This window comes from Carya illinoinensis, chromosome 3 (genome assembly GCF_018687715.1).
Source record: "Carya illinoinensis cultivar Pawnee chromosome 3, C.illinoinensisPawnee_v1, whole genome shotgun sequence".
Lineage (NCBI taxonomy): Eukaryota > Viridiplantae > Streptophyta > Magnoliopsida > Fagales > Juglandaceae > Carya > Carya illinoinensis.
This window is the reverse complement of record NC_056754.1, coordinates 37,591,313-37,663,401: the sequence shown is the minus strand read 5'-3', so window position 1 is coordinate 37,663,401 and position 72,089 is coordinate 37,591,313. Positions and strand designations below refer to the sequence as shown.

The following is a 72,089-nucleotide window of genomic DNA, read 5'->3' as shown; positions in this document are numbered from 1 at the left end:
TCAACATCATACAAGCAAACCACATCGCTAAGAATTCAAATCTACTACACTAAATGTTCATACCCAATAATAGTATCCTCGATTATACCGCCTTCTTGCCACAACACAACCCTTGACCCCCTCTAAGAAAAACGATTAAAACCAACAACATAAAATCAAAACCAAAACCGAAACCACATAACAAGAAAACAAAAAGAAACCAGCATGCAATAACATAACTAAATAAATAAACACAAGCAAACTAGCTCAAATAAATTCAAACATATAAAACATGTCAAAAAGCAACTTTACTTAAAATAAATTTTAAAACACAACCTTAAAAATATTCTGATACTACCTACGGGACATGTGGTTTTACCCAGAACCAGACCGCTCTGATACCACCTGTGACGCCCCAAATCCCCACGCACGGACACAGGGAAATTGAGATGTCCGGATGATGACATCACTCGTCACCACCTATCGATGAATGCCAAGTGTGTGTGTAAGCAACAAATGTGCACGAGAAACACGCAGCGGCTAGCAAAGTCATAAAGTAAGTACCATAATTTTTTTCTTGTTTAAATACAAAACTGTTCAAAACATACATAATAAAATATTACAAACTACAAATATTACTCAAAGCAACAACAAGACATTAACTTCAACCCAGAACTCCGGCGGAGCCGCATCCTCGGGCTCAGCCTCCTCCTCCTCTTCCTCGATCTTTGCACCAAAATCTACGGTACCAGAAATCGTGCCGCAGGTAAGTAAAATCCAAACACTACTAGATAAAAACATATTAAACTCAACAATATGCATGAAAGAATGCAATGCACATGTCCCATAAAATCATAATTTTTTCACGCACGCCAAAAACCCATTTGGCCCAAAAACATAACCATTAAAATCATTTCTCGCCATTATCCCAGATAATGGCCCAAAACCCCTACCACCATTTTCCCAAAAAATGGATCAAAAGCCTCAATACATCCTTGCCATTATCCCAGATAATGGCCCAAACCACCATTTTCTCAAAAAATGGATCAAAAGTCTCGAAACCAAACGTCGCCATTTTCCTAGAAAATGGCCCACATCCGAAAAACATACATAAATAAAATATTACATAACACCAATATAGTTTTAAAAACAGCTACAAAGCATAACTTCAACTTAAAACTCTGGCGGAGCCGCATCCTCGGGCTCAGCCTCCTCCTCCTCCTCGAACCCTGCACCAAAATCTACGGAACCAAAAATGGCGCCGCAGGTAAGTAAAATCCAAACACCACCAGATAAAAACATATAGAACTCAAACAATATGCATGAAGTGATGCCAATGCACAAAACCCATAAAATCATATTTTTCCACACACGCCAAAAATCACATTTGGCCCATATCCATCTCAAAGCATTATCCAATTAATCCGTATGCACCATGACCTCCCCTAGGGGTCATCCGCACACCCTGGCTCCAGTGCCACACCGCAGGTTACGACCACGCATGTGACACCTAACGAGCGATGCCCAGTTCCGCGCCCCGCGCGTTGTAACCAAGCATCCTCTAACCCTTGCCAGCGAAGGGCCACGGAGTCGGTGTGTAGAGCAATGCCCGGTTCCGCGCCCGGCGCGTTCGTAGCCAAGCATCCCCTAGCCCCCGCTCCAGTCGTTGCCCAGCGACAACTCAGGGGACGTCACTCAGTTTATTCCGCTCCTGAGTGACCAGAGGAGCTCCAACGAGATAATACCCCATCCCGGCTTGGGGTCATAATACACACGCACCCGAAAATCCACTTACGCCAATAAAATAGGCTTTTCTCAATTAAATAAAAATGCACGTGCATGCACTATGTAAATGCGATATCAATGCATAAAATAATCAACCATCCATAAATCAATAAAACAAACAACTCCGTCCTCCATCCATTCGACCCCCAAACTCCTCGGACTCAGTTTGGAATCAACCAACCAAAAAATAAATATTTATTGAATGAGCAAAATATATTTAAATCTAAAAGTAGAGTTTGGAAAATACTTACAGCACTATATGGTATTTTTAGAAAGCTCGCGGCGTTGCAAACGACGGAAGGAAAGCAACCTAACAGTGAAATTTCACTGTGGCCGTGGGTTGTAAAATACCCACTTTTGAACGGTGATAAACCAAGGCTCAGGATTGATAGGGAAGGGTCTAAGGATGTTTATGAAGCTAGTGGAAATGAGTTTTTGTCCGTGGGTGGTAGTGGAAATGGCGGTCGAAGGCCAAAAAGGGGATGAACGGAGTTAAACTCGTGGGAGCTGCTCCGACAACGGATCAAGGCCGGAAATGGGTGGTTTAGGTCAGCAAGAGGTAGGGGAAGAAGCTGTGAAGAGATGGTGGCCGGAGGTGGTGCGACGGTGCCGGAATCGGTGAAAAACCGTATGGCTTGGAGGAGCTCGTGGTGGCTAACGGTGGCTCGGATGGAGGTGAAACTTGGTGGGGATGTTCACCGGTGAGAGGGGAAAAAAACTGGGTGGGTGGTGTAGGCCACGCCGCCGGCAAGCGGCGGTTCTGGTTTGCGAAAGCAACCAGCGACAGGGGCAAAAACAGAGCAGGTGCAGTGACTTCCGGCGGCTCGCGGTGGCTAACGGCTGGTGCGATGGCTCTGAAAATTAGTGGGAATGATCTCTGGTGGAAGGGGAAGAGAATGGTGGTGGTGGTGCACTAAACGGTGGCCGGACGGCGGATAACTGGGCTGTCAAAGGGGTGGCGACGGGAAGGAGAAAAAGAAGCTGTTCGATGTATGCGGGAGAGAAAGGAGAAGAAAGAAGAAGAAAAGAAAGAAAAGGAAAGAAAAAGAAGGAAAAAGGAAAGAGAAAAAGGAAAAAGAGAAAAGAAAAAAAAAAGATGAGGTAAAAGAAATGAGGTCCAGTTCTCACTCCGGAAACCAAAACCGATCCGCCGAAAACGATTTTAAAAACCGTAAAACGACTAAATAAATTAAACACCGCATCAAATAAATAAAAATCAATTAAAATACATTAATTTAAATTAAATAAACCAATATATTAATTAAATTAAAAACAACACTTCAGTGAAAAAAACACGTAAAAGCGGGTCATCACAGTATCACCTTAAATTCATAATGCCCATATCTCTATCTGAAAGCAGTTTTGGGTATATCCTTATCCCTTATCCTCAACTGGTAGTATCCTGACCTCAAATCAATCTTCGAGAACACAGCTGCTCCTTGAAGCTGATCAAACAAATCGTCGATCTGTGGAAGAGGATACTTATTCTTGATGGTCACCTTATTTAGTTCCTGATAATCAATGCACATTCTGAGGGTACCATCTTTCTTTTTAACAAACAGCACTGACGCACCCCATGGTGAAGAACTTGGTTGAATAAACCCCTTATCCACCAACTCTTGCAACTGAACCTTCAACTCTTTTAATTCAGCTGGTGCCATACGGTAAGGAGCTTTGTGTACAGGGGCCGCTCCGGGTTCCAAGTCAATAACAAACTCCAATTCATGAACAGGGGGTAGCCCAGGTAAGTCATCCACAAACACGTCAAGAAATTCTTCCACAATGGGGATATCTACCAATGACTTCTTCTCAGACGGCGTAGACACCATTTGGACTAAGAAGGCATCCGCTCCACAAGCAATCTTTCTTCTCGCTTGAATTGCCGATATAACTACCGACTTTTCTTTTAGCTTACTTCCCGCAAATTCCAAATAATCACCATCTGGGAGCTGAAAGCTAATTACCCGACTTCTACAATTAATACTCACAGAATATCGATATAGCCAATCCATCCCAAGGATGATATCAAATCCTAGCAGCTTAAATACAACCAAATCTGCATCTAGAAACCTTCCACCAAAATTCAAAGGACAACCCAAAGTAACTTTGGAACACCACACCACTTCACCATTTGGTAGAGCCACTACCAATGACTTTGGCAAAGGTCCCATAACTAGATTACATATCCGAGCGAAAATGGAAGATACAAACAACTGAGATGCACCCGAATAAAATAAAGTGTAAGCATAAAATTCATATAAACGGACTCTCCCTGAACCAATCACATCAACCAATGAAATCCAAATACAAAGAAGAAACCAAAGCACACCAAAAATCAAATCCAAAAATTAAATTAAATCCATACTTGTAATCACTCTAGCATCATGGGTCGCTGGTGCCTCATCATCAACATCTTCGGGTGTAATAGCATAAACCCGAGCTTGCACTGTTTGCATCTAATTTGTTCTTCTACCTCGTCTACCTCCACGGCTTCCTTGAACTGGCCTAATACACTCACGAACAAAGTGCCCCTGCTGGCCACAATTATAGCATCGAGCCCCATCCGAAAGGCACTCATCCACATGGGCTCTATTACAACTTCCGCAAACTGGCACCCGTCCTCCCATACGTACACCCGAGGCCGCTTGTGGTCGAGTACCAGTCCGCTAAACAAATTTCTGAGGAGAACCAGAGCTACTTCCTTCACTTGTAAAACTCCACCTCTTTTGTCCTGGAGGGGGAGCCCATACTCAAATTAATCTCTCACTCTGTAAGAGTGGCTAAGTCAACCAATTCCTGAAAAGTGGCAATCCGTTGGCAGACTACCATTTTGTGTATATCAGGACACAGAACATCTTGGAAACGCTTGGCCTGCATCTCCTCTGTAGCGATGAGGTGGGGAGCAAATCGTCCAAACTCTATAAATCTTCGGGTGTACTGTTCCACGGTCATACTCCCTTGGACCAAGCTTGTGAACTCTCTTGCTTTTTGTCACCTCACAGAAGTGGGAAAGAATCAGTCATTAAATTCTTTCTTAAAGCGCTGCCAAGACACAGCGGCGAAAGACCCCAATTCTGACTCTAGCATTACTCTTTTTGTATCCCACCATTTAGAAGCAGTGCCTTGCAACAGATAGCTGGCATAAAGTACTTGTTGCGCCTCAGTGCAACCACATACTTTAAATGTTCTTTCTAAATCTCTGACCCACTTTCTAGCCCAAAGTGGATCATTTTCTCCCGTGAAGGGTGGAGTTCTATGCGCTAGAAAGCGCTCATAGGTGCATCTAGCTTGCACCACTCCACTAGGCCCTCCTTGTTGTAGCCAAGACCCTCCTTGCTGTGGCCTAAAATTTTGCTGCATGAACTCGGTCATTTGCCTTAGCGCTTGAGCTATGGCATCATCTCTCGGCGTATCGTCCCGAGGCTCTTGAGTAGACTTTCTTGGCCTCACTATTTTCCTGCCACAACACAACTTTTGACCCCTTTTTAGAAATGAATAAAACCAACAACATAAAACCAAAACCAAAACTGAAACCACATAACAAGAAAATAAAATATACCAGCATGCAATAACATAACTAAATAAATAAATACAAGCAAACAAGCTCAAATAAATTCAAATCAAATAAAACATATCAAATAGCAAACTTTAATTAAAATAAATTTCAAATCACAACTTTAAAAACTTTCTGGTACTACACCTACGGGATATGTGGTTTTACCCAGAGCCAAACTGCTCTGATACCACCTGTGACGCTCCCAAATCCCACGTACGGACATGTGAAAATCGAGACGTCGGGATGATGACAACATGGGTCACCACCCTATCGCCAAGTGCCAAGTGTGTGTACATGCAACAAGTGTGCAAATAAAAACATGCAACAGATAATAAAAGTCTCATAACTAAGTATCAGAATGTTTTCTATGTTTAATACAAACCCGTTCAAAACATACATAATAAAATATTACAAGTTACAAATATTATTTCAACACCAAACTACAAGGCATGACACTCCAAATCAATACTCCAGCGGAGTCGCCTCCTCTGGCTCAGCCTCCCCCTCCTCCTCAATCTCTGCATCAAACTCTACGGTACCAAAATGGTGCCGCATGTAAGTAAAGATCCAAACACCACAAAATAAAAATATATTAAACTCAACAATATGCATGAAAGAATACAAATGCACATAACCCATAAAACCACATTTTTCCACGCACGCCAAAATCTCATTTTGGCCTAAAATGTAACCTTTAAAATTAGTCCTTGCCATTATCCCAGATAATAGCCCAAAACAAGAAACCACCATTTTCCCATAAAATGGATCACAAAGTCTCAAATATAACCTCGCCATTTTTCCCAGAAAATGGCCCGTATCCAATAACCAAAACCCGTTCCAATTATTGCATGCACCATGATCTCCCCTAGGGATCATCCGCACACTTTGGCTCTTGTGTCACACCGCAGGTAACAACTACGTGTGTGACACCTAAACGAGCGATGCCCAGTACTCGTGCCTAGCTCGTACCTGGACCAGGCCATCCTCTAGTCCCCGCCAGCTTAGGAACCACAGAGTCGACACGACAGCATTACCGTATCGTGCGATCTGGTCGTCACCCAGCGACAACCCAGGGGATGTCACTCAATATTATCCACTCCTGAGTGACCTGAGGAGCTCCACCGAGATAATACCCCATCCCAAGTTGGGGTCGTGATACACACGCACTCGAAAATCCGTTTACACAAATAAAACCAGATTTTTTCAATTTAAAGCAATGCACATGCATGCATCATGCAATGCACACCTCAAGACACAGTTCGTCCAACAAGTAACAAAACAACAAAACCAAGCAACTCCGTCCTCAATCCATCTGACCCCCGATTCCTCGGACTCAGTCCGGCCAACCAGTCAAATAATTTATTGTAAGAGCAAAATATATTTAAATCTAAAATAGAGTTTGAAAAATAATTACAGCGCTATAAAGTATTTTTCGAAGGATCACGACGTTGCAAACGGCGGAGAAAAAGTAACGTAACAGTGTATTTTACACTGTAGCCGTAGGTTGTAAAATACCCACTTTTGAACGGGGACAAACTAAGACTTGGAATTGATAGGGAATGACCTAAAGATGTTTATGAAGCTAATGGAAGTGAGTTTTGGCTGTGGGCGACGGTGGAAATGGCGGTGGAAGCTAAAAAAGAGCAAATTAGAGTTGAGCTCGTGGGAGCTGCTCCGGCAACGGATCGGGGCCGGAAATAGGTGGGTTAGGACGGCAAGAGGTAGGGGATGAAGTGGTGAAAAGATGGTGGCCGGAGGTGGAGCGACGGTGCTGGAAATGGCCAAAAGCCGTGCGGCTTAAATGGGCTCTAGGCGGCAAACGGTGATACGGGAAGGGCTGATTTTTTGTGAGGAGGTGCGCCAGCTGGAGGGGAGTCGATCGATGGGGGCAGTGCAGGACACGGCGGCCGGACGACAGTGGTCTGGGTTGGGGAGCTGGACGGCGACGAGAGAGAGAGAGAGAGAGAGAGAGAGAGAGAGAGAGAGAGAGAGAGAGAGAGAGAGAGAGAGAGAGAGAGAAGAAGAAGAAGAAGAAGAAGAAGAAGAAGAAGAAGAAGAAGAAGAAAAGAAAGAAAGAAAAAAAGAAAGAAAAAAGGAAAAAGGGAAAAAAGAAAAAGAGAAAAGAGAAGATGGAGAAAGAAAATGAGGTCCAGTCCTCACCTCCGGAGTCCAAAAACTGATCCGATGAAAACAATTTTAAAAACCATAAAACGACTAAAATAAATTAAACGCTACATCAAACTAAAATAAAACTAATTAAAATACAATAATTTAAAATAAAAGAACTAATATATTAATTAAATTAAAATACTCTTTCAGTGAAAATACACGTAAAAATGGGATACCACATATTAAAAGTATAATAAGTTTCTATCTCTATCTAAATGAGTTTGAATGGTGAATTTGGAAGTCCTTAAGGGATAGCTTGAGGTGAGGAAGAATGTATTGATGTTGAAAGTCTTTAAAATACCAAGTTTGCATTCCTCATACTCTTACTATTTATATTTACTGCTATTAGTATTCTGTTCATATTTTATATTGTGTATCAAATATAATTATATAATTATTGGTTTTTTAAAACAAAGCTAATTCACCTCCTTTTGGGTTAGTTATTTGGGCAATAAGATTGAAGTTTATTGTGCCCAAGTAATTTCCAAATGCTAGAGTGCATGCATTATGAAAGGCAAATCACTGATAATGCTCTTATAGCTTTTGAAGTTGTTATTGCCAACAAAAGAAAAAGAAAAAGAGAGACAAGATGGGCTTTATTACTTAATATGAGTAAAGCATATGATAGGGTGGAATAGAGTTTAAAAGTGAAGATTATATTGAAATTGAGTTTTTGTCCCAAACGGGTCTCATTGATCATGGCTTGCACTAATCCTATGTTTTATTAAGTAATTATTAATGGGTTGCAAAAATGCTTTATCCAACCACCTCGAGGGTTAAGACAAGAGGATTCTCTCTTCACTTTCTTGTTTGTCTTATATGTAGAAGGTTTATCATCCTTAATAATAGAAGTTGACGGAAAATAATTATTGGGTGAGGGTTTACCAAAGAGCTCTAGCAATCAGTCACCTCTTCCTTATTGATGATAGCATCCTTTATTTTTCAATCAAAGAGGTTTAAAACTGAAGTCATTCAAAATTTATCAATAGCATATGACCATGCTTCATGCCAGAAGATTTCATGTGGATAATACAGAGCTTTTGTTTAGCAAAAATATTAGCCAAAAGGACCAAGATTGTATCATAATAATTTGGGGAGTGCAGCATATGAGGTATCATAATAAATATCTAGATATTCCTTCTAGAGAAGAAAGATCTAAACAACAAACATTCAGAGCATTTAATGAGAGGTATGGAGGAAGCTACAGAGTTGGAAGGAGAAGTTGCTTTTTTAGGCAAGTAGAGGAGGTACTTATTAAAGTTGTAGCTTAGGCGATTCCTACTTGCACTATCAATTGCTTCAAGCTATCTAAAACCTTCTGTAAGGATATTGAACACATATTTGCTAGACTCTAGTGGGGACAAAGAGGGAGGAGCACAAAACTCACTGGAAAAGTTAGAAGGATATGTAGTGCTCAAAACATGTTGTTGGTGCCCGGTTCAAGTATTTAGAAGCTTTCGATGTGGCACTTCTAGCTAATCAAAGTTGGAAACTCATTTAGAATGATTAGTGCCTATGAATAAGGTTTTTTTTTTTTTTTTTAAATGTTTTCCATTTGGAGATTTCCTCAACTCAAGGAAGGGTAGAAATTTTTCCTATATATGGATAACTATTGGTGAGGCGAAAGAAAGATTAGAGGAAGGGCGTATTTGAAGAGTGGGGAAGGATGATATGATCAGGCTATGTTCAGATAAATGGATTCCTACAAACATTTTTAAGAATGTGATATCCTCATTGATTAAGCTGCATTATTACATATTTTATTTATTTAAAAACCAATGTATTTTTAATTATTTTATTATTGATTTTAGATGAAAAAATAGTTAATTGGCATAAATCTAAATTGTAATTTAAATTAATTAATATCATGATTTATTCTTAATTTTATAACCTATGATTTAATTGAATAATAATTCTTTATATACCCAACATATTTTTAATATTTTAGTCTTATTTTTTATTTTTATTTTTGGCTCGATTATTTTTACCATTTCTATTTCTTTTTAGGATAATTGCATGCGAGTCCACTTCATAAGAGCTTTTAAAATTTGCAATTCGTGTGAAATAAAAAGCGGGAAAGTCCAAAAAGCAAGGCTAAGCATGGCTATTGTTTAAGCTATTTGGGAATGAAATGCTTTTTGACTTGTGGTTTTGGCTTCACACTCAAGCAAAAAGTTGGCGCCTTGTTGTAGAGCTGGGCAGCGTACGACATGCTACTAAGGATAGCAACTTGCTGCAGGGGGAGGCTACGGAATGAAATTAAATACTAGAGCCTGGTACACAGCATGCCTAAGTGAGATGGAATGAAGTGAAGCGCAGAGCATGCCTATTGGCTGGGGGACCGATACATGCATGAAATAGTTATAAAAAGGAGAGATTTCTTTTCTTTTCTTTTTTCTTTTACTTTGTTCTTAGTATTATTACTTTTAATTTAGAGAGAGCTCAGGCAAGGAGAGGGAGACAACACAATTAATGTCGCTGCCCATCCTTTTCTCCTCCGCCTGTAGCCTCCTCTCTAGTCATTTTAATTTCAATTTATTTAATTTGATATTATTTATTTTTCTGACATTGTATTAAGGTTAGAAGTGAAATTTAATGATTTAGATATTATTTCCAATCAATAATAGAGTTTATATTGTGAGTTTGATCAATTGAATAGTCTTATTATTAGAAACTTTGACTATCCATATATTTATCTTGATCCATTGTGATTTTTGAATACATTGGAGGCTGAAAAATTCCTGTGATATTCGAATGAATTTGTGAATGTTTTGATCATCAATTGTTCATACTTAATCTTTAGTGATTAATTTTCTTGGTCTTAACTTTTAAATCTTCCAGTTAGACAGAACAGACTTTCTAGTTTAATTGAAGCGGGGACAATACTCTAAATTATTAGATGGATCATTGAAATCTTACTCATTTTTCATATCTCTTTATTTTATCATTTTAGTTGCATTATGTTACTTTAAAAATTTCAATCTCCGTAATTTTATCTTCCATTCATTGTACATACCATCACCTTTTTTTTTCGATGGAATAGAACTTCTCATATAGTAGAAAATCAGCATTACAACTGTCTCTCCGTCCAAAGGACTGGAGCAATTACATCAGGGAAAGATCCCCACCACAAGCTGATGTTACTTACATGCCAAGCATGTCTTGCAAGCTTATGTGCTGCTGCATTACACGACCTCATAACATACCTAACTTCACACGTACTGAAGAGGCTCATAAGCTCTTTAGTGTCCCTGATCACGTTCCAAACCAATGCCATTGAGGGTTCTGGTTTCTGCAGCTCCTGAACTAAAGTCAGTGCATCACTCTCTATAATGAGATGTTGAATGCCCAGGTGAGCAGACAGCTGTAGTCCCCTGAAGATTGCAAGCATCTCAATACTTGTTGCATCCCTGACTTCATATTCCTTCTTACTTGCTGCCATTAGCACCTTCCCTTTACTGTCTCTCAATATGGCCCCAATGCCTGCACTATGTTGGCTCAAGAAAGTAGCCCCATCCACATTCAACTTAAAAAAACCTGGTGGGGGAAATTCCCAGCGGCAGTGGTGCCTCACAGCCTTCAAAGGTTGTCCACGGGTTGCCTTATAAGCATGCTGGACAGCCAGGGCATGGGCTATGGCCTGCTCAATCTGAATGACTTTGTCTTCAAAGGTTGAAGCATTTCGTCTATACCAGCAGCTCCACGAGACTAGGAAGAACAACTCTAGCTGCTCTTTCTGTTGTAGATCACTAACAAAGCCAGCAATATCCCCATACACCCTTGGTAGGTCAGATTTGAAGATAACAGGTAAATGGTTTTCCCAAGCTTCTCTTACTGAAGGGCAGAGGCACAAAGCATGAGCTACATCCTCAGTTTCTGTGTTGCACATCTTACATATGTCTTCACTCAGAACCTTTTTTAGCAGCAGGTTATGCTTTGTTGGCAGGCTTTCTTTACACGCCTTCCATGCAAAAATTTTGACTTTGGCTGGGATCTTCAGGCTCCATAGGTCCTTCCACAGCTTTTGCCTCCCCATTCTTCTTGAGCCCTCACAGTCTGTCCTGCTTCTTTTTGCCTCTTTGAAGACTCGGTATGCACTCTTGACAGTAAACCTACCATGAGACTCAGGATCCCAGATCATCTTATCTTCTGGCTTACTACTACTTAGCACTATTTTAAGAACTTCATCTGCTGCTCGTGCTGGTAGTAGGGTCCTTACCTTTTCTGCATCCCACCACCTAGTCTGAGAATTTATTAGGCTATCAACTGTTACATCCTGGTCACAGGTTGTTGCAGTTATTTCATTTCTGCCCAGAGGGGGGTGCCCAGGTATCCAGTTATCTTCCCATACTTTAATTATCTGTCCTGATCCCACTCTCCACTTGCATCCCAGAGTTAGCAATTTTTTTGCTTCCCAGATCCCCTTCCATGCAAAGCTCGGATTGAAGCCTAGTTTTGCCTTAAGAAAGTCCTCACTTGGGAAGTACCTTGCTTTGAACACTTTATGGATCAAGGTAGATGGTTCCTGCATGATTCTCCACCCCTGTTTGGCAAGAAGAGCATCATTAAATGTCCTCAGGTCTTTGAAACCCAGTCCTCCAGCCTGCTTATGATCACACATTCTGGTCCAGCTTACCCAATGGATTTTGTGTTCTTCTTCTTTCTGTCCCCACCAAAACCGTGCCATCATTTGTTCCAACTCATGACATAGGCTTCCTGGTAGTTTAAAGCAGCTCATAGTGTAGGTTGGGATAGAGAGTGCCACTGCCTTGATCAAAACTTCCTTCCCCCCCTGAGACAACAACTTCTCTTTCCAGTTTTGTAGCTTGGTCCACACCTTATGTTTAATATCTGAGAAAGCTCTTTTCTTTGATCTCCCTACCAGAGGAGGTAGGCCCAGGTATCTATCATATTGCTGAAAGTGTTGGATTCCCCATAAGCTCAGTAACTCCCTCTGTTGGTTAGAATCCACATTCCTGCTGAATATCATGGATGTTTTATCTTTGTTTACCTTTTGCCCTGAGGCCTCTTCATACTGCTCCAATAGCTGTTGTATGTGGTTGTTCTCTGTCCTATTGGCTTTGCAGAAGAGTACACTATCGTCTGCAAACAGCAAATGTGATATCCTTGGTGCCCCTCGACAAATTCTGACCCCCGCTATACTCCTGGACAACTCTGCCTGTTTCAAGAGGCTTACCAATCCTTCAGTTCCTATGAGAAAGAGGTAAGGAGACAGAGGGTCTCCTTGCCTTATGCCTCGAGTGGGATGGATAGGGCCCTTTGGTTCTCCATTTATTAAAATTGAAAAGGAAACTGTCTGAACACACATCATGACTAGTTGAATCCACCTCGGGTGAAACCCCATTCTACTCATCACTGCCTCCAGGTATCCCCATTCAAGTCTATCATAGGCCTTGCTAATATCTAATTTGATAGACATATAGCCTTCCTTTCCTTGTCTTCTGTTTCTCAAATAATGGATAACCTCATATGCCACCAACACATTATCACTGATTAGCCTTCCAGGGACAAAAGCACTTTGGGAGCTTGAAATAATCTGATTCAGGATTGGTTTGAGTCTGTTAGCCAGGACCTTCGAAATCAATTTGTATACCACATTACATAAGCTAATTGGCCTGAACTCAGTAATTTTTTCAGGCTTCTTCTTCTTTGGGATTAGAGTAATGAAGGTGTGGTTGATGGTAAGGGGGAGGGTACCACTTTGCAGGGCCTGCATCACAGCATCAGTCGTGGACTTCCCAACTAAGTGCCAATACTTCTGATAGAAAATAGGAGGGAGGCCATCAGGTCCAGGTGCCTTAGTAGGGTGCATTTGGTCCAGGGCATCCTTTACTTCTTCTCTTCTGAAATCTTTCAATAGGTCCTGGTTCATCTCCTCAGTCACTCTACCTTCCATGCCAGCTAAAAATTCTAAGCTATGATTCTGAGAACTTGCTGAAAAAAGGTTCTGGAAGTAGCTCACGATCACTGCATCCCTTTCTTGACCATCTTGCCAGTCACCTGATTCGTTCTTTAAGGCCTTTATCCACTTTTTAGATCTTCTCAACGAAGCCTTCTGGTGAAAATACTTAGTGTTCTGATCACCCCCTTGCAGCCACAGTGACTTAGCTCTCTGATGCCATAAAATCTCCTCCCTTTCCAGCCAAATTTGCAGATTGTTTCGAGCCTCCTGGTGCACCTTCACTTGGATATGGTATGGGTCTCTATCCTGCACCTGCTGTAGGTGGTCCCTGGCTTGTTGTATCTTCTTCTGCACCCTTCCAAACTTGATCTTGTTCCAGTGTGTTAAGTTTTGAGAGCAGGCCTCAACTTGTGTCTTGAATCTGTTCATAGGGTTATTATCTATGTCACATTTCCATGAGTCAGCTATAACTCTTTCACAATCCTCATCCTCAGCCCACATTGCCTCGAACCTAAACAGTTTGCCTCTAGTGCTTCTCTTTTCCCTGCTTGAATAACAGATAACTGGGAGGTGATCAGAGTAGGCTGCCCTCCCATGCACCACTGTATAATTTTGGAAACTGTCTAGCCACATTTGATTTGCTAAAAATCTATCAAGCCTTTCACTGACAGAATGTGGGGCTTCCCTCATATTACACCAAGTGAAAGGGTGGCCCTCATAACCCAAGTCAAATAAAAAACAGTCGTCTATAAGCTGTCTGAATGCTATCATTTGTCGTTCAGGTCTACCTTTGCCTCCCCTCTTTTCTTGCCAACATAACACCTCATTAAAATCCCCACAAACCAACCAAGGTTCAGTGTCTACTCCCTTCAGGGTTTTAATCATATTCCACGTTTCCTGCCTTAGTTCAGTCTCAGGATGTCCATACACACCTGTGAAGTGCCACTGTCTCTCAGCCACTTCATCATAAATCCTAGCATCTATATGGTTCTTGGAGAAGCTTTGTATACTAAGCTTAGTTTCCTTTTGCCACAATAGTGCCAACCCCCCACTCCTCCCTTCACAACTTACTGCAAAACAACACTCATATCCCACCCTTCTCCTTACAAACTCCATTTTCATAACATGTAGTTTTGTTTCCTGTAGGAACAAAACCATGGGAACTTCCTTCCTGACCAGGTCACGAAGTGCTCGAACTCCCCGTGGGTTCCCAAGCCCACGGCAGTTCCAACTGATGCACTTCATTTAATTAATACATACCATCACCTTTATTTTCTCTTTGTAAATATAATTCACCATTGTATGAGTTTGATTTTAAGCACACTTTCCTTGAGGAGACGATTTAGAAATTTTATTGCTAATTATTACGCGATATTCTTCTGCGCTTGAGACAGTCTTTGTACTGCTTGTTTTGGAGCGAGTCACTCATGCGCCTCTCTATAGTATGATGCTAAAGTCTCTAAATTAAAGGATTAGGTCTTGGCTGGATGGGATAGAGAGTTGGTGTGAGCAATTTCTTCCATTCGAAGATGGCCAAATAGTTTGGGGGCCAAACAAAAAGGGAGTTTTCTCGGTAAAGTTAGCTTATCAAAACTGAATTGAGAATTAGAAGAAATGAAAAGGTAGGAAAGAGTTCAAATGGCACAAAAATAGAGAAATTTTGGAAGAAGTTGTGAAGCTAGAAGTTTCCTAATAAAATAAAGAGTTTTGTATGTTTGTAGTGAGAATTTGGCCACAAAGCAAAACTTAAGTACACATATAGGGCTGTAAATGAACTAATCTGTTCAATAGCTCATTCAATACTTGCCTGATTAAACTCAAATTGAACTCAACTCATGAAAAAAAAGCTCGCTCGTGAAAATAGATACCCGTTCGATTAAAAAATGACATATACTTAGAAGGCCTCAAAACAAATTAGACTAAAAGAATTTCTTTAATTTGGAAAATTGGTTAGGATTTTGGTTTGTAAGCAAAGTCAAATTATGATCCATAAAGAGAACGTGCAGCTAGTTGGATTTTTTTAAAACATTTAGGATCATAATTAGACTAAGTTTTGGATGTCAAGTGTGCCAATCCGAGAGTGCCACATGGCATCTAGTATGCCACATCATTAACTAGCTATCACCATGGCTTGTAGGATGCCCAAGTCAGTAGGACTGTTCATCCTGGTTTCGGACCAGGTATCCCGCCTAGAACAGGGTTTCAAATCCGGGCCGAAACCCAGTCCGGATACACCCGGTTATGACCTAGGTTGAAACACGGGTGGATCTGGATTTTTTGAAACCCGGAAATCCAGGTTGGATTTTTTTTTCAACAAAAACCTATATTGTTAAATTTATTTTAAGAAGGATTTTGTTTTTTTATCTTAGAGCATATTCTTTTATATACAAAACTAATTATTATTTTTAACTAAATGCATCTAAAAAAAAAAACTACAATCACTACATATTTGATATTTATACATTACATTACAAAACAAAATTACAAAATATAAAATTACATATAAAAAATGGATTATATAGAGCCACCAATACATATTACATAATATGTCTGCTTCATGCAATCAATGCATTTCTCAACAACCATTGTTGGTTCAAGTTTATCTACAAGATGTATTCAATAATTTCTTGGGCTGCCGAATAATATCACAGTTTCCATAAAACATGCAATCATAAGAAACAGAAAAAAGATATGTATGCGATACAAACTAGTTATTTCTCATCATTTAGAAAACATTTTCCATTATAAACAAAAGATTGGGATCCATACATGATACATGAAACAACTCCTCATATACAGTTTGAGTTGAGTATTTCTCACCAATAGTCTCCAAGCACCCGTGTAATTAATAAGAAGTAGCATTAGTTTTAGTCAAGCTGAAGAACAATCAATTTATTTGAGTTGAATCAATAAACAATATTCCTATATAATCCCTTCAGAAGCTATTTCACTTCTCAATTCTGGAATTCCAAGTACTAAACAATAAGGTAGAGACAGAAGAGGTAAGAAAACATACAATAGCAGAATATCCTTCTGGCAACTACATTAATGTTGGAAGTTTGTAAAAAGATGCATGGCTTCTTTAAAAGCAGAGGCAGATAATAGCCACAAGATGGCTTCTTGTCAAGTCTTGTCCCATCACCAGTTTGATTCTTTCCAGTATTCTACACTCTCATTGGCTGATTGCATACATTTTCCACCCATGTTAGACCTTCCTAACTTTCAAAGTGAAAAAAGGCTTAGAAATTTCATTGTACTTTGGAAGTCTATGAAAATGAAATGGGGACTATCAACATTGAAGTAGGATGTAGTTTACTACATAATAACAATAAAAATAGAATAATAACGAAATAGAACATAATTTCTTAGTCTTCTCTGCTTTTCCATTCCCTTTTTCCAAATGGAACGAGATTTTTAGGGTGAAACTGATGCAATGAAAGGCCCAATAGACTCCAACCATAAAAACAAAAAATGTAAGAACCCTAGATCTGGGCATAAAACACAAAGAAATGAACACAAAACGGACCCAAATCAACAAATTAATAAAATGAAAAAAAACCCTAAAAAACTGTTGCAGATCTGAACTTGAACAGATGCTAGCATCGATCTGGCCCTAAAAAAACCATAAAAAAAAAAAAGGAAATATGTAGATCTAAACTACCTTTCACGAAATGAACATCTCGAGTAAGAGAAACGGCGAGACCAGAGTAAACTTGCAGCCAAAGCTAAAACCCATAACCCAGGTACTTGAAAAGTGAAGACGAAGGTTTTCATATATATAACTCGGGTACCAGATTTTAAACCTGGAACCCGGATTGTATAACCAGATCCGGACCGGAATGTTTCGGATTTTATAATGTGGGTTTCAACTCGGATAAACCCAGTTATCCAGGTTCCAGACTGGGCTCGAAAAAAATTCAGCTCGGATGAACAGCCCTACAAGTCAGTTGAAAACAATAAGAAATCTCACTTTACACATAGCACCATCATCACTCTCCATCTGCTCTTCATTTACTATAACGACCCAGACCAATATATTTCTAAGAAAATTTTTACTATGCCTAAAATTATGTTTGATGGGCCATGATGGAAAGGCCAATTGGAATTTATTGGATAATTTAGGTCATGGGCCAAAATTTATTTTGGTGGATTGTGAGAGTTTTTATAGGACCTAATAATTGGGTAAAAGCCCATTTAATAATTTCGGACCAAGTGGACCCCATTTAAAATGGTATTATGCCCAAAAATTATTTTATAAGCCCAAAATTATTGCAAGGTTATGAGTTTATATTTGAGGATCATAAGGATAGAAGTTAGTACGCAAGATGGTGCTATACTCATTTCTTGGCCAAGACTAGTTTTTATAGCATATGGTTCCCTTTCCATGTATATTTTAGTTTTATGTAAATGTTTAGTTTTAACACTTGTTAGATTAATTTTTGGATATGATTATACTGAGAATTAGCTTACTTATAGTGCTAAGTTGTAATGCACAAGGGGAACAAAGAATGCTATGATGAGTCATGGTTTTGATACATATTGGTAAAGTTTTTCTAATTGTGGGTTTATTCAAATATGAGCATTTTGAAGTGAGATTAGCAAGGAAACATGTTCATGAAGATATGTTTTAGAGTTTTGATCATAAGATTTTTGGTGTAAAGTTTTCAAACATTGGTTAGGCTTAATTCTCTTGTAGTAAAGTGTTCAAGTTACAAATTTCAGATTTTTGGAGTTTTCTTGAATTGGTTTTGTAATAATAATATTTTAAGGCTAGAAATAGTTTTAAAATAGAATTATATGTAATTTGTGAATCTTGGTCATTTTTGGGGTCAAAATGTAATTTACAAAAGTATGGGGTCAAATTGCAATTTTCAAAAATTGAAGACCAGAGATTATGTAGATGTTTGTAACTAAGGAGTTCCTACTCTAGTATAGTATTTTTTTATGCCTTTTGATGGATAATGAACCATCATATATGTTTAATGTTATAAAAATTATTTTGAGATATTAGTTTATTCTGGTGCAATTTATAATTGAAAAAATTTTCAGCTACAATTATTGTATATTGTTAGATGCATACTAGGTACATTGTACATTATCTGTCATGAATGTGAGTATGTAACCTACCATTACATGTCCTGATGCTTCAATCTCTGTTAAATTTCAAGGTTTCGACTTGGCTACGTGTAACAGTCTATTAGAAATTCAATGGTGGGGTTTTTATAGGCTTTAGAAATTTCATAAAAATCTTATAAGTTTTCACAAATTGATCAATCATGTAAGTTTTAATCCTTTAGCATAGTCAGTTTTTTCACTCACAATGATGCCAGAAGCGCGATTTTATTTATTTGAGATAGTTAGAAGAGTCGGAATGCAATATAGTTTACACCATTAGACTTAGTTGATTATTTAAGATTTTATGATACAATAATTATATTTTTAGTTTTCAAACGGAATGTTTATTTGGAAATGCGTTTTATTTTTCTCGAAACACTTCGGGATTGAATTCTGATAAATAAATTGCACAGTATGTTAGTGTAAATATTTAAAATCACATTGTTTATTTTTCACTTTCCTTGAGTGAATAGTAACCTTAATAGTAGCACCAAGTGCAGTATTTTCAAAATCATAGTGTGGAATGTTTAAATTAGATTAGAAAAGTTTTATTTGAATATTTAGTAAGATCTTAGCCACACTTGGTGAATAGTATTGAATACTTGACACTAAGAGAAACCATGAGATGGATTATGAAGGAATCAATGTGTGAGATCATTCCATCCAACCATCCAAATTGTGCCAAACTAAATAGGGTTTCAATCCTAGTAAAATCTTAAATGATTGGAATCCAATTGGAACCTTAAAAACTTGGGTGAAACCAAAACCCTAAACAATTTCACCAAACCATAAAATTGACCCCCAAACCTTATGTGATCTTATTTCGAGCATTGTATTTAATCAATTGATTAAATCACTTCTACTGTGATGACTCGTTTTTACGTGTATTTTCACTGAAAGAGTTGTTTTTAATTTAATTATATATTAGCTCTTTTATTTTAAATTATTGTATTTTAAATTGGTTTTAATTTATTTGATGTTGTGTTTAATTTATTTTAGTCGTTTTACGATTTTTAAAATTGTTTTCGGCGAATTAGTTTTTGGATTTCGGAGTGAGGACTGGACCTCATTTCTTTCCCTCATCTTTTCTTTTCCTTTTTTTCTTTTTCTCTTTTCTTTTTCTTTCTCTTTTTCTGTCCTTTTCTTTCTTTTTCTTTTTCTCTCTCTCTTCTTCCTCTCTCTCTCTCTCTCTCTCTCTCTCTCTCTCTCTCTCTCTCTCTCTCTCTCTCTCTCTCTCTCTCTCTCTCTCTCTCTCTCTCTCTCTCCACGCGCTGCTTCTTCCCTTTCTCCTTACCGTCGCTGGCCCTTTGACTGCTCGGTTCGCCACCGTCCGGCCACCGTGTAGTACACCACCCCCACCAAAATCTTCCCCTCCCACCAAAGATCATCCCCACCAATTTTCAGGGCCATCCGACTAGCTGTTAGCCGCCACGCAAGGCTGGAAGTCACGGCACCAGCCCTGTTTTCCCTCTCTGTTGCCGGTTGCTTTCTCAGCCCAGAATCGCGGCTCGCCAGCGGCGTGGCTTATACCACCCACCCAGTTTTCTTTCCCTCTCACTGGTGAACATCACCACCAAGTTTCACCGCCATCCGAGCCACCGTTAGCCGCCACGAGCTCCTCCAAGCCACACGGTTTTTGAGCTTTTTCGGCGCCGTCGCTTCACCTCCGGCCACCACCTCTTCACAGCTTCTTCCCCTACCTCTTGCCGACCTAACCCACCCAATTTTAGCCCCGATCTGTTCCGGAGCAGCTCCCACGAGCTCAACTCCATTCAGCCCCTTTTTGGCCTTCCACCACCGTTTCCACCACCACCCACGGCTAAACCTCATTTCCTTTAGCTTCATAAACATCTCAAGACCATTCTCTATCAATTTCGTGCCTTGGTTTGTCCCCGTTCGAAAGTGGGTAATTTATTACCCACGGCCACAGTGTAAAATACACTGTTACATTACTTTTCCTCCACCGTTTGCAACGCCGCGAGCTTTTGAAAAATATCGTTTAGCGCTGTAACTATTTTCCAAACTCTACTTTTAGATTTAAATATATTTTGCTCTTACAATAATTATTTGTTGGACTGGTTGGTTGATTCCGGACTGAGTCCGAGGAGTTCGGGGGTCGAATGGATTGATGATGAAGTTGTTTGGTTGATGTTGATATTTATTTGAGATATTTGTGCCTTGATGTTTGCATTGTATAGTGCACGCATGTTCATGTTTAAAAAGGGAAAACTGGATTTTTTCATGTAGTGGCATGCATGTACATGTGTTTGAAAAATGAAAGCTGGGTTTGTAAGCGAGAAATGATTTATAGTATATGTGAAAGGTTGGATTGACTGGTTTGAGTCAGAGGCAGGTATAGGGATGGTGGTAGAATCCCACTTGTGATTCCCGTCTACGGTACGCGCGTAGGGATGGTGGTAAGCAGGGACGGTGGTAGAATCCCGCCTACAGTGCACGCATAGGGACGGTGGTGAGTAGGGATGGTGGTAGAGTCCCGCCTGCGATTCTCGCCTACAGTGCTCTGATGGTCTGGTTTTGGGCCATTATCGGGGATAATGGCAAGGTTATATTTTTGGGCCAAATGGGATTTTTGGTGTATGTAGAAATATGTGGTTTTTTTGTGAGACATGTGCATTTGCATTCATCTATGCATATTGTTGAGTTTATATATTTTTATCTTATGATGTTTGGGTCTTACTTACCTGCGACACCATTTTTGGTACCGTAGATTTTGATGCAGAGATCGAGGAGGAGGAGGAGGTTGAGCCCGAGGATGTGGCTCCACCGGAGTTCTGAGTTGAAGTCTATGCACTATAGTTGGTTTCAAAACAATATTTGTGTTTTGTAATATTTTAATATATAAGTGTTGAACAGTTTTGTATTAAACAAGAAAAATTATGATACTTAATTTATGACTTTGCTATCCACTGCGTGTATCTTCGTGCATATTTATTGCTTATACACACACTTGGCACTCGTCGATAGGGTGGTGACACGTGATATCATCATCTGGACGTCTCGATTTCCTAGTGTCCGTGCGTGGGGATTTGGAGGCATCACATCTACATACTATTAATTTCTCAAATTCATGTTATGAAATCGTTATCCAACCCATTAAACCATGAAAATTTGATTGGATTAAGAAAAATTAAATTTGAGTTTGATAGCATCTCAAATCCTAACCAAACATTATTTGAACTCCAAGTTAAAACCCACTTGTTTAAGGCTTACGAATTTTGGTCATCTTGGTAAAGTTTCTTGAGGAATTCCTCCCTTTTCATGGCAGACCAACCCCTGCCCTTGGCAACCCCAAATAGTCCTTTAATATGAGAGGAAAATCCACTTCACCCCTTCCCTTCTACACGGTAGCAATAACCATTCCCCCTCACTATTTTCACCTTTTTGTGACGTAAGTACCACCCATCAAAGAGTCATCCAAGCCTATACCTCACCCGCCATAAGTATAGTAGGTGTGTAAGGCACCCTTTCATTCACTTCACCACTTCTCATTCCCATTCTTAGAGAGAAACACTTAGGAACTCTCTCAGGCAGTTTTTTGAGACGTTTTACGTGATGCTTTTTTGAACCTTTTAAGTAATTTATCACAACGATTCCTTCATGAAATTCATTACTATGTGAGCCTATTTAGTCTAGTTTCTATGGGTATCTATTTTGTTTCATTTCATGGTTATTTTATTGGTAAAAAATTGTTTTAACCATGGAAAGGTCAACCTGGGCGATAATCTGGAAAGTGGGTTATATTTTGAAGTTTTTTATCAAACTGATGTACAAATCTTGGTCTGATTTTTTTGTGAAGTGTTGTCAACTTTTTTATATGAATGTTTGTTGATGATTTCTTGTATGATTAAAGTTTTTGATAAAATATTTTCTTAGATCTAAAAACTTAAATTGGGCGAGGAAAAACAGTTTTTATTTTAAGAACGTTTGGATCTTTTGTGGTTTAATCTTACTCCAATGGGTTTGATATATTTATTTGATGATCCTAAGCCTTTTATCTACATGTTGGAATATTAGTTTGAAAATTTTTGGAGTTAGTTTCAAATATATAGATTTTTATGTAAGAGAATACTCGGTTAGGTCAAAAGTTTGATATTTTCGGGTAGATCCATATTTTGATTTATTTTTAGTAATGTGATTTTAAGTTTAATGCTTGGATCTGCTTTAGGACACATTTGTAAACCATGCGATGTTTTGGTTTGAAGATAACATCATTGTATGCCATGGATCAAGTGTTTGATCAAAGCTAGTCAAGAAGAAAATTCTATTTTTGAACTAAGTGTAGAGCCAAGTACTTCAAGTGATGTTTTGTGATTTTGGTGAATTTTTTGTGATGATTCAAAGCATTTTAGTTCTTATGAATGTTTTATGAATATGTTAGAAGAAAATTTTAGATTTTTGGAATTCTTTGAGATGTTTTGAATTAGTTCAAGCCTTGTGATTCAAGGGTTTGCATTTTTTTAGTTAAAAAGTTTGATATTTTTACTAAAAAGTTTTGTGTTGATGAGTAGTATATTTTGTTGAATATTTTAAGTACGTTTATAAACTTAGAATAGGAGAGTCTTTGTTGCAAAATTTTGGTTTGATAATGAGTTTTAAAGTTGGAAGAAATTGTAATAAAAATAAAAGTTTTGGCTTTGGAAGTTTCAGCCCTATGGTGTTTTTTATAGTTGTGTTTGGTTTTAAATTTTTCTAAATTGATATTTGAGTTTAGGACAAAATTTACATTCCTAATTTTGGTGGTTTTTGGAGTAAAGATATAAAATCCTTAAGTTATGGGTAAAATGGTCATTTTCTCATATATAGAGAGTAAAATAGTAATTTTACTCTAAGTTAGCATTTTTCATATTTCTAATTGTTAGTGATAAAGTTTCTAACTTTTAGAATCCCTACTTACAGTTTCTCGTATTTCGTACTTGATTCCTGTAACACGACGATCACTATAAGTTAGCTCTTAACTTACTATCAGTTTATTTACGTATGCTATCATATATGTCATGACATGCCATCTCACTACATGTTTATTTGTTACACATATTATAATCTATCATTAAATATTTATTTCTTATATAATCTATTCTGTCACGTATTGCTATTTATTACAAGTATGCTATGTTACGTATACCATCTGTTATATGTATGTCATGTTACTTAATGTTCTCTGTTACATGGTATGTCATATTATAAAATATTGTCTGTTATATGGTATACAATGTTATGAAATGTTGTTTATTACATGTTATGTCATTCTACGAAATATTTTTTGTCTTAAAATACGTCATGTCTTTTATCTTACGTTCATGTCATGTTATATTACGTCAAGGATTCTGTCCTTTTATTTTATGTCACATTTAGTCTCGAGTACAATTTATGTAGCTCGAGAATAACCTTTCCAATTATGTCAAGTCTGTTTACGCCTATCACGACCCCAAGTGTTAGGAAGGGATAATATCCTAATAGAACTTCTTTGTTCACACTTGAGTGTCTAAATTAGTATAAAATCCTCTGGGTTGATAAAGTAAAGTCAGCAAGTTTCGAATGGAGTCTAATTAACTGATCAACAGAGCGAAGAAGACCACTAACGCCGATGATGCCCCTATACATTTCAATTTTATATTATGCGTACTTGTGCAGATGCAAATATCTGACCCGGGATATTTATAGTACGTGTGTCCATGGCAGGTGCATATACCTGTAGACTGGTAAATACAATACGTGTGTCTATAGTAAGTGCAGATACCTATGAACTAACACGTATATTAACGCACTTATAGCTAGTGCAGATACTTGTATTGTGATGCAATAATTGGCAGGGACACATGGCTCAAGGGAGACCTGTGTAGCATCCACATTTCATTTTCATTCATGTCATGTTCAAGTTCACGTTATATTCAAGTTCATATTCAGTCATGATTCTAGTTCACATTCATTTCATGTTTCAAGTTCATGTTCAGTTATATTTCTAGTTTCAAGTTCAGTTCATATTTCAGTTCAAGTTATATCAGTTCATACCATGTTACATGTCAAGTTATGTTATGCTTCCTTATGACTTTGATTGTGCATTCATGCATTTACTGCTAGGCATGTATCATTAATTTGTGTTGAAGTTCTCTATTAACTTGTTGAGATTTATATTCAAATCTCATAGTGGTAATCTCAACTGCTACTCCTTCCGAATGATAGGAGATGTGTCAGGACTAAGAGAGGGAGTGGAGCCTAACAGATTATAGGAGGTTGATTAGGTGCCACATATGCAATGCGAAGCTTGTGGCCTCCTTAGTTAGATTCTTAGACAGTATTATGATATCGTTAGTTGAGTTATACGAGTTGCTCGACGAACTAGCCTAGTATTTATATTTTGGTGATGTAATTATGAAACTCGATCTTCCATGCTTTTGAGATTACAGTCTTTTGAGATCCGCATCATAATCATGAATGTTTATTTTGTCAAGTATGCATAGATAATGTTTTAAGAGCATTTAAAATATTATCAGTTTGGTGCATAGTGTTGCTAAAAAAAATTATCCGTTGCAAATATTGCATATTAGGAACATTGCATCTTTATACATCATGAATAAGGGCATGTAACTTTATGTTGTATGTCTTGACGTTTCAGATGTCTGTTTGATCCTAAGTGAAATCTGGGGGCGTCATACTAAGGCTTATTAAAGCTTGCTCCTTATGCCTGAGTTGACTCGTTAGCTCGACTCGATTAAAACTCATTCATACATTGATAAATATACACATATGCATCTATATATATATTATACATGTATATACATATATTAGTTAATAATATAAGTATAGCATCTTTTATAATTAAATATATAGTACGTAACCTAATTACTTATGCCTACTCACTTGTGCCTATATATTGAATATACTTCATAGCTATATTTTGGCATTTGTACAATAGTTAGTCAATAGAATTTAATAATTTCATGTATTAGTAGGTGGGAACCATATGAGAAATGTATACTATCATATTATGTGTATTTATTAATAATTCATATAGTTATATAATATATTGTTATCATGGATAAATATCACCTAGTTACATATTAATTATATATAAATTTTTACAATTTTCTAATTCAATAGAGGTTTTACTTGTTAGTAGGAAAAATCTCATTAAATTTATATTTATATTTTTTTATTTATTTAATTTGTTAATTGTTAAATTTTATTAAAAAAATAAACAACTTGATCTAGCTCAGCTCGAGCTCAAGTTGGGATCTCATCGAGCCAAGCTCGAACAAAGATTAGATAAAAATCTGGTGCTTGAGTTTTTTAAGCCTAGCCAAGTTCAGCAATCCAAAGACTAACTCGAGTCTACTCGATTACAACCCTACACAGAGGATTATCTTAGATGAGTTTTGCGATCAATGTAAAGAGGAAATTGAATATTGTAGTCATGCTTTAGTTAAAGAGTTGATAAATCACCAAGATATGAAATTCCTATTTCTTACCATCTCTTGGGATTATAGATGTAGGAATCTCAGGATCCAGAAGTCTCAAGATTTTGATCCAAATGAGGTGGTAGATAATTGTCTTGCATGTGTAGAGAGTCTCCCTCAAGTTAAAAGGAATGAAGCTATGAGAACATATTGAGTTGGAAGCCCCCTCTATGGGAAAGCTTGAGTTAACTGTAATGGTGATGTTGTCCATTCATCTCATTTGGCAGAATTGGGTGTTGCTTTGCATGATGAATGAGGGGAAGTGATAATGCTATGAGTGGGAGAGACGAGGAAGTGTTTGAAGTGGATGGCATTGAAGTTGGATTGCTAATATTATAATTGAATCGAGTCGAGCCGATCTTTTAGGGTTGGGTCAAGGTTGATGTAAATTACTCAAGCTCGAACTCGCTGAGCTGAGTCAATCTCGAGCCGGTCAAAACATGGGCTCAGGCAAAATCGAGTTATCGAGGTTTGGTAGTTCTCTTTTACGAGATTCAGCCGAGTTAAGGTTATTTCTTGACTTTTATTCATACTCTTATAAAATATATTTTTATTTATTTTCGAATGAGATTAAATAATTCTAAATAAAAAATAAAAAAAAAAAGATTAAATTTCATGAAATTTTTACTACTAATATATAGAACCTATACTAAAATATAAGATTATAAAAATTTTACGAATGAATAAAAATTTGGAAATAAAAAAGATGCCTTGCACCTTTCTAAATTCCAACCTAAATAATCACAAATGGGATAAAAACAATAAAAATCGCATGAAAGATTAAAATAAATAAATAAATAAAATTAATAATATGTGACTGCAGACATAGACTACAAGCATTTTATATAATCCATCCCTTACAATATAAAGATTGCTTTGCTTATATTATTATATTTATATACACATACATACCTATATACATATATAAAAATGCTACTATATATATGCACAAACTTTAATTGAGTCAAGCCACCGAGTCAAACCGAGCATGAACAAACGAGCTGTAACTAAATCTAGCTGTAACTAAATCTAGTTGAGCTTAATCGGATACGTGTCATTAACTAATTAAGTAGATTTTTACTTTCATGATCTATCATTTTTTTCACCAATCAAACTCGATTCTAGTTTAACTGAGCGAACAATCATACAAAGTGATTCATTACAGTCCTAGTGACTGTTGTGCAAGAATTGCAGATGATGATCAATCTTGGAATCAAAGAAGTGGCGTTAGAAGTAGATTCATTGACTATTGTTGAAGCTTTAATGTCAAAGGAGCCAATTATTTCTTTGGGGGAAATCATTGATAGCTGAGAATTACGTCCCTGTTGCTTCACTAAGAAGTATAGTTTATGTGGGCCGTCAGGGGAATGAAGCATAACAGTTGCGCGCCAGGCATATGCCCAATATGTGGACCATACAGATTTATGGCAGCACCATACGAGGTTCCAGACATTAATATAGCATGCATACAGAGTCATTTTGGATGCTGCTATGTAATTCAATCTGCTAAGAGCCCATTCTTATCTGCTAGTGCTCTGTTACACGTTTACTTCTTAATGTTTGTTATTTTTCTAATTGCTGCTGCTGTTTGCAGCATTATTGTTGGTAGCTTTTGATTTTAATCAAAGTCTTTCATCAATAAGAGAGAGATAAATGCTACTTTAGAATTCATGATCTTCTAAATCAAATTACGCCATGTGAATGTGGTGTGATGTAAAAGTCTTCAAATATAATTGTTCTTTTTAATAAATTTAAAAATTTTCAAACTAAGCATTTTCAAATCTAAAAATAAATAAATTAAAAGATTAGACTATTTCAATTTTGCTCCCAAGAGCTTGAAAGAAGTGTCTTCTTTTCTCTGAACAACACTACCAACTTACACCCTTTTGTAGCTAAGGGTGCTACTTGCATATGCGGGGGTGGGGTCGACCCTTTCCCGAACCCTACCCCCTCATACGCAGGGTGTAGTGTTTCTACCACCGCAACCTGCTCCCGTGAGGCGGCTATCAAAAAGTTTGAAAAAATTTGATGACTCATCTAAGGGTGTGATCAGTTTAGTTTTCTACAATTTTTGGAACCGAACCGGTTATACTAATTTTGCATTTTCAAGAACCGATTCCGCACCGATTACACTCCTAAACCAATATTTTTAGTTTTACCAGTTTCAGTCTGGTTTTCTGATTTTAATATAACTATATTATTATAAGTTATAGTGATTTAATATAATATTAGTATTACTATATAAACGTGATTTAATATAGTACTAGTATTAATATTAAATCACTAAGTACTAGTATAATATTAATATTAATATAGTACTAGTATTAATATTACTATATAAAAGTGATTTAATATTAATAAGTTATAATGATGTAATATAAGATCAGTATTAATATACATTAGTATACTAATGTATACCAATTAATTAAAGCAAAATATAATTACTATACCAATATATATTAGTATTAGTAATGTATTATGTATTTATCAAAATGATTCAAAGGAATATGTTGAGAATTTATTAGGCCTAAAAATGTAATTAATATATATTTTATATTAATAACATATGATCAAACAAATGTTAATGTTTGATATTATAATTTTACGTTATAAATTATAATATAAAATTATTTCATATATAATTATATATTATATATATAATATTTTATATAATATTAAAAATAAATTATATATATAAACGCGAACTGGTTCGGTTTTGAAAATCTTAAAACTGGAATCAAGCCGATTCGATTCAATTTGTGGAATTATGAAACCGGACCAGACTGGCTCGATCTGGACTGATTTTTTGATTTAAACTTTCACCTCTAGATTCATCAAGTAGCAATAATGGCCACATCTAAAACAAATCTATTTTACACATTTTATGACTGAGATATGATTATTTGAATATAATATATATATTTTCTATATATATAAGTGGCTATCTAACATATGAATAGTAATTTTTCAATATTTTTCGTTTATTTCATTTCCCCCTAAGTATCCGTTTATATCTATTACAAATGCACTTTCTGCAATAATGAAACTAGAGAACACTATTTTCTGTTTTTCTCCCTCAGACCCCTCTCTCTCTCTAAAATTGATGGGTTTTCTTTTTTTCATTTCATTATTTACAAATTTTTTAAAAGATATAATTTTTTTGATTGCTTGATTTTTCTTTTTTTTTCAATGGGGTTGGCTCTGGCTTTTTCTTTATATTATTTTGGGATGGGGTCTGCAGAAAGAGAAGATTTGGTTAATGGATGAAATTGATGATGGAAGACAACTAGTATTTGTTTTCCAGAACAAGTTTTTTTTTTTTATATTTCATTTTCTATATATATATATATATATATATATATATATTATATGGAACAAGTTCCAGAAAGCGATCATATCTTTTTTGGCTCTGGCTTCACATCAGTTAAATTTTGCCCTTTTGCTGTATCTTTATTCTTCATTTTTCCTTTTCTTTTTTATTGCAGTTTCTCTCTTAATTTTTTTGTTTTGCATTCATTTTTTCCATGTTAGTCGTGTTGAAAATGACTGAGCGTAAATGTATTCGAGATTTTGATTTTCTATTTCTTTGCTATCAATATTATGTTTTGACTTCATTGTGAATCTATATGAAGGGTAGTTCCATTTTTTTCTTTGGACTTCACTGTTTGTTTTTGTTTTTGTTGTTAATTTATTTGGTTTCTCAACTACTGGGTTTCGTTAGTCCCTGAAATGTCAAGCATTGGAAGCAGTCAATTAAAGGGTGATGGTTGATAGAAATGGAAAATTTATTGAGATTTTGGAAATGCAACAAGATGAACACTCATTATCCAGTAAGATGCAACAAGATTTTGAAATTCCTTTTTGTTGGTTGACAATATTTTGGGGTGGTTTTTTTGGGTTAGATGCAAGTATTACAAAAGGAGATGCAAGATTCAAGCTACCTGCTACAACGAGATCTATCCGTGGCGCCATTGTTGGGTTGCTAATCTCGATATGCTTGTTAGATTTGCTTTTGGTATTACATTTCTGTGGTGGGTTAGAATATTAGAATTCTTTAATCGCAATGTGGTTCACGTAGCTATTTTTTTACCTGTATTTTCTTTCTTTAATAATCTAACTCTATTTTTACAAGTAAATAATTTAACCTTCTCTATTTAGTTGCAGGGAAATTCAAGAAATTGAGATGAAACACAATTTTTAAATCTTGTGAGCTATGTTTATGTGCTTTTTCTTTCTTTATTATTTTCATATTTATTTTAACTTTTCATATGGTGATATGTTGTTTATCACTTATGATTTTGTACTCAACCACTTGAAATGTTTAAGAATATATTATATTTTGTCCACTAACATTCGTATGAGATGTTTGCTTTTGCCTAAGAAGGCAGAGACAGAAAGTTTACTTTTATAATAAGGAAATTGAAATGTGTAAAGTTACTCGTAGAAAATATGGGGATTACATGGAGTGGGAATTGTCTCAATTTCTACATTCATCCCTCAATGTAAGGATGCTAATGTCATCAATTATAACATGCTCCTTTAATTTGATACTTCTTTTACATGAAACTATTTGTGATTTAAACATCTTGATAATTATATATTTGAGTGACAAGTTTCGTAGAAGGTTAAGTAGTTATTATGAATCAGCTTTCAGGATAAGCTATCTGATCCAGTTCTGTGTGGTATTTTCATAGGAGATTTAGACCGCTGAACATTTTTATTGTTATGTTTCAAGCATGCTAGAAACATTTATCAAATTTTTAGGCTTATATTTGGAAGTGTCTTAAAACCTATAATTTTAAGAAAAGATTTCATTTATGAGTATGGATTGATTGAGTCATTGCTACTGCCATGTCAATAACAATTGTGGAAAATTTAATAAAGACTGGCCAAAAATAAAACAAAAAATTAAAAAGGTAAAAAAAGTGGATTTTATCCTTGTGTAATTCTAAAAACTAGCATATGTGTGTGGGTGAAGAAAAACCAGGTAAGTTAGATGAGAGTTTGGCAAGGAATGGGCTACTTAAACCATGATCTTCCTGGTTTAGTATTATTGTGCATATATTTTGTTAAAGTCTAGGGATGTTCTTTCTGCTTGAATGACGACAAGCAGAACAAACATCAGACTTCAAGTGGAAGAGTGGTATCAATATGTTTAGAATTTGTGTAGTTTTCTTCTTCTCTTCCTCTTTATCTGTTTGTTTAATATGCGTAGAATTTTTTGTTATGTCTGTTTTGTGCCTTATGTTTTGGAGCTTATTAAGGGATGTTGTTGTGATTTCAATTATAAGGATATGAAGATCTTAAATGTTGTAATATTACACAAGAAACTAAATAAAATTAGAGGATAAGTGAAGAGAAAAGAGGAAGTAAAACCTTGCAGAGATCTATGGCTGAGTTGCGGCAGATTTTCCTTCTTTTTGTTGATGTTTTGGACATATCTGAAAAGAGAATTGTAGCTACTGATTTGGTGGCTTATAAGGTGCTTGTGCTACATTTTGAGGTGGTCTATAAAATGATATATTTTTTAAGTTTGTTGATGCAACAGAGATGCAAGCAAGAATATATTGGTAGAGCGACTTGGGATTAAGAACTCTACCCTCAGTGCTCTTATTCCTGTGAAATGGAATGTATTTATTTGTTTCTTAGATGAACTTTGTTATGTGAGAAAGGATAGAGGAAATTATTCTTCTTCAATAATATCATGTTGCGTGGTTACAGGAATTGAATGAAGTAGAGAGAAAAACTTGAAATGACAAGGCTCCTGAGGCAATGGAAGCATACAAAAAGGAATTTGAGGACTACAATAAGTCTGCTACTGCAACCTTGGAACAGAACCGTGAAAAATGAAAAGCTTTTGAAGTGAGAAGAAAGGCTTTGTTATACCGTCAAGGGTAGCTGTTGCTATTCCTTCTATTGGTATAAAAGTTGAGGTCTCATATATATCTTATTCATCAAGTTTCCATTTAATCTATCATGTATATAGTTACATTTCGGGGTAGTTGATATGAATGTGATTTTTCACATGTTGCATCTGCATGCTTGTGTATGCCTGATTGTTTCTTATGCTCTCAAAGGCTACATACCGAGAGTGTTTCCATGAGTGTGATAGTTATCGACCAAAGCCTTACAGAGATGAATTTAAGGAGTGAGATTTAGAGCCATGCATGTTTCAACATTGCTATTTAGATATAAATGTTTTGCTCCTTTCTTGACACCACAATAACATTGTGGTTTTCTGATTCGAGTTCATTTTGATATTTTCATGCACCTCTATTTGTCAACAGGTTGTGCAACCTAGATTAATGTACCCGACAATGGTTTAAATTGTTGGAAAATTAAGACAACTCTAATTGTGTTTTTAGAGCACATGCTTTCTTAGTTAGAAAACCTTTTTCTCAAGTCAGATGTTCACCATGCTAAATAGTCATATCTTATTCATTGATTTACAGAAGTACACGTCCAACAATTTGTTAACTCTCATCTCCAACGCTTATGGTTGAGGCCCATGTCCTCTGCGGTACTAAACAAGAGTAATAGGACTGACCTCTTCCCTTTAAATATTATACTTTTTGTTTCTATATTTGCTAAAACTTAATTGTTTTCATTCCTTAGATTATTCATTAATCATTTTTTTGAAAAACCATATTATTTTTATAAAAAAAAAAAACTGTTTCACTCAACTTTGTATTGAACTATGTTGCAGTTTGAACTAATGTTTTTATCTTCTAATATATGAATTAAATTATTGATTGAAATTAATTTTTTATGAATAATATATTATTTTTTAAAAATAATCAATTCACCTAACTAGACAAATGTATTTTACACATTACTTCTCTACTAGTTTATATATATATATATATATATATATATATATGTATGTATATATGCACTACAAGAGATATGATTTTTTGAGACAAAAAATTTTGTCTCAAAAAATGGAAATTTTGTCCCTAAAAGTTTTGGGAGACGAAAAAATTTCGTCTCTATTTTATCTCAAAAAGGCTGTCTCAGAAAGTTTTCAGAGACGAAAATTGATTTTCATCTCTGAAAAGTATTTTTAGGGACGAAATTGGGTAGAATCGGTCGAAACCGTTCGAACGGAAAATTTTTTCTGAGACAAAAAATTATCGTCTCAAAATCAAGTTCGAACGAAAATATTTTTGTTCGAACAACATGAAATGTTAATTCGAACCAATAACCATATCTGACCAAGTCCGTTCGAACAAACAAGTTCATAAGTGACTTTAGTTCGAAGAAAAATATTAACTGTTCGAACAAATAATCTATTTACAGAAATCTTCTGTTCGAACGGACTATTAGAAATGAATTTATTCGAATGAGTATTTAATTGTTCGAACGAACGCATGGATTGTATTTCCCGGTAAGTTCGAATGGGTATATTTTTGTTCGAATGTATATTTTTTTATTCGAATGAGAATTTTTTTTGTTCGAATGTATGCATAAATGGTAATTTACCATTCGAACGGTATTGATCAAACAAAATGAAATTGATACTAATACAAATTGTAATCTATATACATCAAATTGTAATCTATATACATCAATTGTTCAAATGTTTACAAACATCATAAATATTAAAGGCAATTAAAAAACACCAAATGAATTATGATTGTGGTGGTAGTGGTGGTATAGGGTTTTGAGACATCATTAATTGAAATTGTTCAAATATTTTTTGGTTATTTAATTGTAGCATTTCTTCTAATCTTGCTTCTAAATCTGCTGCTTGATCTAATCGGATCAGCAACTCTTTTTCCTTCGATTTCAATCGTTCTATCTCAAGTGCAGCTTCCTCTAACTTTTTAGTTTTGTCATTATTCGATTTGGCTTTAGAAGATGATGAAGATGTTGAAAATGGCTTCACGCAACGTTCTAAGCCCCTCAAATATCCAGAACGTGATCCAAGAACTTGAAAAAATATTTGAGCATCGTTGACAGATGATTCATCAGATGGATCCACAGCAGTATCTTTAAGAGATATCATCTTGTCCTGGAAAAAAAAACATTAAAATTAGTATATGTAACAAAAATATATTTAGACAATGAAATTAAATAAACTTAAACTTACATAATTTGCCTCTGCCTCAGGATTGCTCCAAACACCATCACGATTTTTATGTGCTTTAGCATACAATTGGGTCAGATCATAATCAATAGGATTTTCTTCTTGCTGCAAAATGAAAATTAATATCATAATTTATACGAAAAAAGTGTATATATTAAGATTTAATGGAGACAATACGAAAAAATAATATCATATTTTATTTAAAAGATATGCAGTGATAAAATATCTTGTTCTGGCTCTGGTGATGTTGGACCACCATTATTGACAGGTGAATCACACAGGAGTTAGTAAGTGGTGGGGATGTCTCACATGTTCTTTTGCGTTTAGGAGGCATTTCTGTTTGAAATTATAATAAATATATAAAATGAAGTATTAATCTATTTAATTAGACTACTTAAATATTTTTAATTATACATTATAATTCTTTAATTAAATATTATATAAGTATATTCCATCATGTTAATCATCTTAATTAGAGTACTTAAATATTTTTAAATATTTAATTATAATTTTTTAATTAATTATTTTATAATTATATTTTAACTAATTAATATTTTAAATGTCGTCTCAGAATCATATATTTTAATTATATTTTATTAGAGTACATAAATATTTTCAATAATTCATTATAATTATTTAATTAAATATTTTATAAGAGTATTTAGAGTATTAATCTATTTAATTAGAGCATTTAAATATTTTCAAATATTTAATTATAATTTTTAATTAATTATTTTATAATTATATTTTAACTAATTAACATATTTAATTAGAGTACTTAAATATTTTCAATAATTCATTATAATTACTTAATTAAATATTTTATAAGAATATTTAGAGTATTAATCTATTTAATTAGAGTACTTCAATATTTTCACTAATACATTATAATTCTTTAATTAAATAATGTATAATTAGATTTTAAGTATTAATCTATTTAATTATAGTACTTAAATATTTACAATTATACATTATAATTACATTTTATAATTACATTATAAAATGTCTACGTAATTGGTACTATTCGAACAAACACTCAAACTGTTCGAACTAAATTCTGGTTGAGTTAGATTCCGTTCGAACGGAGAAAATTCAATTCGAACGGTATTCAGAGTGTTCGAATGGGACCAAGCCAGAAATCATTCACGAAACAGAGCAAAAAACTGAACCACAAAACACAATTTTCACATACACTACAGCATATTTCAATATAATAATACATTGAAAACTAAATGATTATCCCTAAATATGATTATTAAATAACTTAGAAAACTATAAAAACTTACCTCTAATTTTTGCAATCTAATAAAAATATTAATCCACAATACCTATATGTATAAAACACATTAAACCATTGTTCTATCCCAACAAATAAATGCAGCAAATATCAAGATACTTGTAAAAGAAAATCGGAATGAAAAATGACAAAAAAAAGACATATTACCTCTTGTCCTTGTCTTTTCTCCCTCAAGAATCTCTTTTCTCTCACTTCTTTAAGCTCTCTCTCTATACAACACTCTCTCAAAGCCTTTGTCGCTCTCTCTCCCTCTCTCAAACTTCAATCCGATTGAAAATGAAGTGAAATGATCGGTTTAATAATATGTGAATTTACGTTCGAACGGATTTTTTAGCAGTTCAAACGTGAAAATTCAAAAAGACCGCTAATTTTTCCCACAATATTTTCCCGTTCGAATTAATAATATAAGCGTTCGAAAAAAAATAGAATATTCTCCAGCATATACTGATAATTTGGCGCGAATTTTCCCTCCAAACAAAAAAAATTCGTTCGAACATATTTTATCTCTATTCGAACTCTTTTATATTCGTTCGAATAGATAATTCTAGAAATATATAAATATACACATAATATTTTCAATATTATTATTAGTATTTGTAAAAAATATATACACTATATAATGCTAAGTGTCACTAATAGCATAATACTAAGTTTCTTACCAATCTATAATATTAAGTATTACTAATAGTATAATATTTTATTTAGTATCACTTATAGTGTTATACTTATAATTAGTATCACTATAAGTATAATAGTAAGTATCACTAATAGTATAATACTAAGTGATATTATAGTATAGATAGCATAAATATATGAAAACTAATAGTACTATAATATTTTATAATATATTCTAAGTACTTGGTTTATTACTAATATACAAACTAAATATATTAGATATATGTATTTTGTACTTATATTTAATGCAATGTTTTACTATATACTTAGTATATTACTTTATAAAGCAATGCTTTACATAATATTATTTTATACTCATCTAATGCATAATATATATACTATTATATATATACTAGTTACTTACAATATATATAAGTAACTAATTAAATACTCTATACTATATAATATAGATATCTAATATATATTATATATATACTATATTATATATACTAGTCCAGAAATTTTTTATTAGTACTAATATTAGTATTATATACTAGTATTAGTAATATAAAACGTATTGTTTTACCTCTTGTACTTATATATATATTTTTATGAATTATTATATAATTCATTCGAACTTATACCCTTTTCGTTCGAACTTATACACTTTTCGTTCGAACGAAATTATGTTATATATGCCGGGATACAGTTTCTTCTCTAATCCCATTTTGTTGTTTTGGGGCTAAATGACACAAAAGTAATTGGTAGAAATGATGGAGCTTTACTCCTAAATCATTTCTACCAATTAAAATCTTAGATTATGGTGAAAAACTAGTTTGTAGATTCGGGACTGAGTCGACTCAACCATGTTTGTTTGACTTAGTTCCGTTCGAATGAGCCTAAAGTCCATTCGAATGAAATTCAAGACCATTCGAATGGAATTTATTGTCATTCGAATGGAATAGAAGTTCATTCGAATGGACTTTAACGTCATTCGAATGAAATTTTCGGTCATTCGAATTGAATTTTAATCATTCAAGCTAAAGATAATATTTGGCAGCCCTTATTGTTATTTATATTGAGGGAATTCATTCAGCCCATCATGGAAAAGTTAAAGGACCTGGAAGGATGCTTACATACCTTACATGAGGATTTTGATTTACTTAATAAATAGATATTGTTAGTTATTATTTTACTATTTTTATGTTGTATAGAACGTCTAACTCTTTTTGGGATGTAATTAATGTATGATTTTTATTTTTAGTATTTTCTAGCCTCTTTATTATTAATTATATTTTCTTCTCATTACACTTAATGTTCACGATAATTAAAAAAAGGACAATATCTTTAAAATAATATTTATTTAACTAAAATGTTTTTAAATTAATTATTACATATTTTTTTATATTTTTTAATATAAAAAATATGTATTATTATAATTTTAATAATATATCTTTTCAATTAAATAATAGCGTTCGAACAAGGTAATACTCATTCGAACCAATTATTTTACATTCGAATAGATTAATTATCTGTTCGAATTAAATTTTATTAGTTCGAACGGTTAAGATTTTTGGAGACGATCTAATTCGTCCTAGAATCTCCGGTTCGAACTAATATGTATTAGTTCGAACGGATTTATAAGGTACTCCATATTTTGAATTAAAATTTAAATTTTGTTTCTGAAAAATATTTTTATTTCGTTCCTAATAAATTTCATTTCTAAAAATTAAATTTCTTATAGTGATGATAACAATTGGTATCGATTGCTTTTCTCATATTCTCCATGGCTATGATGAGCTTTTCTCAAACCAAGTATGTCTCAAGCCGGCCCATTTATTTCAATTTTCAAAGCCATCAGTTTCTTCCTTCAAAATTTTAGGAATTGAGAGAAGTATTTTATAGGCCATATCTACCCTTAACAACACTACACACAACCTTTTGTAGCCATCAATAGGTAAAAATATAGTTCTGTTATTCATTATTTCTATATATTACAACTTCTATTTATTTTTTTAAAATTTATTCTTTTATTTTTTTAAAATTAATTAAATTCTTCTCCTTATAATTCATATACTATACATTTAATTAAAAAAAATACTATATAATATATGAAAATAATAAGTAAAATTTTTTAAAAATAAAATAATAAATTATTTAAATAATAAATCATTATCATTTACAAATCATTTAAAATCACCTCTATATCTAAACAAAGTCTTGATCTTTAAAAAAACGTAGGGATAACTATCCTCATTCATCAACGAGGATGCATTTATGGCTTAAGAAGAAAAAGAAAATAGAGAAAAGAAAAGGAAGATGCAGCATGATTTGAATTGACTTGAATATGGGAAACACGTGGGTATGCCGCCACTGCATGAATTGCTGTCGCTTGCATGCCAGCTATTCAAAATTGAGTATTTATGACTGACGACCTTTAAATGAATTTTTGAAGGGGGGTGGATTGCTTGCTCTATCATTACTTTTTAAAGGTTTTTTTTTTTATTTTAAAAAAAAAAAAAAAAAGTACAATCGGTAACCACGCTACTTAACTATTCGATGATGTCACTTCCTCTTTAATAGGGAGGGAATCTATTCTTTTTTAGTTGGGTCGAAACTATTTGTAAGGTTATTCATTCAAATTTTGTTAAGTAACAGTAAATTAATTTATGTATTAATATTAATTTATTTATATTTAAAATTTAAATTAATATAATTTTTAATAAAATTTATTTTTTAATTAAGCATATTAAATGAGTATACAATTATACTTCTAACTAGAGTTTTTTTATTCATCCATTGTATTTTTTAAACATGTACTTGTTAAAATATTTGAAGCATAAATTTAGATGTAGATTTGACAGTACCTAAATTTGTATTCAGATGGATAGATTTAAATAGTGAGTTGATATAAGATAATTTAACATAAAAATAAATAAAATATTATTAAAATATAATTTTTATTTTAAAATTAAAAAAGTTAAATTATTTAATATATTTTATGTAAAAATTTAAAAATATTGTAATGATTAGATGAGATAAGATGAGTTAAAATATTTTTTATATCCAAATTTATAATGCATTCAACTATTCGAGCACGGGTCCTGATTAATCCAATTATAATCCTAATGAATATCTCACTATAAAAATCTGGGTATTCAATTATCCAATTAGTAATCAAATATCTAGATTTATCAAAAAACCGATTTAAAGAAGATGACTATAATCACAAAATCACGTTGTTTTATCTATAAGAGATATATATATATATATATATATTTAATAATATGAAACCCTGTTACGGGTATTGAGTATTAGTTTAGAATCCACATTAGATAACTATAACCGAATAAGGGCAAATAGGAAATTTGAATACCCAACTAAAAATTAAAAGAGATCGATTATTTTGTTAAAGTGGAAGGCAGCGGGTTTGTTAAATATTTTTAAGAGCAATGCTATATACAGTCATAGAATTGTAAACGCCGCGCAATCGTTTTAAAAAAGAGTGAGATCCATGATTAAAAAGTTAGTTTTTTTTTTTTTATATGGGTACCATATTAATTCATTTTTTTCAAAGCGACTGCAAGCCGTTTACACAACCACGACTGCAAATATCATTTCTCTATTTTTAGTGGGGGACACAACCGGTTTATTCAGATGGAAATACTTTATTCATAAAGAAAAATGATGTTATTTGATGTAGTTCGTCAGATTATAAAATTATTTTTATTATAAAATAGATTTAATAAATTAGATAAAATTATGTTAATTTATAAAATTATTTATATATATATTTTTATAAATATAGCAGTATTCTTATAAAGAAAAAAAAAAAAAAACATGTCACCGATGTCTCAAAACTTTTAGAGAAGGATACATTATAATTTTTTTGATAATTTAAGGGATGGTTGTCAAAATTATTAATTTAGGGGTGATTTTATTGGATGGTAGACAAGAAATATTTTTATATTTCTTCATTTTAAAAATTTGCTCTTAGATGTGATTCTGACCGTTCACTTGTCATTTGTCAAAATTGTCACTTTCTGAAATATCTTATTATATTGTCGTTTTATATATTCCCGTACCCCACTTGGTTTGTGTTCTACATCTTTTTTTTTTTTTTTTGTTTACGAAAATAATATAGGGTTTAGGCTGTTGTTTGTAAGAGTTTTTATAAAAGAATGTTATATATTTGAGTAGTGTTAGGCTGTTGTTTGTAATGACCGTTGGGTGTCCTGCTTAATATATTTGTTGAGTTTTATTATATACATGTAAAATTGTGTATTAATCTGTGTACTAATACTAATTTTTTCATATTCAACATTTAAATTTACATTATTTTTAATAAAATCTATTTTTTAACCAATCACATTAGATTAGTATATAAATTAGTACATAATTATATTTACAATTAGATTTTTCCATATTTGTTTTTGTTTCAAATTTTTTAAATAAATTTAAATATATTTTAAAAATAAAAAAATTCTTCAATACATTAAAAATCAATTCTTTAATTATTAAATAAAAAAGTTAAAAAAAATTAAAATGATTAGTGGTACAATGGAGCGGTACAATGTCGGCAGCATTGTATCATTTCTGTATTTATTTTTTAATCCAAACCTATCAAATTTAATTTAAATTAGAAAATAAAATATTTTATTAGAGAGGTGTAACAATTTCGAAATTGAATAAAAAAATAATTCATAATACTACCCTTATCAAACCCTAATCAAAAAATAATTGAGCACTGAGAAAAGTACAATCCTACCTTACAATAGAAAAAAAAATATTTAATATGTGAAATATAAAAATATCATAAAATTTATTTGATATATTTATCTATATTCTAAGCTAAATCATAAATTTGATAAAAAAAACTGCAAAAAATTATTATCAGCAATATATGATTATCAAATAATATTTTTTTATTAGCACCAAATGTCTAAAAATAACGTCTTGACTAATCTCAATGGTACACAGGTTCTTAACAAAGAATTTCTTGCAAATGCACTTAGGATAATTGAAAGAAAAAATCTCTGCCTAATAGGTCATAAAAATTATTTGTACTCCAGCATATTTGAAATTTAGATACGGGGGAGATACTCCCAAGTCAAGGCGAGCCAACCCGTAGGGTTCATAATTATCAAATAATATGAGATGTTCATAATTTAATGGGAAGAAAGATGGGAGTCTTCTCGTGTTTCTAATGTCCTATTCAGGTTCCCCATCAATGATAAATGACTGTGGCTTTGTGGGCTCATTGTTTTTTGGGGTTATCTTTTATAAAAAACGCTTTCCTTCACATGATCCGAAAGAAAAGAAGCTACAAAGCATTAAACAAAAGCAACGTATCGTTTCCCCCCATACATTTAAAAAAGTCTCCTTTATTATTATAGCATCATAATATAGCGAAAAAGCTCTGTTCTCTCCTCTGCAACCATGTTAATAAGAAAAAAAAAAACATGCGTACAAACTAGTTTATCCTCTCTCTCTTTCTCCCTCTCCCTCAGTTTTCTTTAGATTTCCTGGGTATGATATGAATAATGAAATAATCTCTCTCCCTTTTAGAGTGATTTTTGGATTTACAGTGTGATATACAATAATCTCTCTCTCTCTCTCTCTCAGAGTTTTAGAGCTTTCATTTGCACCTTCCAAGAAAAGTTTGCACTTCTCAAGAAGCTGGCCGACCTGGTTTCTAGGATCGGCTATTTCCTACAGGTTCTCTCTCTCTCTCTCTAAAGCATATCTCTCTGTGCTAGTAATGTTTCTTTGGCTCAATTGCTTAGTGTTGGATGGTTATGTATGAAGGATTGTTTATCAAGTTTCACAAAACGAAATGCAAACAAATAATATCGTTTCTTTGCTACGTGTTTCATTTTCTTGGTGACGAGGAGTTTGGGTTTGATGTTCAAGTGTTCTTAAACATTTCTTGACTGTATTGGCTTCAAACAAAGCATTTTTTTTTTTTCGCTTCGTCTACTTCATCTTCTTTCTTTTCTCTTTTTCCATTTTCTCGATGAGATTATATTTTGGAAAAAATTGGCGGTGTTGAGTAGAGGATTCTGAAGTCATTGCCATTAATATTGATATGGGATTCAAAAGTTTCAACATAATGTTGGAATTTGATTTGCTTTAGCCTTTTCTTTATTTTAATTTTTTTTTTTTTTTGAATTGGTTGTTTTTTCTTGATTTTTCATTGGTAGATAGTCAACAACGCTGCTGATTTGATCAATTTCTTTTCTTTTTCTTGTTAAAAAAAATAGTTGTACTCCCAATTCCCTTATTGTCTCCAAATAGAAGGATCCATTTCTTTTGTATCACTTATTAATACGTTTGGTTGCTGATAAAATAGAATCTCACAAAGAAAAAAGAGTTGAATTGGTGTTGTTGTATTAAGCTTCCTGTGTATTTGTCCCAAATGATAAAAAGTCAGTTTTATTTTAATTGAATCTCATTTTCTTCTTAATCATAGTTGTGAAACAGGGCTTGAAGGCCATTCAGCTTCTGATTTTGAGGTCAAAGAAAACATTAGTCACAAATACAATCCCCGGTTTCCCCATAGGTTTTTCTTTGTTAGAATCACCATGTACATGGAGAATGGAGTTAGCAGTTTCTGGTTTGTTAGTTTTTTCTAGATGGAACAACTCGCTGCAAACAGTGAAATTACTTGCGTTTTGTTATCTGTCAAATTGTAATGTCTTTTTAATGCCTGGAAAAGAAAATCCCTTTGGGGAAAATTGGTATCCTTCACCGCACGCCCTTTAAGAATAGGGTGGAGCATTACTTCTGGCATTCAGGACTCCCTAGGAATGTGGGTAACTTACCTATATATATAATATATAATATCCTCAAATTACATTTAAAAGATACTCAAGTATGTTGTGGAAAGGGAAAATCTACTCACCTCAACTGTTATGAAAAAAAACCATAAATTCAGTTTCCAAAAAGAAGTCACAAATGCTGTATTACTTTTCAGAAGTTTGAACTTAAGCTAGATGCTCATAGAAAGCTTCTAAACAATACTCCACAGTTTGTCAGATGTTTATTCAACTGAACTGATGCCCAGATAAGATTTTCACAATCTTTTATTAACAAAATGTCATTTTTAAATCGGCAAGCAAAGAGTAGAGGGGGGAGACTAGAGGTTGGTATCCTCTCTTTGGGCATGAGCATTGTATCACTCTAACCCATTATTGAGCCCCTAGATGGCATGGAGCTATAAATGCTCCCTCAAGACGGACTTGAGACATAACTTGACCCCAACTCCACAAGGGCAAAGTGGTACTCAGCCACTGAGCAGAGAAAGTGGGCATGAGGCTCATGGAGACTCGAACACGTGACCTCTCATCCACCAAACCACATAAGAGTAAGCCCCTCTGCAACCAAGCCTACACCCTTGTTGGTGTCAACAAAATTGAGCTGAGTTTCATAAGGTTCCTTTTTATGCTACTGTGTAACATGAGCAGTGTAGATTGCATTATGGTTTCTTTTCCTTTTAATCTTTTATTTATTTATATGATGGTGGATAGAACTGAGACTTGTACTTATGTGAATAATATATATTCCCATGATGTGCCTCTTGTCCCGGAGTCTTGCTTAGTATAGCTGCAGTTTGATCTGATGCTGATATTTGCAGAAACTAATACATAATTTAGGGAATCTGATGGAAGACAAGAAATTGGATTTTTATCAGCCAATTTTATCTGTGAGGAGGGTTACATCAACAGCGGTATCCACACAATCTGAAAACAAAAGGACAACTGATAATTCATCACCTAAAGTACCTCCCCTTCCTTTTTACAAGTCAGAGCTAAAATCAGGTCCGGTGAGGAACCCAGGAACTGTTCCTTTTGTCTGGGAGAAAACCCCAGGACGACCCAAGAATGAAAGGAAAGCACTAACTGTTGGTCTCGAAAGGCCTCCTATTGCTCCAAAGCTTCCACCTGGGAGGGTTTCAATCATCAAACAGCAGGATTTTGCTGAAGGTTCTAAACCAACAACTATTACTCAGTCCAAAACAGAAAGTGTCCTTTCCAGGTCTCAATGTGTTTCATCTTTTGATAAAAATGTGACCAGATATGAAAGCTCCAAAGAGAAGATAGAGGTGGAGGGTTCAGAGCAAGGTGATGACGCCTATATGGATGCCCTTGACACAATTTCTAGGACAGAATCATTTTTAATGAACTGCAGCATTAGTGGGTTGAGCAGCTTGGATAGTCAAGATGTCAAACCATCTGGAACGTTCTCGATGGATCCAGAAACTCGGGATTTCATGATTGGTCGCTTCTTGCCTGCAGCAAAGGCAATGGCTTCTGAAACACCCCAACATGCTACTTGGAAGCAACCTGTTCTACAAGAACAACTGAGACAGGTAGAGAAGGCAGTGGCTAGGGATAAACGTGCTCCACATAATGAGAATAAACCAAATGTTGTGCCATGTCAATCCCATGATATAGGTGTGGAAGACAGTGAAGATGAAGCTTATAATTATGATGGATCTGAAATTTCATCAGCTAGAGTTTGTGGCTTATTTCCTAGGTTTTGCTTAAAAAGTTCCTTTTGCCTTCTAAATCCTGTACCGGGGATGAGCATGCAGAGAAGGGTACCCATTTCTTCAGTCCGTACGGTGAAGGCAAAACCTTCATATGCTGGTTCTTGCAGTGACTCAGAAAAGGAGGTATTATGTTATCCCTATCTACTTGTTTTGTTTCTCGTGTTGTTATTGTCTGGTGTAAATTCATTTTTTGACATTGATACCTACTTTTTTTTTTTTATTGTTATTTTTATAATTTCCATAGCATGCTGAGGATGGTGCACATGAGCAAAGATTGCTAGGTGGATGTCGAACAGATGAGTTGCATGAAAATAAGACTGCAGTGAAAAGTGAATCCAATCAAACCGCTCATAAAAGTGACTGTAAGGAACTGTATGAATCACCTCTGAACAAGCGTTTTCAGGGTAATGGCATGTCGAACTTCCAGAATGAATCTTTCCTATCTCTCCATGAAGAAAAAGGTTTTCTTGGTCTTTCTGAAGAAACTAAGAATTCCAGGGTGAATGGGTCAGATTTGCACAGAAAAAGCCAAACCAATTTTCGAGAGTTATTGGTCAATGAGAGTACCAAATGGGAATCAGGTTCTACAAGCCCAGTAGAGAAAACAGTCTATGTTGACTCTGTACATATAGTCAAATCTCGAAATTCAAATTCTAGTTTTCCAAATATGCGGGGCTTATCTGATAACGGAGAGGATAATTTTGGGATAATTGGAAAAAGTAGTGGAATGGAAAAAAGTTCTTGCGGAGATCCTTTGCCTCAAGATTTCAAGCACTTTGGTGTTGGTGATGAAAAAGCAGAAGTGCAACCTGAAAGTTCAGATTCTTTTGATGCCTTTTTTCTGTCTTGTTCTGACATATACAATCCTGATATGCAAATGGAAATGATGAATGATTCCAAACAGTCTCAGGATCTTAATCTGGATTCTGCTACATTGATCAGACCAAAAGTGGTTGATACTAAGGAAGTTGATTTACACAGCCAGCAGCCAGTAAAATCAGTTGATCCTGAAGGACCTCATGGCCTTACTCGGGATTATGTTACACTGACAAGTTCGAAAGTGGCTGACAGTTGGAAGATTAGTTCAGAAAACCGACAGCCTAAGAAATCTTGTACTCGAGTAAGTTCGGCTGGCCTTACTCAGGATTCTGTCACATTTGCATGCTCAAAAGTGGGTGAGAAAATTAATTTAGAAAGCCAACGGCCAAAGAGATCAGGTGAACAAGAAAGTTCTCACGGCAGTTATCCATGCCTTCCTCTTGGCCCACCTTTACCAAAATCTCCGTCTGAGTCTTGGCTAAAGCGCACTCTGCCTACCCTTTCCTCAAGGAATTTACCTTCAAGCTCTTCTCTTGCCATGTGCATTAGTACTAGAAACCAAGCTTCCAAGACAACCTCTCTTGATTCCAACTGGGAAAGACTTGTTAAAACTTCCAACACACACATTGGGCATTTGCGGTTCTCTGAGGTAATCTCATAACTCTTTGCATTCATTGTTTGTATCTACAGATGTGGAGATGTTATGCTTACATGACTATTTTTACCAGGAATTACTGGCAACTATACCTGAAGCTTAAAAAATTGGAAGCCTTATCTGGTCCATGCATCCATACATTTGACTGGAATGTACGTCCTTTGATGGTGTTGAGGATTATCAAAGTTATTTCTTTTACTGGTCATTTAGTTTCCTCTTTACTAGGTGTTCCCTTTTTGGTTCCTATACTCGGAAGTCAGTATATAATGATCGCATAACTGTAAATCAACATCCCCATTTCTTCCTGTGATAAGAAACTTCAACTTGCTGCTCTCGTAAATCTAAACCATTTGTTGAACTTATACAAAAGTTTGTTCCTATAATTTTCTACGGAAATAAAGAGATGAATGTCTCTATTTTTCATCAAAGGAGATTCTCACGTGCCTGCGTGTAACAAATTGGCAAAATGGTAGGATTTTAGAGGAAACCTGGACCTTTGAGAATGTTTTAAGTGAGTCCTAAAAACCCTGTTAACCTCAATGGAAATTGTAGTAGTAATTTCTGGAATTTACGAGAGGATGAAGAAGATGGAGAAGAGAGGAAATAATTGTAATATTATTTTTTGCATAAAAAACACTAGTGTTTTTTTTTTTTTTTAGAAAAGATGAAATCACATGTCCAAGAGTGATTCTAGCCCATTTTTATTAGAAAAAGCCTCACTTATGGCGAAGGAATACCATGACAACATCCACGATCCACAAGATTTACAAATAATCAAAACAAACCATCCCTTGAATCAAAAACCAAACTCAGAAAAAAAAAAACACCAAAAACCAAAGGAAACAACAAGACAAATACTCACTTGAACAATACAAAGAATAATGAACGAACCAAATAACCTCCACATCAAAGCATGTTGAGCGTAGTTAACGTTCATAAACCAAGCGACGTGATCATGACGTCCCAGTGAACATCCATAACCAAATACGCTCTAGCTTACACATTTTACCTCATTCTTATGCATGGTAAACTACATTTATCTATACGTAAAATCCCTTTGAGCTCCCTTGGGATGTTATTCGGTCTATAATCCCGCATGATTCCAGCACTACCATCTTTAGCAAGTCAATCCGTAGCTTTGTTTTCCTCTCTAAATACATGTTGAAATTGAATATTCAGGCCTTTGATGAGCAAAATTATTTCCTCCCAAAAATCCTCCAAGTACCAAACCCGATAGCTGCCTTGCTCTAGCCAATTCACAATGAGAGATGAGTCAAGTTCAACCACAATATTACCCAAACCCATAGCCTTGCATATTCACAATCCAAATAGAACCCCCAACAGTTCGGCTTTATTATTTGAGCCAACTCCAATATATTCAGAAAAAGGAACAACCAGCACTCGACTCTCCCGGATTTTCCAAACTACTCACATCCATATTTAATTTAAACCAGCCCACCTTTGGCTTCTCCCAAGAAATTGCAAAAATCTTTCTAGTCGAAAGAGCTACAGTCGGCAAATTTAAATCTTCTAGAATTACTTGGTCACGATGATGCAAAATTCCTGACTCCCTAAGTCGCAAACCAACTCAATAGAGCTAATATTTAACCTTTCTCCACAAAACATCAAAACAATCATTTTTGCCCTCCATACGTGCCGAACACCTTCACCACATCCATAGATGCCAAATTAAAATACATGGAACCAAACCAATCAAATTACCAACCTTTGAAGACTTCTTTGTTCGTCGAAACCAAACTTCAACAGTAATCAACCAAGACCAATTAGCCACATAGGGGATACCTAAGAACTAGAGCACAAATGTCATAGTTTAGCCGCAACCTTGCTACTATAAAGTACATGATTCAGGTCTTCAAAACCTCCCTCCAGACAACATTCACATTTAGAGACTAAGGTATTCCAATACGCCTAATTCGTTCGTCCACACTTAGGCTATTGGTCATCACCTTCCACAAGACAACTAGAATTTCTTTGGCAAGCTGAGTGCCAATTCTATTCCGTTCATGGATGCTTCGGAACCGAAATACGGAGCCAATCCCAAGCACTTCTTGTTGAAAATCTCCCATCCTTACTACCAAGCCATATTAAAAAATCCGTCCCTGGTTTAGTGCCACCAACCCGAGATAATATATCATCAGCAGCCTCCTGACCCACTAGCTGGACAACCAAATCTACATCCCAACTATGCTCAACCATGCACTCTTTTATTTTTAAGAGAGAAAAATCAGAAATCTGTACATCTTGACATATAAGGCCTGAATGCAGCCATTAATCATGCCAAAAGGATAAGTTCCCTTCTTTCACATGCCAGACAGATTTATCAATAACAAAAGGAACTGCTTTAATAAGAAATTTCCAAAACCTAGAGCCTTTGGACGAGTCCACAAGAGAAATATGTTGATTCTTAACATACTTGGCTTTAAAAAACCGAGACCATAAGGTATCCTGCGAGAGGAACCTCCAAGCAAATTTGGATTGAAGTGAGCTATAAACATCCACACTATTTCTCAGCCACACACCTCCTTCATCCTCGGGCTTGCAAACTAATTCCCAACTCACCCATTTCCTCTTTGGCCTTCCTTCCTTACCGAAACAATTAATTAAATGTTTTAACAATTGTGGTTCCAGCCAAAAGGCGTTTTACAACTCAAAGGAAATAGTAGAAATAGAAATGACAATTGTAAAAATATAACTAAAAGTAATTGAAATCTTCTACCCACTATTCTCCTTCCAGTGCTCCTTAGCTGAACGATCCAATGACTGAGAACTAAGACTAAGACCCTACCCTAACTCATGCAACTTATCCATCTCTTTACTTAGACAAACTCCTTTACTCTTTCATCTCTCCTTAGCTTCCATCTCCTATCTCGTGCTCTCATTCCTTCATATCTCGGTTTGTAACAATGCTCTCCCTATTAGAACATTTTTCCCACAAGGTGACGATAAGAGTTTCTCAAGCTTGTATATGGTTCCCGAGTGACATCTTCTTGCCATTGTCCTTGCCATCAAATAAGCAGTTCCACCATGGGTCTAATATGGCTTTTAACCATGCGACGGGCTATAGTTTCCTCCAGCTCTAGTTTGAGGGCTCCTTTTGAATCTACCTGCAATAAGGAAGATAAATGTGTAACATTTTCTCTTAATTTCTTCTTCAACTGGGAGACATGAAAAGTGGCGTGGATCTTGGCCGAGGGGGTAGATCTAGGAGGTAGGCCACTGTTCCTATCCACTACAACACTTGGAAGGTTGGTAGTACCTCGATGCTAGTTTTGAGTCCCTTTTGTGTGTCACCAAGACTTGCTTGTATGGTTGCAATCGCAGGTAAACCTAGTCCCCCACGAAAAACTATCTTTCTTTCCTCTTTAAATCTGCATACTTTTTCATCCTATCTTTTGCCCGGTGGAGATTGTGTTTTAACAGCAAAATTTGATCTCTTGATTTGAGCCCTTCCTCAATTGACTCTACTTTTAATGTCCTAGGGATATAATTGACGAGGCGAGGAGATGCATAGCCATATAGTGCCTCAAATGGGGGCAATTTTGTTTAGGCATGGAGCTTGGTGTTGTACCACCACTTTGCCAATAGAACCCACTTTGACTAGTCTTTTGGTCAATCTCTAGCAAAGCACTCAAGGGAATTTTCTAAAATTTTGTTGACTGCTTTTGATTGGCCATTGGATTGAGGGTAGTAGGTAGTAGTGAAAGCTATTTGTACCCCTTGCAATTTAAAAAACACTTGCCAGAAATTTCTAGTAAATGTGGGGTACTTATGGTTTGAGATTATAGAGAGGGGAAGGCCATGGAGTTTGAAAACATGTTTAAGGAATAGTTGGACTATGGTCTTAGCTGTGAATGGGTGGGCAAGGGAAGTAAAGTGACTGTATTTGGTGAGGCGGTCCACTACTACCTGGAGGTTGCTGCATCCCTGTGAAAGGGGAAGGTCTTTTATGAAATCCATAGTGATGTGAGACCATGGTTGAGAGGGAATTAGTAAGGGTTGGAGCAATCCCCTTGGGAAATTGTTTTCACCCTTCACCCTCTAGCACATGTCATGCTCTCTTATGAACTTCTGAATATTTGCCTTAAGGCTTGGCCAAAAAAATTCATGTATTGTTCTATGCATAGTCTTGCCATACCTTGCATGTCCTCCCAAGGGCTACCATGTACCGGTTCCAATAGTTTGGCCTTAAAGGTCTCATTTTGGGGGATACAATCTCTTTCTGTAAAACAAGAGGCCATCCTGAGAGATATGGTTGGGGGGGGGGTGTAAAGTGTTACTTGCTGAGTTAGTTAAGAGTTCCTGCATCAGGAGGTCATTAGCATAGGCATTCTTAAGTTCCTTAATCCAATCTACAGATGGGAAGGAAATCAAACATAGGGTTGCTTCTTCATGATTTGCCTTCCTGGAGAGAGCATCAACCATTCAATTTTCTTCTTGTACTCTACTATAAAGTCATAATCCAGTAGATGGGGGCACCACTTGTGAACTGCTGACACTAGGGCAAATAGTTCTTTTTCATAAGTGGAGAGCTGTGGTGATCTTCCATTCAACATTTGACTAAAAAGGTAATTGGCCTACCTCTCTCCATAAGCATTGCCCCCACTTCCACTTACGAGGCATCACACTCTATGGTGAAGGGTTGTGTGAAATCTAGTAGGGCCAAGACTAGAGGTTGTGTAACTGCCTCTTTTAACTTCTCAAAAGCTAGTTTTGTTTTAGCTATCCATTCAAAGTTATTCTTCTTGAGCACGTAGGTGATGGGTGCTACTATCAATGTTTTAAATTTCGTTCCGGTGATCATTCCAGTTTAAGTGTTGGGAATATTATAGTATAGGTGAATTCTAGTGTACTGTTTTGGGATTAACTATATAAATATTTATATGTATAAACTAACAACTAATAGAATAAATACATATATGTGTAAGTGTGTATCATGTATATGTGTGTGTGTGTATATATATATATATATATATATGGAAGAATTTGAGATTTATAAAATGAATACATGTTGAAAAAATCACAAACTTGAGTTGAGACATAAAAATAAAGAAAAAAAAAAAGAGGATAGAGAAATTATTAAAAATAATGATATTTAAAAAAAGAGAATGAGGGGAGATATTTAACGTTAAAAAAAAATAAAAATTATATAAATATATTTTATATTCTAGAATTAATTAAATACCATCTGGAAAATTTATGAAAATGTTATCCAAGTATAAGAAAATTACAAAAACAGTCCAAAACAGAATAGGGCCCAGAATACCAATTCCAGTCAGAATGACTTGAATTTGACTGGAATAGCTAAAATGGATCGGAACAGGTCGAAATTTAGAGCGAAACGGAACGAGCAAGTATAGTGTACTGGATACTACACTAGAACAAAATGGAATTTAAAACTATGGCTGCTATGCCACTATACCCCTTTATAAACCTCATGTAATATCCTGTTATTCTAACAAATCCTCTCGGCCCCTTAAGTGAGTTACCACTGAAACATTGATTGCAACTTTTTGAGTTTACCCTAACCCCCAAGGAAGAAATCAAGTGCCCCAAATAAATGATTTCACTACAGCCAAACTTACAATTGGAGAGTTTGGAAAAGAGCTGCTTTGAGGGTCTCCAAAGCAATTTGTAAGTGCTCAACATGCTCCTTCTCACTCTTGCTGTACACTAGGATGTCATAAAAAAGGACCAAAATGAATTTTCTGAGAACGGGCTTAAACATTGCATTCATGAGGTTTTGGAACGTTGAGAGAGCATTAGTTAGCCTAAAGGGCATAATTAAGGACTTGTAGTGGCCCTCCTGTGTTCTAAAAGCTGTTTTGTGGACATCATTTGGTTTGACATGAATATAGTGGTAACCAGACCTGAGATCTAGCTTTGAAAAACCATTGACCCGTGTAGTTCATCCATGAGTTCCTCCACTATAGGGATAGAAAACTTATTCTTAATTGTGACTTGATTGAGGGCCCGACATTCCACACATAGGCGTCATGTCCCATATGCTTTTCTAACTAGTAGTATAGGTGAGGAATAAGAACTCTGGTTGGTTGAATGACCCATGAAGCTAAGAGTTCTTTGACTATCTTCTCGTTCTCATCCTTTTGGAAGTAGGGGAAGCGATAGGGCCTCATTAAAAAAGGTTTAGAATAAGTTGGTAAGTTAATTGAGTGGTCATGGGACCTATGGGGAGGTAGCCACTTATGTTCCTCAAACACATCACCATAGGTGCCCAACAACTGTTGTATTGGTCACACTGCCTCTTCTTCTTCTTCAATCAACACCAGTTCTTCAATCAGTTGTGAGACCACTCCCTTAGCCTCAAGCTTGTAGAATTTATTTATGAAACCCTCCTCAATTAGCTGGGAAGCTGCCAACCCTTTATTTCAACCTCTTCATTTTGGTAATTGAAGTGCATGGTGGATTTTCAAAGTTCCAAAGAATGGAACCCAAGCTCCCCAGCGACTGTATGCTCCACACCATGTCACAACCAACCAACACTAGAACATGCATCTCATCCACAGAATTCACCCCCTGAATATTAAATTTGGTACACACGTTTCTCTTCACTCAACAATTGCTCCACATTAGCCACCTTGACTCAAATCTCTTCTCGTGATTAATTGGCAGCTACCCCTTTTTGATATAGATGGGTCTAGAAAATTTCGTGTGCTGTCAGTGTCGTTTAAAATAATGGCTCATTGGGATCTCACCTTCCCTTTTACCCTTATAGTCTGAGGATTAAGTGAGCCAATGATGGCATGTAATGAGATTTTTGGATTAGCATGTATGAAGATAAAGTCTAAGGACTCCACAATAGGTTCTTGATTCTATGTCCCACCCCCTCCCCCCTCCTTTCTCTTCAGTATATTCCAACACCTCTTCCAGAATGTATAGCCTAGGTTTTTGAACTTGTGACTCAGGTTCCACTTGGAGTCACAATAGTAACACAACTGCTTCTCCCTCCTATCTTTCATTTGATGTTGGTTGATCTTTTGAATGGATATTTGGGTTTTAAGTGAGCTCTTGTTATTCTCCATAGACAAGCCAAGTGGGTTCCTTAATAACCCTGGTTCATTATAAGGTGCCAAGGGTCCCTTATAGTATTTTCTAGTGAAGTTAAATTTTTCTTCATATATTTTGGCAAGCCTATATGCAATCATCAGGTTTTTTTTGGGGGGGGGGGGGGGTGTTAAACATCCTAACCAGAAGGCAAATATCATCTCTGCGCCCACTCAAGAAGTAGCTCAGTTTGTTTGCTTCAGATAGGCCCCTTAATATATTCAACAGGTTCTCAAAGTTTTCCTTGTACTCCTCTATAGTCCCTGCTTGCCTTAACATAGCCAATGATTCCATGGAATCATTATATGCACTAGGTCCAAAATTTACTAACAAGGCCTTAACAAATGACTCCCAATTAGTGAACAACCACATTGCCTCCATATTTTGAAACCATACTAATGTCTTGCCCTCCATGTGGAAGGAGGCAAGCCTCAACCTATGTTGTGGTAAGGTATTGTGGAAGGCAAAGATGTGATTTACCTTGTAGAGAAAGGCACTAGGATCCTCCCCGTGGAAGGCTGGAGAATCCACCTTCACATATCTGGTAAGCATTTCTCTAGTCTGTTCCCTTGAATTCCCAGTGTGCATATTAACCCCAGAAGATGATTTTCTTGCAATTGACTATGATTCTTTTTTTGCAACTCTAGAGTTAATATGGATAGCTAGTTTACCACTAAATCCAATTGCCTCTTCAAGACCAATATCTTGGTTTCAAGGTTTTTGAACTATGAATCATTGGCTTTCTGGATGGCCATCATCTTTGCTTCAAGACTTTTGAACTATGAATTAGTGCTCTTCTTCAAAGCGTTCAACTCCTGCAATTGGTTGTGATGTGTTCCTTTAGCCATTGCTTTACAGAGAAAGGGTTTGACTTCTCTGATACTAACTGGGAGCACTCCTATTAACCTCAATGGAAATTGTAATAGTAATTTCTCACTTAGAGGGTTAGATCCTCCAAAAGTTACAAGAGAATGAAGAAAATGGAGAAGAGAGGAAATAACTATTATATTACTTTTTGCATAAAAAGCACTAGTGTTTCTTCCTTGCACTATATTGTTCACCCCAACGGCAAAACTTAACCAAATGCCTTAACAAAAGTGTTCCAAGCCAATAGGCATTTTACATCTCAAAGGAAATAATAAAAATAGAAATGACAATACTAAAAATATAACTAAAACTAATTTAGATCTTCTAGTTGAATGATCCAAGGGCTAAGAACTGAGACTAAGACCCTACTTTGACTCACGCAACTTACCCATCTCTTTACTCAAAGAGACTCTTTTACTCTTTCATCCTTCTCTCTTTAGCTTCCTTCTCTTATTTCATGCTCTTCTTCCTTCATAGCTCGGTTTGTAACATTGGTAGGATTTTAAAGGAAACCTGAATCTTTTATAATTTTTAATGGAGTCCTGAAAAGACCTTTGCAATCTTGAATACTATTTTGGTGGGAGTAACTATTCTTCCCCCTCATTTATTCAACACCCTTAAAATGGGTTACAAAGTTATATGATAAAAACAAAATGCTAATCATTGCAACAAATAGAAATCTTATTTTGAAACTAAAACCAATCCTAGAAATAAAGATGATAGAAACATAATATTCCAAGAGCTGCTATAGAACCAAGCACTTAATATTCCACTCCTATTATCCTATAGAATTGTTCTTGTCCTCCCTCAAGGGCAAAGTGAGGAAAAGTAAATTCATAGCTATCTGTTGGGTTAGAGGTGTAAAAAACAATTAGAAAATCGGTTAAACCGACCAAACCGATGGACTCATTTCAGTTTGGTACCAATTTTTAAGAATCAAAGTCGATTTGAAACCGGTTTGGATCGAACCGAACAGAACCAGCATATATATTTTTAAATTTTTATATTATATAAAAATATATAATTTTTATACTATATATAATTTTTTATATTATATTATATGCTAAATTGCTAATTAATATAATATTAGTGTTAGGTACAAATTAGCATGTATCAGAAAATTATATTTTCATCACATTCATTTGAGAAATATAAATTTTACTTTTGAGGTTCAAATGAAAGTTTGTTAGTTTTTCATCTAGAAGCACCTTTCTGTGTAGATATTGCGGAGAAGTAATGTTGATTAGTGTCATTGCTTTAATTATTGACTATCAATTGTAAATGATGCTTAGTATCATCACTCTCAAGTCTCAATTTATGTAGTACTACATAGGCTTGCAATCCGACCTAGTACAATCGGGTTTGTGTCGACCTGACCAGACCCAAATGGTTTCATTTAAAGCACCAAATCAATTCAATCCAACCCAAATAGAATAAAACCAGGTCAAACCTATACGGCAACACCCTGCTTTTTGCACATCAATTTACAAGATCTCTTAATGTGATTTGAATCTCAGATCTACTACCATCATCCCCAATCTCAGGAAAAGACCTAAAAATATACTTGTAGAATGGAAGACACTTTCAGAAGAAAAACAACTCGCACATCCAAAAACATACGCTTTATGCACTACTGCTGCCACTCTCACATAGGAATGTCAAATCGTGTTAACGAGTCATGTTTATGTCATGTCAAGACATATACATTACACTTAATGGGTCAATCCAAACACGACCCGTTAAGGATTTTGTGTCAAAATCCTAAATCCTAACATGACTTATTAAGATAGTGGGTTGACACGACATAACCCGTTAGTAAACTCTACGCAAAAGGTTGACATGATACGACACGACCCATTATGACCTGTTTCAACCCGTTTATATTAATGGATACGAACACGACCCGTTAACCCGTTTGACCTGATTAATCTACCACAACACAGCTCGACTGCTATATAATCTACCAAAACACAACTCTAAATAATCTACCAAAAAATCATTTTGAATATTTTCTAAGAAACCAAACAAATTATTTTTTAGGAAACCAAACAAATATAAAAACGGAGAAGCCCAAATTTCAGAAAATATAATCTACCACAACACAACTCTACTGCTACATAATCTAGCGAAACACAGCTACAAATAATCTACCAAAAATTCATCTTGAATATTTTTTAGGGAACCAAACAATTGTTTTATAGGGAACCAAACAAATATAAATCTTACAAAGAAAAGTTAAGAAGAAAAGGAAAAATTATCAAGGGCTCTGTCGCTCCGCTCAGCTATGATTCATGAGGGACAGAGGGAAGTGGCAGTGTGGCTAGCATTGGAGGCTATGTAGCAGTTGCCAGTAGTGGCCTGCATCTCGTGCCGTTGTGCGAGAGGGGGGGGGGGGAAGACGAGAAGCCTGGAGGTTGGGACGCCGTGACTGTGAGTGTGGGTTTGTGTGATGGCTGAGCGACAACGGCTGAACGGTGAGGTGTTGTGGCATTGTGGGAGCAAGAGGAAGAGTGAAGAAGCAAGACTCTGCAAGTCGCAAGAGTAATAAATTAAAGAATGAAGGAGTCTGCAAGTCGCAAGACGTAAGAGGAAGAAATTGAAGAATGAGAATTTGAAGAAATTGGGTATGAGGTTTGAGGTGTGTGGCGAGGGACATATATTAGGATTTAGGGTTTTTTTTTTTTAGATAGAATGGTAGAAGTGTAATTTTAATTTTCTTAACGGGTCAAAACGGGTTGACCCGTTAAGTAATCGTGTCTTAATGGGGTCAACCCGTTTTGACTCGAATCCAATAAGACTAAACCCAAACCCACTTTTACCGTGTCGAGTTCATGTTGGGTTAACGGGTTGTGTAATAAATGCCACCCTTACTCACACATCTAATTGAACCACTCAACCCAGCCACCACAAGAAGCAAGCACCCACGTTCCACCACCTAGTCAACTGCGCAAGCCACCCATCGCTGCTAAGTTCTCTCCTGCACGACGGAAACTGCCACATGTGAAGCCTTTGCATAACCAACTATCTCTGATTTTATATATGAAAACAGAGTAACCCATACTTCACGCTACCTCCATCTCCAGAAGGGCCGACCTAACTCGCCACCCCCAAGCATCGCACAGTGAGTTCTCCGTTTCCTCTCGACACCGTTTTCTCTCACTCTCCGTTTCCTCTCTTCCTCATATCTCGGTCAGCTCCCTCTCTCATTTTTCTCTCACTCTATCTCTGTCTCATCACTCTCAAACCGATGACTTCTACACCGCACTACCACGCTCCACATCTCTCTCTCTCTCTCTCTCTCTCTCTCTCTGCCCAACACCAGGTTCCGTCACTCATTCACTCTACAATGGCTCTTTTTTTTGGCAGGGTAAGTTTCTGCTGCCCAAGAGTGAATATTTGGTTGAACTCTGCGAAGTATATCATGATGTGTTAGATTCATGGGCTTGGTAATCTTCAAGACCTCCTTTTCCATGTTGAAAAACACAACCCGCAACTTAAGAGGCTGAGAAAAAAGCAGTGTTGGCTAGGGTTTGAGTCTGAGAAAATGAGAATTGAAGTCTGAAGATAAGATGGTATTTATATTCGGGGTCGGGTCGGGTCACTTAAGCAGGTCTATCAGTTTTACGGGTAATCTACACAGCCCTAGTACCACAAGTATAAACAGTAAATTGGAAAACCAAAGTGGAGTAGAGCGGACTGAAACCCAGAAAAATGGAAAGTTCTGGTTTCGATGATAGTCTGTATCGATTCTTAAAATTTTCAAAATTGGTGCATTTTGATTTAGTTTCAAAATTTATTCAAAATCGGACCAGTTACATCCCTAGCCACCTACATTTCTTACAATACTTGCAATCTCATTGACAACATGGCAGCTAGGGGTGCTACCTGCCTATACTCCCTTGCACCTGCATGGATAGTGTGGTCATTCTCCTCCCCACTACCGACCTTGCCTGCCATTGTTTGTTTTACCCCATCTAATGGACGGCGGATTTTTCAACCCACTGACCGTACTTCGTATATTACACATAGATCTAACCCCAAATCTTCAAATCCATACCCCAAATGCAGTGAATAACATCTTCCCCATGACTACATCTTGGCCATGGGGCAAAGGAACAAATGGCCAAGTTGTGACCTTGGGTATCTGACTCACGATCATGACTTGGTCGTGGGTTTGCACACAGACCCACGGCTTGGCTATAGGGCTTTGAAGACACATAACGCTACCCATAACTCAGTTGTGACCTTGGGTTGTAATCTGTAGGGAACGATGGCCATGGCCATGGATCTCTCAGCCACAACCAGTTCAAGTAACACACAACCATGGGTCTACTAGGAGAAATCTGGAAGAAGGTGAGGAGGATAAGGAGAGAAGGAAATGAAGAAGAATGAAATACTTGGCTACTAGAGGAGATTAAGAGAAGAAGTGAGTTGTGGGCTGATGGAGGAGATGAAGAGAAGAAAGGGAGGAAGTGAACAGCGAGAGACTTGGAGGAGAGAAGAATGAGGGTAAAAGTAGGGTTTTTCTAGCTAATATGGGGCGGGCGAGTGGGTATGCATTCCCAACCCCCTCTTTTTATATTTTAAGATTTTGATCCGCTTGCTTACCCGACAATATAGGGTGGGTAGTTCACCTGGTAGCCTGTGGATGCAAGCGGATGGACGAGTACAGGGACCCACCCACCAAGTGTAATCAGTGCTTTAGACTTCTTTGGCCAAAGGAAAAATATAGTTGCAAGCACAATTATGCACTAATCTGTGCACCAATGTGATCAAAAAGTAGATTTTATTGAAAACAGTGTTAATTTAAATTTTAAGTATGAATAAATCAGTATTGGTACATAGATTAGTGCGCAACTGTGCTTGTATGTAGCAAAACTCTTGGCCAAAACTAGCTAAGAAAATAACTCCCATAGACAATATAGAGTATTTCTTTTATAATTTAATAATATTTTCATCTCTAGACAATCTCTCATTTTCAAAAGATTGCTCGGTTTTGCTGCCTTTGATTAGACTACTCCTCTTAGGTTTGCTCCATAGTTGAGTAACACATAAGTGCACAATTGGTAACTCTTTCCTAAGATACATAGCCACTTCCCAAGAACTTCTAGAGGGCAAGATTAATTTTACAGGAAACGTTTTTATCTTTTGTTTATTCTAAATTTCGTCATCTCCAGTCATACAAATTAATAAATTATATTTTGAGTGACTTTTTATTTAATTGGTTCACCTCAATTTTTGTGATTAAAAAGGATAAAATAAATAATGAAATTGCTCTTAATTTTACTCAAAAACAACTCCAACTCCAGATTCTTGTTAGAGTAGGATACCATCAACAATTTCTTCGTCTAACACAACCAATACCTTGGAGAGAATCAGCATCAAGAACCTCCAAAAACAACTTATGATCCTTGGATAACTTCCATAAACTTCTTTGAGGAGAGGGTGCGTGCCTCTAACTCACTCTCTTATGGTGATGATTGGTGCAACTAATTGAGTTTGGCTTTACAAACTTTCTCAGCATCGACAACATCTATGGTTTGTCTAATGGTTGAAGGTTCTTCTTGGGTCGGAGGCTCCACTAGCAAAGGAGAATTCTCAAGGAAACTAGAGATTTTCGGGAAAATACATGATATTCCCTGTCCCTAGGACACACATTTAAAACTTCAAGCAATGCATTTAAGCCATATGCACCATTAATCCGATAAAATTTTACAGGCATATAGATGGTTTGTATATGGCAAAGCAAGAGACCGAAGCCCCTACAAACAAAATGGCGAGAGTTTGTTGCTCTAGTTGTTGGTGGCCTGAGCCTACTTTTCTTGGTGGCTTCAGAACAAAAAACAGTTCCGGCGGAAATTCTGTATAGGATAAACTGGGTTGGGGCCCGGGGTAAAGGCAAGTCTTAATTTTTTTTATTACGTTTGAATGTTGAGATGATCTTAGATTATATGTGAATAATAATAATAAAATAATAAATAATAATGAGATAATTTGAAGTAATCTCATCACCTTAGGTAACCAAAAGCACCCTAATCTAGTTTTTATACAAAGTCCCGCACTCGTCTTCTTTGTGAGATGTTCAATTCACGTTAAGTACAAAATTGACATGTTGGCATACGTGTCATCTCATCTAATTATTACAAAATTTTTAAATTCTCATAAAAAATATAATAAATAATTTAACTTTTTTTAATCCAAAAACAAAAATAATATTAAAAAATTATATTATAACAATATTTTATTTAACTTTCAACTTTCATTTTATCTCATCTTATCTGATCTGTGTAACCAAACCAAGCTGACGAATGCTCAGGAAGTAGAAGACATAGCTTCCATTCCACCAATCCTAAACAAGTTAAAGCCTTCTGTCAGATGCTTATCATATTGAGCTTGGACAAGCCTTGTTCTCCTACCTGATGATCACTCACAGATCAATAACAATGACAGTGGCAATCAGTCAATTTATATGTAATTATGATGTTAAAAGAGAAATTGAAAAGAAAAGAACCGAGAGGATGAGGAGAAAGAAGAAACAGAGAGCCAATGGAATCCCAGCACAAGACAGCAGCAGAACTTCATCTCCAGAAACTAATTGGTATAATATGTACAAACCAAATGCCTAACATAGAGCCAAAACAAAACTTTTATTGCAATGGCTATTGACAACTCATATACCAGGATTCCCTCAATATCATAATACCAAGTGTCGAGATAAGTAAAATGTATGCTACACCAAAACAAGAAGAATAAAGTCAAGTTCTAATAACAGGACCCTTGTACCGCCCTCTCTGAATCGAAAAGTTGTCAGGAGGTTGGAATTCTTCTAACCAAGTCACACCAGAGACCGTGACCCCATTCAACTGAAAATCACCTGCATTCCAAGAAGAAAAACAAACAAAAAAATTACTACTATTATAGAGCCGAATAATAAATCAGTTAGCAACTTCAAAAAATCAGGAGATGCAATTAAACAACAAATATAATAGAAGACAATACTTGATAATTCACATAAATTTTATACCAGTTAGATCCTTTCTAGGAGACTTTCGGAAATAAGTGCAGTGTCGTCCATGTTCGGCAGAGTACGGTGGAGAAAGGATGTCAAATATAGCACAGGGAGTTCGAGCTCGGAAACTATGGATATTGCCTCCACTAGTGGGATAAAGAACTGTTGCCGGACAGGGCGCTGTCATCTCAACATCTTTAACAAGGTTTGCAGGTCTTGCTGAAAAACCACCAATTTCAACTTGTAGTGTAAAGCTAAAATTGCAGATTACACAAGAGAGAAGATAGGAAAAGAGGTGAGGGAAATTAAATAAATTCAACAAAAAGCAGATATCATTTTTCTTTTCTTTGTCTGATAAGTAGAAAGTAGATATCTAAAAAGCAGATATCATTTTTCTTAAGTATAGTTTATTAGAAAACAAAACACAAATTATATATAGCAGTTGTTAACAATGCATATTATATGTGTATATGACAAATATTTGTTATAACATATACTATAGATACATAATTTTATATGTAATATATGCATGCATGTAAATGCATAATTTTTAAATGTTATATACGTATGTATATAAAAGCATAAATATAAATATCATATACAAGTATAAGCATTAACATAATAATTATACAGTTAATACACAAATTCAATCATAATATATTAACTAATTAGAATATTAGACAATATATTCTAATATTTTTCAATCTTTATAAAAGATTGCTCTTTCAGAAATTGAAGCTTTTGAGTACAAAGGCCTTTAGTTCATTAAGTTGTTGCTTGCTGTCTATGCTATATAGTCCATTTGATTGTATTTACAAATTATAATTGTGAGTATTAAAAAAAAAAAAAAAAGTCTGCTTATTTGTAATTTTGGATAATTGATTGAATATTTTGAGTAATTAATAAAATTTTGATATTTAAGTTTTCTAAACCTCTACTTTTTATATCTTGTACTTAAAAACTAAAAAAAATTGATAAACGAGTTGAGTCGAGTCTCAATAGAGTATTGGACCCGAGTTTTAATCAAGTCTTGAGCCAAGCTCGAGCTTGGCTTTAGTATAATTTAGCTGAGCTTAGCCACAAATAAGGTTGTAATCGATCAAAGCCGAGTTGATCTTTTGGGTTATCAAGTTGAGTTTGACTCAAATAACTCAAGCTCGAGCTTGGAGCTCGCTGAGCCGAGTTCGAGCTAATCAAACATGAGCTCGAGCCGAGTCAAATCTTCTTCTTCTTCTTCTTCTATTTTTTTTATTTTTTTTATTTTTAACTTTGCCAATGCTCTTTAAAGAGCCCGAGTGAAGTCGAGTTATTTCTCGAATGTTGCTCGTTTTCTTTTAAATATTTATTTATTTATTTTTGAATGAATTGAATAATTAAAAATCCAAAATTATAAAAAATATTAAATTTAATAAAACTTTTACAACTACTAATATATAAACTCTATATTGAGTTATAAGATTATAAAAATTTGATGAGTGCATTCCTTATATGGTTCCTGCATAGTAGTAAGAAACTACCAAGTCCTAAATGCTAACTATTATACATATTATAAAATAACTACTATAATTTAATCACTTAATTAACTAACCTATAACTATGGACTATATTCAATATCTAGGCAAAGGTAACTGGGTTGCATGTTACACATTTAATTATAAAAATTACTATACTTCTATTATTAAATTTAATATGTATACATACACATCTATATATATAAGAAAATTAATATATAGGACTAAATTATATACTAATATTCACGAGTTGATATTAGTATATAACTCAATTCAACCCGCTCGACCGAGCTTTTTTAGTAATTTAACAATAAAGTATGTGTCATTTAAACTTAATTGATATATAATTTACTACTTTGGTAAACTTTCACATACTGAAGCTAGACTCAGCTATACTTGAACCGACTAAACTTGAGTTGTGTCATTTACTAAAAAAAGCCAAGTAGAGTTTCTGCTTTCATGATCGAGCTTTTTTTTCACAAGTCGAGCTTAGTTCAAATTTAGCCGAGCAAGTATAGGGCGAACAATCATGCAGACTAGTTCAATTACAGCACTAACCACAAAACTTGAGTTGAGCTTGAGCTTGGTTCTAGTATAATCAAGCCAAATTCAAAAAACCACCACTCGTTTAGACTCAATTTAATTACAGCTTGAGCCTAGGCACAACTAAGGGAACACCTAGTTTAATGAAGGGTAAGAGAAAAATTTGATAAGGCAAAGTGGGTAATGTTATGGACCATAGTTCACTCCTACAAAGATTTAAACACGGAAGTTTTTAACTTTGCCAAGTTGCACACCTTCCAAAGAAGCCACATTAAGCACAAATGAGCCATCCACCCAACATCTACACACATTTCCACTTGGACTGCTAACCCAAGCAGCCATTAACTCCACCACTCATAGTGTCATCACCCATTCTGTTCCCAAAAGGTGGAAGAACTCAGGGCCGTAGCCACTTCACAATGAAGCAACAAGTGGTTGATGGTTTCCTCACTTTTCTCGCACATACCCATCCATCACCACTAAGTGCCTATTATCCATGGTTAGAATCTTACTAAGCCATTGCCCGTATAGACAATGTCACTCTTGAGAAAGCCTTGTTCTGCCATGTACTTTTCCAGGAGGAACATCAAGCCATAAGCTCTGACCACATACTACCTCCACCTATTCTATCCTCGTGGTTTGACCTCATCCTTGGTGGATACAGGAGGTTGACAAGCAAAAGACCAATTCACTTCCCAATCCTGCACTAATCTAATGAAGGAGATGCTCCACTATGCATAACCATTCATAACCTACAAAAGTTTGACCATTGATGCCTCCTTGCAAGAATAGATTTTGAACATTTCTGGGTAGATTTCCTTTAGATCCCAATCCCCTCACCACGTATCATGCCAGAAGTTAGTTCTAGACCAGTCCAATGGACTTGGAAAATTCTCCCCATCCTCAGTGAATGTCTTTCCACACCACCACTTTGAAAGGTCCATTGACTACATTAGAGCACCATCCACCCCACATGATCCACATGCTTAACTTCTATTACCAATTACCATAGAGCCTCTCCTTCCATTGCATAGTGCCACAACCATTTTCCCATTAATGCCTAAATAAACACAAGCAAGTTTTTCACCCACAACCAAACCATAAGAGATTGGAGCACATCGTTGACCAACTAACTAGGTAATGTTTGGGCTCGCCCTCCACACTACCCCATAGGAAGTCCCTTTGAAGCTCTTCAATGTGCTTTGCCATACCAACAGTGATTGGAAAGGGGGACAAAATATAAGTCTCTGATCAAAAGCTTTTGACAAATATAACCACCATCACAGTCAAGTGGGGACATTAGAAAAGAATTCCATATTGACATTGCATTTGTTTTTGTGTATATAGGAGAGAAGGGAAAAATGAGGAAACAAAGTGGGAGGAATAAGCATTGTTATTGTTTCATTATAGCAGGGCATGAAACATTATTTGGGCAGACACGATTTTCATTTAGGCCCACAGTTTTTTGACAGCCTAAATCAGGTAAAATGGAAGGGAGAGAAAGCAGCTTGTACTTGGCAATAAACAAAAAGACCGAATTGAGGGAAGCCTATCAGGTACTAAGACGATGGTAGGAGGGCCATTTGATCTACCAATAAAGAAAACAAATTGGGACTTTGGCCCCCTTGGCAATATGAAGAAGAAAACAAGGGTTGAAGTTTGGACAATATTTCTTCTATGAGAGCATGTATGCCAACATATATATATATATATATAATGCTTTCCCTTTTTTTTTATTGATGCATTCATTATTTTGCTTGTAAATGTATAAATCAATTATCAAGTTCTTAAATAAAGTAAGAGGTTGCAATAAGCTCTTTCAAAATCGACTATTTGTCTCTCAATTAGAGGTGTTCCAAAAATTTCTTTGATCGAGTAACTAGCCCTAAGAACAAGTAGATTGGATCAAATTGGAAAATGTAAAGATTTTTGCAAGTTATACCTTTCATCACTACTTTGTGGGAATATAATGTATCTGATCAAACATGCATAAAACAGCTTCAAAATGAAATTGATAAAAAAATCTTGTAAATAAGCTTGAGCTATGAAGCAAACTTTAAAATTTAGTCTAGCTTGATGACAAGTTTTAGCTTGTCTCAAGGTTGATATACAAATAAACAAACAAGTCTTTAATACTTGCCTCGACTCTAGTGTCATGAAAGTTTCTCTTTTTTTTCGATAATGGTGTCATTAAAGTTTTTATGCACACAAGTGACTCTATAAAGCTTACATACCAAGCGCAAAGCTCAAGAGTATGTCTGATTGAAGTAAAGCACACATTTCTAAAATAGACGTATTAAATTATTAGATAATGGTGCCATTCCTTTTTTTTCTTTTTCTTTTTCTTTTTCTTTTTCTAGTATTTCTAAATATATAAAACACACTTCTAAAAGACACTTTTGTTCTTAGAGCCTACAAGACAGGAATGGATACCATGCTTTTTTCCCTGATGAATATTGATTAACAAAACAAATCAATCCCTTGTTTATGGGCAAGACAGTGCAAACAAAATTATATGCTTCTTGTTGTTGTTTGCACATAATATCAAATCTCTTTTTAAGGTAAACATTATCATTAGTCCATGTTATATACTTTTGAAAAAAGAAAACCTCGAAACTTCATATACCCAAAAAAAGAGGGGTAACAAGGGTAAATGATGTGGTGCCTATATGAAGACTTTAAAAATAAAGGTGGCATGGCTACTCAGATTTTATCCCTCAGATTTAGATGAATAAAAGAAAAAACAATTGCTTGTGTGGTGGAAGACTTTAAAAATAAAGGTGGCATAGCTAATCAACCCTTAAAAGTTTAATTTAGTTATATATTTTGAAAAACGTAAAAGCATTATCTGTGCTTGATTTTTCACAAAAAAGTGGAGTCTTTGTTTTATTTAGATGCAGGTAATTACGAGCTTCGTTTTTTTTTTTTTTTGGTTGGGGTGTCCGGGAACAAAGTCCCAACTGCTCCTGGGGGTGCACAGGCCCTTGGCAAGAAGTTTTCCACAAGTGCACCTTGGGTAATTCAAGGGGAAGTCTCCCAATCCGATGGCCCCTAGAAATTATTTGCACTCAAGAGGATTTGAACCTGAGACCTAGAGAGAGCATACCACCAAAACCAAGGCCTTTACTACTTGAGCCAACCCCTAGGGGCTACATGTGCTTTGTTTAGGGTAGAAAACACTTGATTTATCTATTTACTATTTGAAATTTAAGCACACATAGGCACACTATTAACAACACGCCTCAAATCAGGTTAAGTGCAGCCCTAATCATTGGTAACCCAGGGCTTCACAAGTCCAAGTGGACTCATGTAACCTTGACAAAAGGGTGTGTCTCAAAAATCACGTGCACCCTCATGAGTTTGGGTACCCAATACACGTGGATCACTACTATGCTAACATATGGAATACTCTCCTATGGGATGGATAGTCACCAACATCATAGTTAGAATGTATCAACTCCTTGATTGTCCAAATTTAGCCTAGTAAATTGTCTCCTTATCTACTAAAGCTGAGTTGCCAGCTTGATGATCCACTTGGCCGGTTTGAATCAGAGCAGAGGTAGGTATCGTCACTCTTACCGTCCTGCCCTCTATCTGCTTTCTTCTATTAATTGATAGCAAGGAAGCCAACCCCCAAGCAAAGATCGATAAATGTGACATATTTATGGGGAAATAGTTAGGGAAAATATAATAGGAGGACAAAGTTCTTCTCTTCTAATATTTTCTCAAAAAGCATATTGATTTTTGTCTACTTAATGGAACATTAAAAGTTCATGACTAGCTCTAATTGCGATCTCACCTTTTTTATTTTAATGTACAAGTACTTCAGAAACTGTTCTAATTAGCAACGATTGTTGTACAAAGCTGTGCCAAAAAAACAAAAGCAAAGTTCATAGCTTGTGATCTACAAAGATAAATATTACACAAATTATTATGATTGAAATTCAACATAAAGTAAGGCAGCATGTTCGTAAGCAATATATTAACATCAGAACAAAGTTAGCCATGTGACTACCTGCCAAGAGCAACTAGCAGGAATGACTATCCAAAATTATCCAGAAGAGTAAGATATGTGAGATTGAAAGGAAGGACAGGCTAACATAATCAAGTAGGAGTGACATTATAAATAGAAAACCTTGCAAAGGATCAGCCGGCCCAGGTGCATCAAGCCAGTCATATGAGTTAACATATAGTGTGCCATAAACAAGCTTGCTCAACACAGTCATTCCAGGATGGTTATGAAGAGGTATGATAGAGGAAGGTGGCATGCAGAAGATTCCTATCTGCGAAAAAATATTAAATAACAGTAACTAAGCAATAAGTTTCCAATTATCTAATTCTTAAGTGAAACTTTCATGGAATATATATGGTGGATTTGAAACTTAAAATTCTCAAATTAAATGTAGCTTCCAAGTCAAAATTCTTCAAAACTCAAATTTGCAATGGATAAGCTTACAGAGAAGCTGTCACACTCGTGTAAATGCAAGTATTTGATGGGTGGCACTGATTGATTGCTCCCATTACGCCCTTTTACAGAACCTGACCAACTGCGTATCAGTTGTGCTTCCTGTTCAAGGCCTACATCAGAAGGCTTGATTTTGTCTGAAATAAAATCATGTCTAGGGTTAAAAGTGAAATACTAGTACAAAATGGGGGTGATGTCATTATGAGAGCTCACATTTTATACACTCAAAACAAAATAGAAAGGGAATACAATTCAGCAACATCTTAAAGACATGATTTAGAATTTGACATGGGCATCCAACATATTCATAGTAGGAACTCTAGTCTTAATTAAATTGCTACATCACACATGAATAAGTATATAAAGCACAGCAAAGCACCAATATACGTATTGATAGCAGCAACTTCTATATAGAGTACCGACTTTTTCAGTAAAGTTTTGAAGAGATGTAGAACTAACAGTTAAACCAAAGCTCATTTAATAAAAAAAGTCTTGGAAACACCAATCTACGAACATGAAAAGTTGCATCATTATAAAACATACACAAGCATCCTCAAACAGATTGCAAGTCTCAAATGAGAACAGTTTGATCTTGTTTGATATACCCAAACACCTTCACCAAAATAAGAATGTTGGTATCCACTAGTGGTGCATCTTTGTTTTTTTTGATAGGTAAGAGAAAATATTATTTATATGAATGAAAAAGGCATGAGCCATGTACACCGGAAGTGTACAGAAAAACACCTAATATCCACTACTGGTGCATCTTGATAAGCCAAAGGCCTCACACGACTGTTAACAGCCTTGTAAGAAAAATCCCTATTTTATAACTTCTTTTGTAATGAAGCAATCATTGTATGGACGCATCACAAACACAATAACCACATGGCACAGCTTTTTTTGGCTTATTCAGTCTCATATTAGACACTGACACCATGTCAACTTCCTACCAATACATTTACTGATTAATCAATGGTACACTCTTACTCATCAAAAAAAAAAAAAAAATCAATCATACACTATAATTAATAGAATGAAACTGAACACACATAAACACCAGCATAAATCTAAATACTAAAAAAGATCTTTCAAATGAAACGTGAAAATCAGCAGTTTTCATAAATGTTTTTTCTGTCGATTTTTTTTTTCCCTTTTGGGATAGTATTAGCTTTATTGGAGAAGAACAAGCGGAGGCCCCAAGGACATGGGAAATGTGACCCTCAAACAGAATACTACTATACAATAAGAAGAGAACAATCTGCACATGATTACGAAAACCCAAAGCTAAGACAAATGTCAAAAAACCCCAACTTGGTTTGGAGCATTGGGAAAACATACCAATACTCCAATATAGAGGAACTTAAATTATTATTTTCCAATATGTTTCTACAGATGTTCTTATACTATAGCATAAATCAAGAACTGTATTGATAACGGGCTATGCCATTGGAAATTTTCGAGAGGGGTCTCCCATCAAATTTTCATACAGGACAATGGAAGCAGCAGGCAGCATCTTTCATACTGGACAAAAGTTGTTAAATTTGTTAAAAGTTGTTAAAATACTGGAAGCAAGCAGATGTTCTTATAATATAGCATAAAATTTTATGAAATGAATACAACCAATACAGCTTGAACAAGCCAAAGATACATGTACCTCTGTGTCTGCCAAACTAGAATTGACCAATTCTTGGTCAACCAATATGTTAGCTTTAGAATCGTAAAGCCAATAAAGTAATTTTCGAGGAAATCACTACTTTGAAATTGTGTTGTGCTTTTCAAAGCGCATCTAATATGTTAAACATTCCAATTAATAGCAATGTAAATTAGCAAATGAGAACATTAAGCTATAAAATTGAAGTGCATTTTATATAAGCTCAAAAGTATACACAAGACAACAAGAAGATCCATTTCGTAATACCTAAAATAGCACGAACTTTCTCGATAGATTCTTCTGAGACCGGTCCATTCGGGGAAAATGATGCTTTGCAAGTATTATAAAGTCTCTGTATAAAATATGGCATCTTGTAAAGACAATGCCAGCTTAACTGAACAAAATTATCGGTAAGCTGATAACACCTCTGCAAGAAAGTTGCTATTGATTGCAATGACTTCCAACAACACAACTGGGCAAAATTTGTATCTTACTCTGTGTAACAAACACACAGTAAAAGACCTGCGTTGGAATTATCTCATCCTTCTCTGCCTCTCAAATTCATGACCACCTATTGAAACAAAAATTAAAATCAAAGTAAGTGACATTTCATTTTAAAATCAATATTCCCAGAACTTACAGAATTCAATTGCCACACAATTTATTTTTGGACTAAAGCATAGAAATATATAAGATAAAAATGCTCTAAATTTATTGTCGGTTGCCCAGAATAGTAACCCACGAAGGATGCTAATAAGGTTTTCCCTTATAACCAGATGAAACCATGAATTGCCCAGCCACCAAAAGGGCAAAAACAAAAAAAAAAAAAAAAAAAAAAAACAAACAAACAAATAAACTAGCCAACCTGCAAAAATAATTGAGTACATTGAAATACTTTCATCTCGGAAATTTTCAGGTATCAGCAACCCAAAATAAGGGGAAAATGAAAATATTTGAGGAAAGCCCATTTTTGTCATATTGATATGTTTAACAAAAAACAAATTGGAAATTTGCCAAATTGAATAATATTTCGAAAGAAGAAAACTCATGCTGGATCAGAACCTGAAATAGCAATTGAAAGATCCAGCAACCAAAAGCAGAGACAGAGATGAAGAGTGAGAGCCTTAACGAAGGTGAAGAAGCAGGAGTGGGAGGTGGGAAGGGCAATGAATTGGGAAGCGAGGGATCAGGACCGAGCCGAAAGAGGATCTTGCACACGTCATCACCTCACGAAACTGCCGCTTACTTTCGACATTGGGCCTAAAAGCTAAAAAGCGGTGGCATTGAGTAATGCTAAGTACTTTTTGTATTCTGATTGGCTATATTAATATTTTTAATATATAATCAATTACATCGTTGAAATGAAACATGCTGTTTCGAGTAAAACGTGCTAGTCGGACTGAGAGATTAATCGAGAAAAACGACTGATAAGTGTAAATGTATTTGTTTTTTTTTTTCTTTTAACTTTTTTTATATATTTTTAAAAAATAAAAAAATGAATTAATTAATAATCATTTTCTTAATTATTAACTAAAAAATTAAAAATTTAATCAATCTCTTTTATCGATTATTTTTATCGTTTAACTATCATTTTAATATGATTATGAAAAGAAAAATGATATGGACACTGAGAAAATGATAATATCGAGAAAGTATGTTTATTATCTGTACCGATTAACTTTTTTAATATTTATCTTTCTTTATTTTTTAGTATTCGTGCTTTTAATTTCTTTATAATTTTTTTAAAAAATAAACACACAAAAAATGCTTTAATAAAAAAAAAAACTTTTAATGTTATGTGTATAGACTTTGTAGTGGTGATGGAAGCCTCACTCTCACTTACTTGTAATTGGCATATTGGGTGATTAGATCTAAGATTTGTTGCTTATTGGTTGGCTAGATCTCAAATTATCTCAAGGCAATACAAAGATCCAAGTTGGTTTATTGACGAAAATCAAGACTAGCTCGAACTAGCACTTAACTCTCAAAAGAATGGAAAAAAAAAAATAAATCTCATTCATTGAATAATACAACATAATTCATGAATAAACATGCAAGCAAACTATAAATAGGAATTTCCCCTAGGGTTGGCGCCACATGCTTTCTCATCTCTTCCCTAGATCTCACTCTTGATCTACTCCTTAGTTTTAGGAATCCTAACTTTAAAGAAACAACATCAAATGCATAAAATAAAAGAAATTAACTATGAACTAAACTAGAAAATAACATAAACATATTAAAAATAAATCAATTTCTAAATAAAAGGATCATAGCCAGCCACCACCATGAATGGCGCCTCCACCCCTATTTTTTAAGAACTTGTCATCTTGTCATGAAACTCCTCTATTTGCACTTGTCTTGAATGCTCATCGCCTCACCACACAAGCCATGCATGCAACTCTCCTAGTCTCGGCACGCCTAGCCCTCCTAGTGGCATTACGAATGGCTCGTCTTGCATCTCCATCAAGTGGCCATAGCACCATCCTTATGCAAAATCATATAAATTTAGTTATTTTATTAGGTAATAATTACATGAAAATCTGAAATTGAAAAGTATTTTATGTTTAAATAATGTATGAGAAAGAAGTTTTGAGTATTTCTCATCTATCTCAGTACCCAAACATAGCTTTAGATGTTTTTTTGGTTGATTATTTTGTGATTTCTAGTATGAAGATAAATTTGGACTAAAAATTTGAGGATTTCTTTTCTCAACTACGAAAGAATTAATCAACCTCTGTTCTGTTTGGTTGTTGCGTGAATGTTTTTGGATTTATTTGATATCTTATTCCCTCCTACATGACTTGTTGACTCTCAAAAGTTGAGTAATAAACATACGAAAAAATTAGTTATTTCTTGTTGAAATTAGAATGAATCATTGTTAACTTCTGTTTGATAGTGAAGTAAACTTGAAAAAGTTAACTACGGTACC

General features: G+C 35.2%; 2 protein-coding genes across 6 annotated transcripts; one reads left to right on the top strand and one right to left on the bottom strand.

Moving 5' to 3' along the window:
• Positions 1 to 41,361: 41,361 nt before the first annotated feature.
• LOC122304175 lies at positions 41,362 to 46,459 on the top strand. Of its 4 annotated transcripts, none has more exons than XM_043116272.1 (5): positions 41,362 to 41,532; positions 41,629 to 41,721; positions 43,659 to 44,680; positions 44,802 to 46,025; positions 46,105 to 46,459. In XM_043116272.1, exons 3-5 carry the CDS (start codon positions 43,667 to 43,669, stop codon positions 46,132 to 46,134), a joined length of 2,268 nt encoding a protein of 755 aa, XP_042972206.1. In that variant the 5' UTR covers positions 41,362 to 41,532; positions 41,629 to 41,721; positions 43,659 to 43,666; the 3' UTR covers positions 46,135 to 46,459. The 4 variants fall into 4 exon arrangements, with proteins under 4 accessions (XP_042972206.1, XP_042972205.1, XP_042972204.1 ...); XM_043116270.1 differs by having other exon boundaries at positions 41,363 to 41,532; positions 43,640 to 44,680; XM_043116271.1 differs by having other exon boundaries at positions 41,362 to 41,721.
• A 14,071-nt stretch (positions 46,460 to 60,530) lies between these two features.
• On the bottom strand, positions 60,531 to 70,446 carry LOC122304174 (plant cysteine oxidase 5). Of its 2 annotated transcripts, none has more exons than XM_043116268.1 (6): positions 70,223 to 70,446; positions 69,428 to 69,731; positions 67,501 to 67,646; positions 67,180 to 67,327; positions 61,006 to 61,209; positions 60,531 to 60,855 (listed from the first exon to the last, which is right to left on the bottom strand). In XM_043116268.1, the coding sequence occupies exons 2-6, from the start codon at positions 69,528 to 69,530 to the stop codon at positions 60,737 to 60,739; spliced, it is 720 nt and encodes a 239-aa protein (XP_042972202.1). In that variant the 5' UTR covers positions 69,531 to 69,731; positions 70,223 to 70,446; the 3' UTR covers positions 60,531 to 60,736. The 2 variants fall into 2 exon arrangements, with proteins under 2 accessions (XP_042972202.1, XP_042972203.1); XM_043116269.1 differs by having other exon boundaries at positions 70,290 to 70,435.
• Positions 70,447 to 72,089: the final 1,643 nt, after the last annotated feature.

Excerpts from the sequence above, each read along its gene's own strand:
- LOC122304175 (XM_043116272.1), top strand. The coding sequence starts at position 43,667 with ATGGAAGACAAGAAATTGGATTTTTATCAGCCAATTTTATCTGTGAGG. Across the intron at positions 44,681-44,801 it reads GCAGTGACTCAGAAAAGGAG|CATGCTGAGGATGGTGCACA; the intron begins GTATTATGTTAT and ends TAATTTCCATAG. Across the intron at positions 46,026-46,104 it reads GGCATTTGCGGTTCTCTGAG|GAATTACTGGCAACTATACC; the intron begins GTAATCTCATAA and ends TATTTTTACCAG.
- LOC122304174 (XM_043116268.1), bottom strand. The coding sequence starts at position 69,530 with ATGCCATATTTTATACAGAGACTTTATAATACTTGCAAAGCATCATTT. Across the intron at positions 67,647-69,427 it reads GAAAGTTCGTGCTATTTTAG|ACAAAATCAAGCCTTCTGAT; the intron begins GTATTACGAAAT and ends ATTTTATTTCAG. Across the intron at positions 67,328-67,500 it reads ACGAGTGTGACAGCTTCTCT|ATAGGAATCTTCTGCATGCC; the intron begins GTAAGCTTATCC and ends ATTTTTTCGCAG.